This window comes from Pseudopipra pipra, chromosome 2, assembly GCF_036250125.1.
Source record: "Pseudopipra pipra isolate bDixPip1 chromosome 2, bDixPip1.hap1, whole genome shotgun sequence".
Classification (NCBI taxonomy): Eukaryota; Metazoa; Chordata; class Aves; order Passeriformes; family Pipridae; genus Pseudopipra; species Pseudopipra pipra.
In genome coordinates this window covers 108,209,791-108,275,161 of record NC_087550.1, presented here as the reverse complement: position 1 = coordinate 108,275,161, position 65,371 = coordinate 108,209,791, and the positions used below count along the sequence as shown (strand labels likewise).

Sequence of the window (65,371 nt, the reverse complement as noted above, 5' to 3'; positions counted from 1 at the left end):
CACCAGGGGCAGGAAGGGGTTCCCCTGCGGGCGAGGAGGTGCTGGGGAGCAGTTCATGGCTCCCTTCCGGCTGCTTCCCAGGGCATCTGACTCCTCCTGCTGTACTCTGGAAGGTCAGATTTCAGACAATGGAAAGAGAGAGGGGCATTCATAGCCTGTCATCTCTGCTGGGGCATTGGAACCACATGGCTTCAGCTTGTGTGCTCAGTTTTTAGGGGAAGCAAAGAGAACACCAAACTGTTGAATGCAATGAGCAATGGAGGCAAGAATATTTTTATTTCCTTGTGTCTGGAGGGAGTCACTGGAGCTGGTGTGTGTGGCTTCTTGTGCTACCACATAGAGGGAAGTATGATTTTGCTTCCCAGGGCTGGCTCTGTGCTCCTAAGGGACTTCCAGACACACTCATAGGGATGATGGGATGAAGCCCAGGAGGTTTACTAGTCTCGATGGGTACAAAGTTAGGCTTAAATTTGTTAAATTTTGTTGTGTGTAAGCACAACAAACAGGATGATTACACTCACAGCTGACCAGGGTTAAGGGATTCTGCCCTTTTCATCTTTGCTAGGATAAACAATGAGGTACTTTTAAAAAAAGGAAATACAACAGAATAATTAATAAACGAGTGACATTTCCCACACAGCAATGGTCGAGCAAGAAATGGTTAGTCTTATTTTGAGCCATTTAAATACACAGTGTGTGCCCATATCAAAACAGATAGTGAATAAAGGGAAGAAAAATGAAGCAAAGAAGGCAGCTGAATGGGATCCAGAACAATGCCAGGTTGTTACCTGACTGATCCAGCCACAGGTTCCTGACAGAAGGCCAGTATTGTTTGATCACCCATTGACCATGGTGTTAAACACTCCTTTGGTACATATCTGACAAGGAGATACAGAAGGACAAAGTGTAATCTCAGCAGACATCTTAATGTTCAAAAAGGTGGCCCAGTTTTAATTGGAAGCAAGAATCTGCTTGTAATGGGATGCACGAAGGGAAGAGAGCAAGACTCAGTGTGCTGCCTGTGCATGGCTTGTTTCCTGAATAAAGAAAGGGCTTCTGTTTGTCAAACTGCCAAGTGAGTGCCTTTAATTATAAATGAATTGAGATTCCTTAAGAAATTAACACACTCAACAAGTGTCTTTTTTTAAATTATAAACAGATGGTACTTTTCAACAAAGGGAAAATGTGATTAAGAAAGCTCCTCTGTTCAGAAAATGCAATTTATACTTTAAACTTTTAATCAATCAAAAGCTTCAGATTTAAAGCAGAACTTACCATAATCATATAGACATGTTTTGGTTTGTTTATACTGCAGTTGTTTAAAAACTGCACCATCATTTACTATTTTCTCTCAAGTGACTTGTGGCATTTACTTAATGTTAACCTAGGTGGCACTAGCAAATGATGAAAATGTCAAAGAAGGAAAACAAATGTATGTTTGTTGAAAATGAACATAATAACATAATAAATATATATGCAAATGACTGTTGTATATGAAATATGCCTTGCTAAATGATGAGACATAGGGCCAGGAATGTCTAGTTATTCGACTGATTAAACAGGAGCTTCATTTTTACAGTCAGGACCACATTTCCTTAACATCTGCTCTGGTAAGAAAATGACAGCAGTGACAGATTTATTTTTTGTTCTTAGGAAAATTTCCACCATATGGGATGCTACTAAAGCTCAATCCAAGGACAAAGGAATCTGTAGGAATCAATTGATCTTACTTGTGCACAGATCCAAATGAAGTGATACTGTCACTGGGGGCTTTTTTTTGTAAACTCTTAATTCCTTTCTTGTATGATTGGAAAGTTTGTCTTCACTGAAGAAAGATTACTTTGGAATAGACTGTATTTGTTCTAATTTGTTAGAAGCATTATGTGACTTGCCCTGAAAAACGAGCTGTTGAAATTGCTCTGATAACAGCCTGGTTTAGTTCAAGCCCAAAATGCCAAGGTGAGCTCTGCAAAAGCCTTTCTTAATGCAGAGAAACAAGAAAGCAGCAAAGCAATTTTGCTGTGCTAATACAGAGATTTTAGATCAGTCCCCACCTAAAGGCCCATGAAGGCAGTGAAAGCACAGCACTGCCACTACGTCTGGTGTGTGCAAGTCATCAACCCAGCAAAGTGCCCTTATGGCCACAGGCAGCACAGCTCTGCTGGCAAAGGCATTCAGTGTGGGCCTGGCTTCAGCATGAAGCTGGGACGGAGAGGGGGTATTTGAATTTATACAAATGCAAGTATCTAGTGCATCAGACACGTTTTCCTCTCCTGAACGCTGTTTTCCAGTAGCAGTACTCTCTTCTTAACATGATGTAAGCCAGACCCATCAGAACTCCTATAAGGTACTACACTATACCCCAACAAACACCCAATGTGTGGATTTCAGAAGAACTCTTATTTAGCTCATCTCTGTATTAGTGTTTCATTTGGGCTGCAACTACATGGCTGTCTGTCAAGAGGCAGGATTTAGTACTATAAAAGTGGATAAGGAGTATATGGTTTGAAAAACGTATCTTTGAAGTATGACACTGCCTGTCATCCAGATGCATGATTATGTGTGCCCTAAGACTGTCAGACTTGCTCCAGGGTGAGGGGACAGATGGGGAAACCCCAGCAACTTGTTCCTATTCTGAGACAGGAATACTTTAACTGACACCAAGTCCAGACTCAGAGTGAGGGAGTAGATAAGCAAACCCCCCAAAACAAACAAGAGTTAGCAGCCTTCTGAGGATATAAATATTGATATGAAGTGTTTGTGTTGTTTACAGGGCCAGAGAAGAGAATGAGAGGTACCTTGGAGCTGTCTGTGCAACAGTTGTAGCTCAGTGTAATTTCAAGCGCCACAATAATAAGATCTTATGTCTTATGCCCTACAAAACCTTTAACTTCAAAATAAAAGAGAAACAAAAAATGCACAGATCTTACTTACATCCGTTTTCCCCACTATGGAACATCAGTTCATTTCAAAGTCTAGGCAATGTCCAAGATGATCCACTGAGAGAAAAAAACTACCTAATTATACTTTAATGGATATGGACTACTAGGTCTGTGTGTAACCTTAGTACTGGAACTTCTTGACTTTTATGTGAAAATTTGTAACATTAACAATCTTAGGGGAATATCTGTAAACAAGAATTATCACACCACTTTTTTTTATTATTATTATTTTGAAAGAGCTTGCTCTCTTTCCTCATATGTGTTTAGTACCACATTAACTGCAAACTAGTTTGGCAGTACTGATCTACTGTGTAGTGAGCTGCTTGCATGCTGATGTTATCTTTGTTTCTATTGTAAGGTATAGAGCTGTGACTCATGTTTTGCATAAATATTTAAATTATGATTTCAACATTTTCATTTTGACAATACTGTGCCAAATACTTCTGTGATAGTTTCATCAGATTTTGAAAAGCAAGTCAGAATAGCTGATTTACCTCTTTTTAAAGAAGCTATAATGAAATCTTTCAGCAATTTCAGATGTTTAAAGATATTCTGTAAACCAGTGTTATCCTACTTTATGACTTTAACTATCCTGTTGCTTGTTATATTGATCTACCACTGCATTACACTGTGTTCTGAACTGCAAAAATTTGAGTATTTTTTTTTTTACCTTTCCTCAGGGCTTACCTCACACATTGAAAAATAAAACCATACCTGCATATTCCAATATACAACATAGCTCATTTGCACATCAAGACCCAGTATTTCACACCCTCATGAATAAGCAAATAACCTATTTCAAGATTAGCAAATAAAATCTGTCAGCACGATTACGTTTCATTTAATTTAATTATTAATTATACTAATATGAACTGTGCTTAGCATTACTTAACATTACTTAACATTCTGAAGTTTGGCAAACCTTGCATTGTATGCACTCATTTGTTGGTGTGAAATGAGCAGTCAAACAAAAAGACTGGTAACAGTCAAAGAAATGGTCTGAAATGCATCACTGAGTATGACAGCCCCTGATGAACTCAGATCAGAAGTTTGTCAATGAGCTGAAATCCAAAGCAAGGCAAGGTGCAGTTTGTTTTCTTTAAGATTTATGTATTATAGAGTCAGAGAACAGAGGCATCATGTTGCACATGAAGTGGTTTGCACCTTGTTGAAGACTAAGGTCCAAATAAGATTAGTTTGTGTTGATGATTCAAACCTGTTTCCTGAGAGAGAGTGTTTCAAAGAGACTTAATAATACATGTCTTGAAGTTTACCTGAGAACAATATTAAAGTTATTAACTTGTATTTTGCTCACAATGAAGACATGGCTCTTGCTCGTTCCAGATTCCCCTTCTTTCCTCCTTTTCCTTAAAACAAAACCATGAAAACTTGGGAAATATCTGATGCCTCCAGTACTTGTACTGTGAGATCTCTAAAAGCATTTTACCTTGTTAAAGCAGTTTCTTCTGCTGAAGAGTCAGTTCTTCAAAATGAAGATGTAGTTAGAAAATTTAGCAAAAAAATAAGTAGCTGAAATTATATACTCAAAACTCCTGAAGCTGTTTATGAAGTAGCATGGGAAATATGGGTGCTGTTGAGCACACTGACTAACCCCTCCTGTTACCAAAACAAACAGGATACAACTGCAATGGCTTTAGTGGTGGGAGGGAAAATGCTTGTTCTAGACAGTGACAACTGATGGCCAGTGCCATCCTGTCTGCAAGAGCTTAGCTAATTGCACAAGACCCAAGAAGTGTGTCAGCTGATCAGGACATGAGAGCTGCTGGATCTTCGCTTCTCAGAGTGCTTCATCCCTGCAGAGCTGAAAATCCAGGAGATCCTTCCAACTGAAGTGGATGTACTTTGAACAACAGTCAGAGAAGGAACCCCCAGACTGGCAGCCCATAGGTTTAAAGAATAAACACTACAGACAGAAAAAAATTACTCCCAAACTGATGTCTTTCTATTACAAAAATTTAAGGAACCCATATTTTTAGGTTTTGCTAATGGCAATTTAACTGTGTTATCTTTGGAAACACGTTATCCCATGCTTGCCTTTTGGGCTACTTTGAACCACCTGGTGGTATAATTCCCTATGAAAAATAGGGTACTGGACCAAAGCAATCATTCCACTTGAACTCACACTGCAGCTGCTTGAAAGAATGTCTCTCAGGACTAAACCAAGCCAGATAATCAGCCCACGCAATAGGCCTGACTCTTCCAAAGCAAATACGTACACAGGGTAACAGAATAATAATGCCAGCTGAATAATGTTGAAATACAACAGTGGGTGACAACTGATCCATACAAAGTGAACTGGTTTTGTCCAAGTAAACTGGGATGGAGTTTTCCCCGGCGTTTATTCCGAGCCAGCTCAAGCCTTGAGCCTTTGCTGGAGATGAGCTGTGGCTGACCTAACCAGGCCTAATGGGCTAAGGCAGGAGGGCATCTCTGATTGTCTGGGACAACACCCTGCTCAGAGCAGGGTCAGTGAGACCAGGGCCATGTCCCATCGGCTTTGGAGTATCTTGGAGGATGGAGACTCCACAACCCTTCAAAGCAACCTCCTCCCTTGTGTGATCACCATGAGAATAAAACATTGTTTTCTTTTGTTTGAATGAGGTTTCCTGTGTTTCCTTGTGCCCTTTGCCTCTTGTCCTGTCACTGGGCACCACTGAGAAGGGTCTGGCTCTATGGCCTTTAGTATGTGGCAGGAATTTATATCTGAGCTCTCTCCAAGCTGAGTGGTCCCAGGTGTCTCAGCTTCTCCCAGATGACACATGCTCCAACACTTTATCCGTCTTTGTGGCCTGACACAGGTATTCCTCAGGTATGCCTGTGTCTCTCTCACATTGGCAATCCCAGAGCTGGTTCCAGCACTCCAGGTATCACAGAATCATAGAATGGTTTCGGCTGGAAGGGACCTTAAGGATGATCCAGTTCCAACCCTTCTGCCATGGGCAGGGACACCTTCTACTAGACCAGGTTGCTCACAGCCCCATCCAATATGGCACTGAACACTTCCAGGGATGAGGCATCAACAACTTCTCTGTGCAACAGGTATGTCTGACCAGGGCTGAGTAGAGAGGAAGGATCACCTCCCTTGACCTGCTAGTGATGATCCAGCCCAAGGTACTGTTTGCCGCCTTCATCGCAACTGCTGCAAACAGTGGTTCCACATAGCATCCACCACGATTTCCAGGACTTTTTCTGCAAAGCTGCTTCCCAGCAGGTTAGCCCCCGGCATGTCCCAGGGCCTGGGTTTGTTCCTCCCAGGAGTGGGACTTCGCACTTCCCTTGCTGAGCTCTGTCAGGTTCCTGCCAGCCCTTTTCTCCAGCCTGGTGAGCTCCCTCAGGACAGCATAGGTCCATCTGGACAAGTCATTCCAGCAGTGTTCTGGTGCCACTTCCCAGCTTTAAAGGACTGCTACTCATTTGCCTGTCTGTATCTCCAGGACTGATGAGTACTACTTCTATAAAGTCCAGTCAATAATAATTAAGAAAAAAAAATCATACTGGGTCCAGGCTGCAGCTTGTAATAGGACAGCATTCCAACACTTGATACAGATCTAGGGTTCTTTAGAGGGAAAGATTATACCTTGGATGCTGACATGGATATTAAGAAGCTTGTTTATACTGCATAGAGTTCAAGTAATAGACTAAACATTGTATTAGCCTTCACTGAACAAAACTTATTTATAAACTTCTGATACTAATTAAATTAATAAAGTTCTAATCTCACAATAATCCAGCTTGATGAGTCACAGAATTTGAGTACACTCTGGTGCAGGGCAGTTAAGGGCAAGGCTGTACCTTTGCCGTGTGAAAGGAAAACACTGGAGTCTCATGAGCCAAGGGAGAAGCCTGATATTGAGCAAGAGTAATAACATGTTACTTAAAGTTGGGGTGCTGATATGAAATTTAAGTGCCTTTTTGTTTCCAGGGTGCATGTGTGTGTGTGTTGTTTCTGACTCACACAACTGATTTCGATATAGGGGACTAAAGATTTGTGCAGATCACTAATGAAGGCTATATCCTTGTATAATCATGGAGCACTACATGTGTAGAAAACAGCTGGAAGCCACAAACAGACAGAACAAGTAAGAATCTGGCAGGCACACTCCTTCAATGAACCCACTACCTACACCATCATGCGTCTTTCTTAAAATAACAGAAATACCTTATGTGATAAGACCAAAAAGCGTTTGGTGTATCGGCCCCACCATCCCTTTGGACCAAACCTGTACTATGTTCCTACCTTCTGTTTTACTTGTATTTTCCTGCTTTTTGCTGAACATGGAGGGACTTGAGGAAATGTGATTCCTGATCCAGTCCTTGAGACTAAATGTATCTCTGAAACAGAAGGCAGTACTGCATATATTTGACCTGTACATCTAAGCAAGTTAAAGCACGTCTGTGAGAGAGATAATGACAATATTTCCGAAAGATAACATACAAGAGTAAACCAACACCTTATATCAATTAATTTATGGTACTTTAATACCAAGTTAATGCATTTCTCAATTAAGAATTTATAAACTCGTAATTTATAGAAAAAAAATAAATCACAGCTTCACAAAAAGCTAACTCGAACAGTTTGTCCCCTCCCCGCCAACAGGCAGTTTATAATATATTTCAACTATGTTGGTAGAAAGTTAACAGTGGTGTGAAACTCTTAAAAAACATTTGGGACAGCAATTGAAAATAAAATAATGATTTTTACTCAGTGAAAAATTAATACGAATTGTGTTTCCCAGTAAAAGATAAGTCAGAAAAGCAGCAAAAAATCCTTCTCCTAATTGTAATGTATGAGCTTCTCCCCTGCCTCATGCGTCACTGGCAAAGGCAACATGTCAGCGTTAATTGTTCCCAGGTTCAGCACTTCAGTGATTTTGGCAAGACGTCATACTCAGGAGTCCAGTGTTTGAGGTGTGTGCTGCCCCTGCCCCCTGTGCTCCACAAGCTGCTGTTCCTCCTCTTCTTTGGGGTATGGCGGGGTCAGCAACAGCTCAGAGTAAAGGTAAGAAGTATGAAGATTTTTCTATGGGATCATGTTCTTTTTTCACTCCTCACCTCTCCAATACAAACTGGAAACATCAGAAATTTTAGCTGTCACACCTCACATACGAGTATTTACAGAAGAGACAGGATTTGAATGATGTATTTTCACCTGTGCACAAAAATCCTCCCTCTCTGCTGAAGTTATACATGCAACCACAGGACGAAAATATTCCTTCTCTAACTTCTAAATTAAAAGTCACATTTTCAAAGGTCATTGCACTTGACAATAAAAAGGCAATTAATATGCACTTGATATTAAATATATTGTACAGACCCGAACTTCTGTGCAATCCATTGCTTCAGACACATATATTTAACATCTTTTTAAAAACTAAGCCTCTAATCATAGTTTAACAAAGAAAAACAAACTTTTTTAAAAAAAAAATCTTTAAGAACAAATGTACACAAAAATGCTCCCTTTAATTCCTAGTGCATTTAAACACACCTTTGAAATTCTCCATGTTGTTCCCACATTTAGCCTCGCTACCATTCCATACCCATCTAAGGGCACTATACCAGAACACCTTTTCTCTGACCTAACCAATAGGGCTGGCATTTGGGATGCTCTTGGTACAAACAGGAAAGCTGAAGGTAAGATTATTGTCTCACTCCTTTACACGTGGAAAATGAAACGTTTCAAAGTGGATGTGACTCAGTTGACAAGCACATCGTGAATTCCAGTGGCCCATTTCAGGTGCCAAGTACTTACTCCTCTGAGCCAGGGGTTTGGATTGTCCCAGCATACTTTGCGACAACTTGCTGTTAAAACTATGAAGGTGGAAACTGAAAGGGAGACTGTGGTCCCTGAGATATACTAAATGAAATCAAGAACTAAAGCGCTAATATTTAGGTTGGAGTGGACCCTCTTTAAGGAAAACTAAGTTAGTTTCAACTTTCAAAAATATAACGATTTATAACTAAAATATCCTTAAGCAGGATGACAGAATATGTGCAGTATTGGTCAAGAAAAGTGCATTGTACAGAGTAGCTTTAAGAGTTCCCAGTTGGTGAGGACCAAGTAGCTGTCCTGTCATGTATCATGCTGAGTCAAACTTGCCTTTCTAAACTAGATGAAGATGAAACATGGCCTTAAACAAAACACCTCTTTACTCCCATCTCTTTAAAGGTACAACTACATGACTTTGTGTCTTAAATACTTATCATGGGTAAATGTGGCAGAGGCTAAACTGAACTTTTAAACTTTGTGGTTGAACACTTCAACAGTACTCTGTGGGCCATATCAGCAACCTATTCATTGCCAAACCAGTGGCACTGTGTGCTACTGGTTAGCCATTCTGGGCTAGTGTTTCAAAGGTTTGTACCACTGAAGGTGTTTCAGACCAGTGGCCACTACAATAAAACATCTCTGGTAACCATAGACCTATGAAAATTCAGAGCAGCAGGAAGAATTGTAAGATGTTTACAAAGTTCTATAGTGCATCATTAACTTTCTGCAGTGTGTTGCATAAAGTACCAAAGCCCTGAAAGGGGCAGCTAAACATCTGCCATCACTACCTCAGAGACTGTAGGTTTTTGTTATACCACTTTCTCAAACAAACCTTGGGCTTGTGAAATTTTAGAGGATGACATGTGATACTCCACGCAAAGGCCTCCAGTGCAGTTGGAGTTGATGGGGAAGGGAACAGAGTAATGAAGGGCTGAAGACTGAATTTTCAGTGCACCACTGGAAGGTTACTCAGAGACTGGTGACAGGTGGATTCATGAATATATTGAACCACACAAGTAGCATAATCACGTTGATGGTAGAATCTCTTCCGACAACAAAACAAACCGCGACAAAAAAATCAGCTGCATCCGTCATGTCCACTAAGTAGTCTCATTTATCTTAAAAAAGAAAAAGCATGCATTAGGAACATAGAATTTACTCTAAAACGTTAACAATACTTTATAACACAGCTGAGCTGTAAGAGGAATTCAGTAAAACCAACTTTTGTTTTCAATTACTGCAATTATAAATTAGATGGGTCTTGTGACACCAAATAAGCCAGCGCTTAAGTGTGTGGGATGTGAACACAGCAGGAGAGCAGAGACCACACGATTAAGATGGGTAAATTTTTAACAAGTAGAAGAATCGAAGAAAGGCAATCTAAGCATATTTTCTTCTGAATAAGAGCTCAGCTTCCAGAAATTTGGGAAATATTATTGCAATTATCTTGCAGAACTGCATAGTTATCCCTATATGTAAATCAGTATGCAATTTGGCAGTAACTATCACAACATAAGAAATTAAAAAGGACAAACAAAATATTAAAAATACCCCCACAGGGTATTTGGGCAGGAAGAATACAGTATTACTATCAGCACTGACATTTCATTCTGTGAAAATAAAGTCAAAGGACTTTATACCCCAGATGTCACATAAGATCCCATATATAGCCAATCCCTGCTATATCTCACTTGAGAGATGCCAATTGAAGTACGAAACGGCATTTATTTAAACTTGAGTCTAATAAAATATAGGATCCTTATAGTTAACTCTACCCTCATCCCACTAAAAAAAATGTACAGCTATAAAATATATTGAAATCTCTCAGGTGTCCACTTCCAAAACTAGCGCGAAAAACTTAACAAAATCTTAGCATAAGTATTCCAGTTGCTATCCACAGCTTGCTTCAATAGTGAAATAAAACAAACTAACGACCCTTTCTCCCCTGGGAGAGAAGAATGAAGATCATAAAATAAGGTACAAGTAATTGACTGGATTTTGATGGAATTATGAAATGATATAATGGAATACAGTATTGTTCTTCAAATTCAGTCATTGGATGCCACATGAAAAGGCAGCTTAGCAGTTCTGTAAATGGAGTTTTGCCATGTTAGTGTTCTCTATTCTGGCGCAGCAGATTTTTCCTTCGTGTTTCAGCAGCTGTAAAATCATGGCCCCGCCCTAGAGAGACACATTCAGCAACAGGACTGTTGCCATGCAAGACTTACTGCTGTTTCAGCACATGAAGGATGAATTCAGTCCTCACTAAATTCAATCCTCAAACCTACTACACTGATGACTGTGTTGGAGTTCCAGTGTTTCATTAAAAGATAGAATGTAACAAATTAATTAAATGGAGTTTCTGTACTGAATTAGGAGGAAAGTCTGCTCAGCAAGTTCTGGCTTTTAGAAGCAAAACAATATTTACCAAATTGTCTAAGGGGAAAGCAGCCCTGCTCCAATCAGCAAGAGAAATTCTATATATCATATTCTACCCTAGAACATAGCTGGGCAAAACTACAACCTGTACATATCATCGCTGTTGCTATTTCTTTTAAGATGTCATAATTTTTAAAACAAATATGAGCAGGAAATTTTTCACAACTTCTCCCCTCTCAAAGCTTACCATGTAAATAGTAAACCAATATGTTATTATATAAAGTAATTATGTTGGTGTATATATAGCAACTATACATACATAGTAAGAGTAACTATATTGGTAGTCACCGTTATCTGAAAACAAGGACAAAATGGTTTCTTAAGGCCACAGTGAGCTGGGATGTTTCCCACTTGTGGGTCAGAAAGGCATTGACAAGCTTAAGGAAGGGAGAAAAAGAAATCTTTTTGTATGAGCTCCAGCAGTGCAAGTTTAGATATTTATATGCAGGTTAGTGATAAGTTGTTTTTCAAAAGCAGTAAATCCAAAATTTAAGTTGCTTATCTCCTCGCTTATCATTGATTTTCATATTTTTTTAGGTATCCTCCATGTGGTGAAGAACTTGACCTGGAATTTATATTCAAGTTGCTTTGTTGTGCTTGTTAAAAATTTACCCACTTATTCACAGTTGTTTTTGTTTTATTCTTCACAATCAAGATTTTTAGATTTTTCTCATTCACAGATTCATTCCAGAGTTAGTAAATTAATGTGAATCCATTTGTTCAGTTTGATTTTTGCCTAGCATTTGTTTAGTTTGATTTTAGTTCTCCTACAAGCTCTGACAGTCCGTTTCATGCAAGGAAAATAACAATTGAATAGTTAATTCAGGCTGAATGAGTAGAAACAAAATAGAAACACATCATCATAGGAGCATGCTAGAGTCCTCAATTGTCTGTTTAATTAACACCTCCTGCCTATCCCACCAAAACCAAAACAAAGAAAGAAAACCAAACAACCACCCCCAAACAGCTTACTAAGCAGCAACAATGCCTATACTGTAAAATACTTTCTTTGGAATGAAATTCTGAAACAACAAAGAAGAAATGACAGCAACATATGAACTTCTTTTTCTCACCCTAAGAATATTTTAATGAGATGTGTTACTTCTGGCATAAGCATAAGCAAATAACAATGTCATCCATATTAAGAATTTTCTTTTAAAATAAATCATATATTAATAAGTTGAAGATGCATCTTCATTGCATATGCACACAGTCCCTTCCCCAGTTCTGCAGATAAGCCTTTTAGGGTCTCTTCTCTTAGACAAGATTAATTCACTTATACATCAAGAGCAAAGTACAAAAAGAATATTTTATAGATTTAGTAGATGAAGATTTCTAACAATACAGTAGTTCCAAGGGGACCAAAAAAACTAAAGAGGTGCAGGAAGCCTTTTGGGCACAGAAGAAAAAGTCTTCATTTAAACAAGATCCTCAAAATAATTAGAGATATTACAAGAAGAAATACAGGATAAAGGATGGAACCTTATTCTAACTGCAATGCACACTGTAATGCAGGCAATGCAAAACTCTGCTAGGCTGCCCAAACCTATATCCCTTTTATAAACTGTGCAATCTGCATAGATACAAAGGAAGGGGAGAGTTCAAGGTTTCATGTGCATCTAACAACTACAAATTTCATGGCACATGAGGATGAATTTGAGATAGCCTTTACTTGGCTCCCTTTGGTGCATTATGTCTGATTCACACCCTCAAACATTCGTGTGCATGAACAACAAAAAGCATCAGTAATTTTGCTGGAAACAAACAGATGGAATACAAAAAAACCCCAACCCAACACTCAAACTAGTGCAGACAGGTTTTAAAGGGATCTAGATCAAATAATAACTAACCTGAGACGTACTTTGCTCCGATTAACATTACCATGCTACTCATAATAAAAAGACCCAAAGGCAGACTAGAGAAGATACTAGTGTCACCTGATGTCATCCAGGGGAGGGTGTTTCCAGTCAAGCAAATCAAAAGAGAAATATATATAAATTGCAATATATGTGTTAAAGATCATATGAACAGCAAAAGATAACAAATGTAGTGACATGCACAGAAAAACTAAAAAAATTATGCACAAACCCCACAACAATTCAAAACAGACTCTCAGTGTAAGAATTCAAATCTAAATTCTACTGTCAGCACTATCTAGGTTGAGCCCATTTCTAATATTCTTCAATCTTAACTATCCCTAGCAAGCAGAAGACAAAGCTTCAAAGCAAGAACTAAGGAAAATAACATTTTCCCCCCAGGTGTTAAACCAGACAATCACTGAGATAAGTTTTGATAAATATGTCTCTTTTCACATGAACTGAAGGGAAGGATCAAGTTTTACTTTCTTCAAGGCAGAATTTTTTATTCTTCAAAAGGAAATAAAGATATATAAGTAGGAGAAGCATCAGAGTCCATATCATAATGGACTGAATATGATTCTGAAGTGATTCATGTTGCTCATGCTAAATTACCTGTTGCTCATGCTGAATTACTTGTTTCCCTTCCCAGTAGCCTTGGCAGACTTGTTTGTAAAACATGGTGTTAAATAAAATACTTAAATCAACATATAGGATGGTGAAAGGAAAATTTTAGCTTTCAAGAATAAAGAGACTTCATGAAGCTTTGGGGCTCCAACTGTAGCTTTTGGATTGTGGGGGGAGTTTATATTTTGAGGATTCTTTACTTAATACTTTTCATTCTAACAGTTTTTCCAATGAAAGGGAAATGAAATAGAGACAAACCCCACAAATGATGTGTTATAGGATGATTAAGGACTGCAAACTTATCCTGAAATAGTGTTCAAATATAAATTCAAATTATAGATCATAGAAGACTGCAGTTTTAATTTAATTCAAACCTGACAGATGAGAAAGCCCTATACGTCAAAAGAAAGATCTTGTTCAGTCCCTCAAGAGTGTTTTTTATATTCTCTGCATGTGAACAATAGGTCTATGCAATTCTTCACTTTATGATAACTTCTTGCTCTTAACCCTTATGAGTCAAATAGATTTTGATGTGGATATCAATCCCTCTATAATATACAGCAAATGACAAAGGCAAGATATGGCAAGAAAAATCACAGGATGAATGTTTTCTCCTTTGAAACATGAGGTTATAGTATAAGAAAGTTTACAAAATCCCTGCAATGTCTTAGAATTGTGCTGTATCTCTTCTAGGTAAGATTTTTTTTCTTTTGTAAGCCAATGCCACTCTGCAAAACCTGCAGTTAGTCTTGATTTCATATTTTCTGTTTTTAGAGCCCTACAAGATATTACTTGTGCCCTCCTTTCAAGAGGAAGAACTACATATTTTCCTGCTTTGTTTCCACAGTGGTTTTAAATAATGATCTTTAAATCACTGTAATAGTCCAGAGATGGCATGAACAGAAAAGGCTAACTGGCTAATTAATAATAGTTAACCTGCATTAATTTTTGGTTTACCATTTGAAGAAGCTTCAGCTGTCTCCCAGCCCATAGATTTCAGTACAGCTTTCTTCCATCTGGCGTACCGAAATTCACTTTCTGAAATTAAGGAACCAGCAAACAGAAAAGCCTCTCAATGCATAGGAATACAACCACAAGTATTTAAGAACCAAACACTACAATATTAGTTTTCCACTCTTTAGCACAGTATCGCTTGTTTGCAGAAAAAGCACTATAAAATCCTTTTTTGAATTAAAAAACCTCCACCCCAAACTCCACAGTTATGCACAGTAAGAAGAAATAAAATCAATTTTCTGCATGTTCTCCATTAAGAAGATTTACAAGCAGGACAAAATGAAGCAATTGATATTCATGTAGAAACCCTTCAATGTTGAAAATGTTGTCTTGAAGTAGGGATTGTAGAAGTAATTATAATCAAATTGTAAGACAAAAGTATGTACCAAAAATTAAGAAATTGAAAAGACAAAAAAGCATTTGTCTTGCACAGGGATTAATTATGTCAAGTACGTATTTTCCACCTCTACAAGCACTTAGGAACTGATGAAAAAGATAGTTAGTTAAAACCCATTAATTAATGTAAGCTTTTTAAAGCCAAAAAAAGGAATCTCCCCAAAACAGTCAGTCTGTCCTTTCTACATCTGTGAAAACTCACAAATGCACAGGAGCTTAGAAGACATCTTTCACACCAAAAATTTTCAAGATTTCTTTGATTTTACTTGCTATGAATCCAAAGCTACTGACTGCAATGCCCAGTGCCAAGCTGCTTTGAAAGAGAAGACAGAAAAAAACCCCAACATATTCCTCAATGGAGCTACATTGTTTTAACCATCCTCCAATCTTACTGGTCAATGTGGGCAGAAAAGAGCAATGGAAATGCACTTTTCTCTAAGCCAAACACCACCAACTTGATCTTCAACATTTTTGAGGATATTCATAGAATATTCATTTTATATCAGTATGTCAGACTGCAATAAAGAAAAAGCCTGACTTGTTGGTCAAAAGATAAGTTTGCAACTCAGATAACATAAAAGGGTTTTACCCTCTGGGTTGAGCTGTGGTTCAAATCGTTCAGATGTCACTGCTGTCCAATCTCCAGGATTCAGGCTCCAAACTCCAACTCCTTCTGCAGCTCCTGCTGCCATAGCAGCTCCTAAAGCTGTAGTTTCAGGCATTGATGGCTTTACTGAAATAAATCACAGAGAGGATCATGATAGTTTGTAATGAAAGTCACTTTGATGACATTAGAATTAAAGATTTATGTATCTATCTAAAAACAACTGAACAAGGCATCCAATCTGCTCTCAGCAGCTTTAAAAAGAAAATAGGAGCTGCAATTTCATCTTACCTACTGGAATACAAAGAATGTCTGCTTGGAGTTGCATGAGGATTTTGTTATTGGTCATTCCTCCATCTACTTGTAACTGACTTAGTGGTATCCCACAGTCCTTGTTCATGGCATCTAAAATCTTAAGTAAGAGTAATATACATTACGACTTAATTGCAGAGAAATACATAATACTCTCTGAGTGTTAAATACTGATACTTCAGCACTTGCTGAAGAGCATTAAGTACATCATTCTCCTCTCCTATATACTGAAAGAGCAAAACAGAAGTAGTGACAATAGAGTTTTGTTTATTATACAGCACATGCATCTATTCATTACAGAAATCCTAGTGTAGGAATCCTTCTCCTCTGATGCTCTCTATGTAGCTTATGTGCTGCTCGTGTGGCCTGAGAAGAAGAATTTTGAAGAAAAGCTGATGACAACTACAACATTTTTTAAAGATAACAAAGGAAGAAGCAATAATAAATGGAGTCCTTTAGCTGAGCTAGGTTGTTTAGATACTTCCTCTAATTTGATGCATTAAATAATTGAGAGATTAAAACATGGACCTGACAACATACAAGACATTTCAGCAGGAACTGAGGAATGTTGAACTCTTTTGAAAGAGTAGCCTTTTCAAATATTTTGAGTTAGTTGTTGAAAACTGAGAATTTTACATTAAACCAGATAGACAGTAAAAATAAACTGTTAGTGTCATTTTTTATAAAACTATGTTTCCTTCTTTTGAGCACAGCTGATAGCTGAAAAAAGGCTAATTAACTATGAGTGGAGCATTTAACTCACTGATACTTATCAATATGCTTTTTAGAGGATTTCCTGAAAACATAAGGTTTGCCTCAAACCTTAGCTACTGGTAACACCACAGCATTACCCTACAAGCACCATTAAATACAGAATAGTGGGTTTTCTAGGGTTTTGTAAAAACAGTCAGTTAAATGTCTCATATGCACTTTGTAAGGTTAGTACATAATTTCTGTTTACAAGTTAGGGATTAACAAGTGCAGAATGATTTTCTCTCTGTAATTTTTCAATTTATTTGAATAAAAAGGAGGTGTGTTTTTCTCAGCTTTAAATGACAAAGCAACACAGATCACAAAAAAGACCAAAACTACAACACATTCTGCCCTGTTCCGTAGCTCACAAAGTACCCAGTTATACAATCCTTACTGGGAAAAGTCAACATGCTATTTAAAAAAGAATAAAAAACTTCTAGGCTTGCAAGGTAGTAAAAAACTACATAGAGACAAACTGTCCAGTAGATTCTCCCCATTCCCAGAAAGTAAATAAGCAAGGTCCCTTACCACAACATCTTTAAAGGAACTAAAGAAACTGCCACAGGATAAATAAAGGTTAAAAATAACAAGGTAAGAGTAAGGCCAGTTTTCATGGTGGCAGCATCTGTCCATGGGCCTGCACTAGAAATAACCAGGAAAACAGACCTCATAGCACAGCAGCAAAGCTTGCTGGCAGTGCTACACTAGCACTGCTCTCCACCACTTATTTCCTTCTTATATATCATTTTACATTTGTTTAACTCCATATTATCTGCCTATTTTACCATTCAGAACTTCAGCACTGTTGGAGGCTCTGGTTTTGTTTGTCACTGTGAAAGAGCATGTTGGATCATCATGCACTCAGTAGAGATTAAAATTGAATTAAAATAATGTTGTAAACAAGGAAGACAAAGGAATAAAACAAATCACAACCAGGCTGCTGCTATCTCTATTGTATGGAGGTTGGATGAAAAGCAAATATGCAACTTTTGTTTAATGACAGCATTGTACACCTCTTAGAACTGAAAAATTGCTTATTTTTCCATAATGCCTTCAGGAAGAAAAAACACAACAAGTGTCATCTATCTGCATAAGGAAGGAGCTTTTTGAATTATAAAGTACTCAGAATGTCACAATAAAACAGGCAAGAACTCCAATGGATGTGAAATTTGAGGGATTTCCTGAAGACTTCCATTTTAATTGGAATTAAAAGAACTTTGTTTTTGACAAGACAAAACTAACGATGTATCTTTGAAAAATGTATACATATTTTATCTGTGCCAATAGGACTTAATCTGTTAATTTAAGTGTGTCCAGAGACCTGATTAGGCACTCCTGTCACTGTGATAAAAGTACATTGGCTAAAGTATGGGGGAGTATTAGATCTGCTCAAACAGTAAACTTCACCCTCAATCAGTGTAAGAGCTTTATTCTCCTCTCTCCTACTCTCAGCCACATGCCCTGTCTCACATTCTGACATTTGCTGCACTTCTCTGCAAGGCAGCTGAGGTCATTAATCCAGTGGAAAAATAGCCCAGTAAAAAGAGGGATAATTTTCTGCTGGAAAGTTCATTGAGCTGTCACATGAGAGGGAATGGATGGGAGAACAGACAAGGAAAGAGAAGCAGACAACAAACCAGACTGTCAGTTTAGTTCCCTGTAACTTTACCCTGAATGCAAACACAGGGAGGAGTAGATGGTGATATAAAGATTCAAATGCCCACACTGATATCAATCCCTTTGATTTGGTTGGGGGATTAATTTCCTCTGTGAGAATTTCGGTTTGCTGTTGCAGGATTCCAGCTAAGGCAGTGAAGGATGTAATGGGCAGGAAGTGAACACAGATTTCCCTTGGTATGTTTGCTGTTGTCTCACTTTAACTCATTTTTGTTCTTGTGCACCAGAAGCAATATAACCTACCTCTGTCACAGCAGACAATGTAAAATGTAGTCTCCTACACCAATGAAACTTTGTAGTTATGGCGTTGGCCTTGTCATTTTAATATTTCTATGTTCTGCCTCTCAAAATAGTCACAAAATATGTTCACCATATTTTAAGTGTTGATAAAAGGCAGCATTGCCACTCCAAAATAATGTACCAGTCAATCTTATATAAATCCACAGGAACAATTTTTCAACATTAGCAATAAGCAATGACAAGAATAGCATTGAGGTACAATATAAAGCATATGATTAAACTTCATTACATCTTTTAAATATCTTCTTTTCCTGAAGAGCTACAGTTCCTGTTATCATACTAATTTACAATGAATTTAGGACCCAATTTTCCTTTACCTCTCGTGTTTGAAAGCAGACAGCTTCTAGTGCAGCAAAGGCGATGTGTTTTTTATTTGTAAACTGAGTAAGGCCACAGATAATACTGTTGAGAGAGAAAAAACCCCAAAGTTAGGACACACTTCTTAGCAGACATACACTGTTACTTCAGACCTAGGTCTTCTAATTCAAAGCTCATACAGTCTATTGTATGAGTACTCCTTTTTACTATTAAAAAGCTTGTTTTTCTTTAGTCTAAACTCTCTCCTTTTCCATACAAAGGTGCTTTCAGGCTCCAATCAATTAAGGTGCCATAAATTAATTTGGTTTTGCCAATCTGCATGCAGATGGATGTATATTCACCCATACACACACACAAATACCCCCACAAATTCTAGTCTGCCTTAAAAAAAAGTTTAATTGAGACTGATTTCTCTTTAAAAATAATATTAATTATCACTATAATCTTAATAAATTCTCTATTGCTTTCAGTTCTTATGGAAAAGCACAGTTTGGGTCAGTGTTGTGCTCTAAATGCTTGAAATTGTTTTCAGATCTTTCTGGCCATTCATTGTTTCTGAACCTTCAAAGAGGTTTTTGGATATGGAAATTCTGCTAAATCTACCCATGAGTAAGATGAATTCTGTCAATGTACTCTGAACTGCAGCAGAGCAAATAACCATCCTTTTATCCTATTTCAGCATTCAAGGAACAGCAGCATGCTACGCAGAAAAGCTGCTGTATTTGGTATACATGGATACATGCAAGTTCAAAGATATTAAAGGGCATTTTTAGTTGTTACCATTCCAAAAATCAGCTTTTAACAGATAAAAAGTTAAGCACTGTGATCTGAAAAATGGTAAAAACATCTATCTCAAAGATACTTCTTTTTACTTACGTACAAGAAGCATATAAATTCTAAAGATGAAACTACTTGAAACCTTGGGAACTAGATATCCTTTAGGACTTCTTTTCTCACTTTAGGGAAGTTATTTTATATATAAATTTATATGCTTCTGTGATTCCCATGGCACGTGTGATTCCAGGAACAGTAGGCAAGCTTACAACAGCAGAAAAGACAAATGAAAGGCTACTGCTACAGCTAGTTACGTCTGAACTATCCAGAAAGGGGTTGGAAAAAAGGAGTAGAAAAGAGTTTTCAGTAGACTGGAAAGAAAGCTGGGTATAAGGGGAAGGAGAAAAAGTCAGAAGGATTTAAGTAACCTGAAACTGAACTCAAACGACTAATCAGCACTATATTCTTCCTTTCCTACTTTTGTTGCCTGACAGCTCACAAGAATGCAGACCTCCTCTTCTAATTTTAGTGAGATGAAAATCCTTTCAGAACCAGAAATTGTTTTCCTTGCCCTCCTTCCCCCCTCCTTTTTTTTTTTTTTTTTCAGAGGGGGGCAAGAAGGGGCGAGGAGTAGCTGAGCTGGCTAATCCTTTTTCTCCCAGTAGCAATTGCTGTTTTGAACAGGTTAAATACAAAACAGAAACTCAGTAGTTTCTTTAAGATACCACAGAGAATGATGTATCTGGACACATCAAAGGAACAAAAAGAACAATTTCCCGTTTCTGGAAGGACAAGCGTGGTAGATTTGCAAAATGATTAAAATCCTCTGCAAATGCAATGTTCAGTCACATCCTTACCCTCTTGCACTGGGTTCCCAGTATGGTGCATACAGTCCTGAAAATGCTGGCACAAAGTAGACGCCATAAGAAGTCCCCACTTCTGCAGCCAGTTTTTCTAATGCACACACACACAAACAGGCTTCAGTTAGCTTTTCACAACTGTACCAACACTTAAATACATCACTTAAAAGTGTTATTATTTAAATTGGAAAAATATTCAGAATATATTAGGTAGCTACAAAAATAATCAAGCCATGTATACAATTAAAAAATACAACTAGTGCTGGCCCTCTGCTCGTTGTTAACTAATTTTCTGTTTGCAACAGTATGAATGGAATATGGAGCATAGGGAGTTGTGGGAAATGTAAAATGTAAAATCAAAACCAAACCCCCAAATTATGTGCTCAATATTCTGACCTAGATTCCGTGAGGTTTTCAAAGGTTACCCTGTGGGTAAAGAATGCAATCTTCAAAGCAGACAAAAGGTCACACTTTTCTTACATTTGAGTCAAGACAAGCAAGTGAAACTGGATCAAGACCAAAGGGAGTTAAGAACTAAATTCCCATTAACTTCAAATGAATTTAGAGTTCCAAATTCTCAGCTTACGTATATAAATCACAAGGCCACCTACAAAGAATTCTAAAGTTTCTTAATATCTGAGTAATAACTGTGGATATATGAACTTAATACTAAAATATTTGTAATTAAAAAAATTATATTAAGACATCTAGAACTGCAAAGGAAATAATGCTTATGTGCAGCTCATTTCTAGAAAAAGAAAGCAAAGCATTTTTTTTCTGCTTTTGTAAATTTTTTGTTTGCATTGATCAGAGGAGTATAGTACTAGGCAAAAATAGCAGGAAAACTTAAAAAAGTCTTTCTAAAATGGTACTTTTATACAGACTCCACTTAAAAAAGGAGTGAAGGGAGAAGGAAGGACATGTTTAGGGAAACACAAAGAGATGATGAAGTCCTACATGACTTTACCAACACTGATAAGGTTAAAGTTCTTGAAACTGAAACCTTCCAAAGGTCTAGTCAAACCTGTGAAGAGGTACTGTAGTGTCTCAACAACTGACTAATTCATGTGACAGTAGTTTATATTCTGCTGTATGATCTGCAAAGTTTTCTTTCAGAAAAAGAGAATGATGTTTTAAGTTTTTGCTTAATCTATAAAGTTTTATATAAAATTTTAATTCTAAATTTTTCCACCTTTCAATAAGATATCAAATTATTAAAAATATGTAAGGAATCTCCTTTTAGTCCTAAATCTTATTAAATTAATCATTTTCAAACTTATGCCCTTGCATGCTTCTGATATTTTTTCCTTTTCCAAAATTTGATATATTCCTAGTTTCTATAATGTCACACACCAGTTTGTTCAGTTCAGCTCAATCAGAAAACATCAGCTGTGCAACTGCTAAAGGATTACTGTATTCTTAGCTAAAACAGATTACTCTCCTTCACAACTCCTTTTAAGAGGCAACTTTGCAAACTGAGGTCTCTAACTCAATGGATATGAAGCCTTCTACATAAATTATTGCACATGTAGGGCCTCAAGTTCTCATGTTTATGACAACAATATGTAGGTTCAGGATCAAATATGGGCTGATTTCTGTAATACAGACTTCAATACTCTTGACTCTGGAAAATTCAACACCACATGAAACCAGGAGATACATTGTATATATAGTATCCAACTGAATATCTGTTTGCTAGGGAAACTACTAAAAAGTACAGATTGCAAAAGAACAAAGTTTCCAAGCTGTATTGAGAGGTTCTATGAAATATATGTATCAATAACAGTGAGTTCATGGATGCAAAGCAAATTACTTAAACATAGCGAAATACATGCACCTTCCATCTTTTCTTTAATATTTTGAGTTTTCATTCACCAATAGAGACATTATGACACTGGAAAACTTTAAAACCTGAACAGTTCCAAATTGTAAATACTCACCAACTTCCTGTGAAGACTTAGCGATACCCAGATTGTCCCTCAGCCAACGGACAACAGCACCAGCTATTGCAACAGACCCCTGAAGGAAACAAAATCACCACATTAGGAGACAACCACTGGTAGCTTTGTGTTCCTTTTTAAACGACTGGAGAGGAGGGGTAGCTGTGGCCTCGAACTGCAGGCTTACAGTCAGAGCTTGAAGCACTCCCAAGAATGCTCACAACTAACCCACAAGTTTCTTGGCATCTGGAGACTGCAGTGTAAAAAGGGCAGCCTATTACACAGGCTCCATGCAGAAAAGGTACATATTGTGTGCTTTTTTCCGTGAGGGGAAGTTACAGTGACATTTCCTAAGCAGTCTTCTTGTCTTTCTAATTTATGTCTTCTCCTGAATATACAGTTATGAGGTCCGGTAGCCTCAGACTTCTTTTCCTGACAAAATAATATTTTTATGCTTTGATTTAAAGAAACAAGACTGATTACATCCAGTCTAAATACAAATGCCCAGAAAGACAGAAAATTTAGGCACTGGTGCATTTGCCAGCAAAATTACTCTGAGTTTTTGAATTTGGCCCTGCATGGCTCCATCATATCACAGATCAATGACATGGCTCTTATCTCACTCCAAAGTGCAAATGGACTTCTCCACAAGACAATCTCAAGTTTACCAGACCAAGCATCAAGTAAAACAGGAGCAGCATTGTATTTTCATTCAAAGCCATTGCTGGAAGGGGCAGGAGTGTTTTCTAAGCAGCTGGCTATTACTGTTACAAGATACCAGTTTGATTTAAAAGAAAAGGTTGAATCCATATTTTTTGCCCTTCTGGGAAGTGTCTTAAGCAGCAGACTGTGGATGATTCTATCATAGATACAGGATAAAAGACACTCAACATCTTCTGTTGAAGCCATGTTTTCAGACAATATCAATAAAGACGTGGAGGTGAAGAAGCAAAGCACACGTGCACGTGTTTCAGCATGCAGAAATAAAAATCACTCTCAAGACAGTTCCAGAACATGGCTTAAAAATAAAACAAACCTCTCACACACCCACACAAAATAAAAATCCCAAAGCTTGACAGAACATGGCAAATGCAAGATTCACTTTCCTTAGGGAAGGAAATGAACACAGCCTCCTACATCCTAGTAAAGTACTATAAGCCACAAACTATTCTCCCAGTGAAAAAAATTCTGTGTGTTGTCTTTGTTTCTCATGGAAAACATAGAGTGTCTGCAAAAGCTCAACATCAGCAGAGAATTCAGTATATCTGTTTTGAGAATAACTATTAGATTATAATAGTTAGTCCACTTAAGCAGCACAGGTGGAAGAGTAATTATTTTGCTGTTCCCAATAAAGCTTTAGTGCCAAATAGGTGCTCAGCTGATCTGTGCTTCAGCAGCAGAGCTTTAAAGCAATGAACCCTGATGTAAAAATACAATTTTCTACAGAATTTGGATGCCCTCAGACTTGTGTGGAGAACCAAGGAACTAAATTCTGTAAGTAGGCATCTAAATCTAAGTAGGTAAAAAAATTCTAAATTGTTAGAGGATTTTCGTCCCAGAAATTTGGTTCAGATTTTTAAAAGTAGAAGTAAAATTCATTACAATGAAATAAAAAACATTTAGTTATGACTTCTATTATGAGAAGATAACTGAAACACTAGTACTTCCCCCCCTCTTTCCTTAAACCAAATTTAGTACAGAAATCTTTCTGTTTTATTTATTTCTAACATTCACTAAGGATTTGAGGGAATGAATAACAAAAGAAAAGTTTTCACCATCTTGCTCTGAAAATATAAATGAAGCAATGAAGAAATATTTTATTAGATTACATGATATAGATTGGAGATAGGGATAACCAAAACCACACATAAACCTTGAGGCACACAAGCTAAAACATTTCCATGCAGCTCCAGATAACATAAAAATACCAGATAACAGAAGTAAACAAGAACATGTATCACTAAAAAAAGGAAGAAACTACTGAACTTACCTCTAGTGCATAACAAACAGGTTTGTCTCTGCCCAGTTTGTAAGCTATTGTGGTTATAAGACCATGCTCAGAAAACACAGACTAAATGAGGAAATGGGAAAAAAAAGGTAAAGCATGAACAGAGGCAGGAAATATTTAAATTAAAACGTTCAAATTATAATAAACAAGAAACCAAACCTTCAAATGAAATATGGAAAGTTTAAACAAAGTACATTATCAGTCACTCTAAATAAACACCTGTCATAGAACCCTCAGATTGGTGGTGCTAATTCTCATTTCCACAAGCTGCCACAGATCTTTCCAGCCTCCTTATAGCAAAGAATTGGGGATCTTTAGAAGGAGATGGAAATGAGAAGGAAGCCAAAGCTTTGAGTTATTTATTCAACTCCAACTACAAGGAAATAATGAGAGAAAAGTAAAGAGAAGAAATAAAATAGCCAAGAGAAGGAAGAAGGCCTGTGGTTAAAGTAACACAACACTTGAGCCTCTCTGTGTGACGTTAAGAAACTTGTATAGGGAAAGAGCAAGAAACCTGCTATGAAAAGTTCTGTTTGGACATTTAATGAGCTAGGAAATGGAGTCTTACTGAAATACCTTCAACAAACAATTATTTTCTATTCTTTCAGATTTCAGTCTGTGCTTTTCCTTATGTCTGGCAACATGATTGTAGTTAGTAAGTCTAAGAAAGGCTAACATACAGTTGTATTCAAGAACTTAAATAAAGATTGTAAAAAAAACAAAAGGGAACAACCAAAAAATGCAACTGACCTTCTGACCTGTATTGCAGAGCAAGAAACAGCCTGTTCCGTACCTGGCATGAAAGCAAAGCAAAGTTAGACCAAAATGTTAGACCTGTTACTGCAACTCATCAATCCATGAGTCCCTCGTGGAGAATCAAGACACCACATTTTGACCCTTGAAGGTTATTTTACCATTAACTGATGATAAAACCATCCTCAAAAAGGTTGATTTAAATGCAGCCTGAAGCTGAAAAATCTAGTCACATTCCTCTCTCTCTGGCTATTTTTTGTATAACACTTTATCAAGTAGCAGATATGGCTGAAAACGAAGTGTGAATTCCTCCTTGGTGGCAGTGTTTACCTACTTCAATTTAAGCTGATTATGAAAGCTACTTTATAAAATAAATATTTCACAATATTAAAGGAGAGATTTTAAGAAACTTTGTCCCTGTCATAAAGAAGAGGGTTTTCTTTAAATATATTCTATTCAAAAACATTTAAAAATGGTGTATTTCTCATTTGAAGACCACATCACGTATATATGTACATGTACACGTGCATACAGACACAGTTTAATAAAAGGAGTACAAAATCCTACAATCCACTCTAATTTATTCTGAGAAATTATGAGTTCCCTACCTTTCTAAACCCCCAAAAATTAATATCTTAAAACAGTATTCAGATAGTCTTCAGTTATATTTGGAGAGAAAAAGAGTAAAGCAATAACACAAATAAGCTAAAAAATCTTACTGTTACCTTTTAGTTTAGTGCCGTTCACTTTTTTTTCAAAAGGTCTCTTGTGTTATAAAAGCATTTATTGTAAAAATACTTTGTGATAATATTACTTAGAACCATGTTTGGTTTACTAAAACACAAGGTCACTAAACATTCAATTTGTGCATAAATATAAAATAAAAAGTGGAGGTCAATTAGCCGCAAGTATAGATGAATGTGTAATTATACCTGTGAAAGTCCCATTCTGTGCATGTACCTACATGCTCCATAAAGCACGTGGTTGTAAATGGAACAGTAAGTCATTTAAGCAGAGAGCTTTTTCTCAAATGAGTGTTTGATTACACCAGTTGCCCGATTTAACTGATCAGTTATTTTAAACAGGGGACATGAAGAGGCTGAAAAATAGGAAAAAACAAACGCAATATTCTCCATGCTGAGCTAGACAGAGAAGCAAAACTAAGTACTGCAACTGAAATGAACCTCTTCCATCCAGCAGGGCTGTGCCATTCAAGTCTATGCAATTTAACTCATAGGCTTCTATTCATTTAACTTTAGGTCACAATTTAAATGATACCTGCAACTGTTTTAATCTCTCTTTTGGAAAATTTTAAAATGAAAAACCTCCTGTCACACAGAGGTGTTTTTCTCAGAGTGGCTGTGTTCCAAAATATACCTCACAAGCCACGTAACTTCAACCCCTTCGCTACTTTATATAATAAAGTCAGGACATGGTTTACTTTGTAGGTCAGTACAGTCAAAAAGTAGATCTGCTAACTACAAAAGCATTTGGCAGCGAGCTTGAAAAATAACATAATACTAAATTCAAAACAGAGCAGTGTTTATCTTACAACTTTAATAACAACTTACGTATTTTTTGCTTGCCCATCCTGAAAACACATTTGCCCAACAAGCGCAGCAGACTGGTCACCCAAGCACTGAAAGTAGGAGACATTTTCTTTTAGCAAATGTCAGCACATGAATTATGTGCATGAAAAAGGACTGTGAACAGATATATTTCACTGTAACTTGAATCTATTTGTACCACACAGGCCACTGAAAGTGAGGAAAAACCTATAGAGACAAGTTATGCTTTTTATTACTCTTCCTTTTGTAAGAACTAAAAAATGAAATGTGTTGTACTACTTATGGTGAACAATTTAGAGAAATAAAATAAAATTTACTATCTTTATGTATGTTGTATTGGAAAAAGCTGAGAATCTGCCCAGCATTTCTGGACTATGTATATACAGAACTTCTTTTATATGTATGAAGCAGAGCTTGCTTCCACTTTGTAATGTTACTTCTTTACTTAGAGAACCTAAGTTTCCAACAGCACTACACACATGAATTAAAGCTATCAGCTGTATTTCCACAGCCAGGCCTTAATAATGATGAATCAAGCCAACCAATAATTCATGTTCCAAATTTTACTTCATGTTTAACCTGAGGTAAAAACCACCAACTTAATTCATAGCAGAACTCACTCATCTTAAAGCTTTTTCCTGTGAAGCTTTGTTCCTGCAGTATCAGGTTTTCATACTAGAATCTAGATTGAAGTAGGACTTACCCCAGAAATTGGTACTCCTGTCAAAGCTCCAGATTTCTGTTTTGCAAAAAGAGAAAAAAAGCTCTGAGTTAGCTTTCCATGACTACAATTGAAGGCAATGAAAAAGAAGTTAAACTTCTAATGCTCAAAGCAAAACAACCATGTAAATAACATGGTTCAGTTCAAGTGTACACTCAAATTCAGCTTAATGCAGCTCATGTCTAAAACACTAAGAAACAGAAAGCAGGGAATTTTAGAGATATACTTTATGTCACCTCAAAAGTTTTTACCATAAATTCTCTTTAAATCATACTATACAGATAACTAAGTTCCGTGTAATCTGTGTGGTAAATGCCAAGTGTAAAATGCGAAAGTGCAAAATGGTAAAGTGACTAGAAAAAATTGTGACTGTGGTGATGCTCTAAGTGAAGACGTGTCTGTTTTTACAACACAGCATTTTGAGCCTCATAGAGACTTTCTTCCAAATACTACCACAGTTTTTCATTATATTTCTGCTACAGAATCATAAAGTCATTTATGTTGGAGTAGACCTCTAAGACCATCAAGTCTAACCATTAACACAGCACTGACAACTCCATCATTAGAGCATGTCCCTAAGGGCCACATCAACACGTCTTTTAAGTACCTCCAGACCAGGTATGGTGACTCCACCATCTCCCTGAACAGCCTTTTCCAGTGCTTGACAACCATTGCTGTGAAGGCTCTTATCACTTCTTACTTGGAAGAAGAGACTGACCCCCACCTCACCACAAGCTCCTTTCAAGTAGTTTTAGAGAGCGATAAGGTCTCCTCTGAGTCTGCTTTTCTCCAGACTGAACACCCCCAGCTCCCTCAGCTGCTACTCATAGCACTTGTGTTCCAGACCCTTCACCAGCTCCATCGCCTTTCTCTGGACATGCTCCAGCACCTCAAATGTCTTTCTTGCAGCAAGAGGCCCAAAACTGAATGTGGGATTTGAGGTGCAGCCTCACCAGTGCTGAGTACAGTGGGATGATCACTTCCCTGGTCTTGCTGCACACACTATTGCTGGCACAAGTCATGATGCCATTGGCCTTCTTATCCACCCTGGCACATGCTGGCTCATGTTCAGTCACTGTCAAACAGCACCCCCCAGTCCTTTTCCTCTGGGCAGCTTTCCAGCCACTCGTCCCCTAGCCTGTAGCGTTGCCTGGGGTTGTTGTGACCCAAGTGCAGGATCCAGCACTTGACCTTGATGAACCTCACACAGTTGGCCTTGGCCCATCAATCCAGCCTGCCCAGATCCCTCTGCAGAGCCTTCCTACCCTCCAGCAGATCAACACTTCCACCCAACTCAGTGTCATCTGCAAACTTAGTGAGGGTATCATTTAATTATTTAACTATTTCCTGACAATTTCAACTTCTTTCTTTAAATTGTTTCTTTGTGTGATGATGAAAATGCATTTTCAGTAAAGCCATGCAAGTGTATTTCCAATCTGAATATTTTTTTCTTTAATTCTCATTTTAATTAAATGGATTTATGTTAACTGCATTTATAAATTCACTAAAAAACTCTGCATGAATCTGATATTTAACTATAATAGAATTAATATTTTTAGACAGAATGGCCTTCTTTTCTCATTTATAAAATGATATAGCCAACACCTATTAACCAGTGGCCGTATTTTTTATTTCACTATAAAAAGAAATATTCAACAGCCTGCAAATTAAGACAAACACATACATCAAGATCACATTTTAGAAATAATTTTGGCATGAACTTTAATTTTAATATTTCAGATTTGGAAATACATGGCAAATTTATTGATCTAGAAAGTGCACTTTTACTAATCCTTAAACCAATGAAAATGCACAGCATCTGAGCAGAATGGGTAAGATATAGGTGGTCAGCCTAATGGAAGCCTCTACTCACCAGGCTAGGACAGATTTTCTACAGTCAGCAAAAGGAAGAAAAAGAAAAAAAATGGAAGGAAAGGGGAAGAGAAACAGAAGTTCACATTTAAAGTGATGAGCAATTCTGTTGTAGTGGTCAGGTAGTATCTTTTTCCATTTACCTCAATCATTCAGCTTAATACAACTCACTCCCATCTGACTTTCACATAAATAAGTCAGCAATGACTTCTAGTGGCACTTCCATTAACACATTAGCAAAAATATTTACATTTCAGGGAAGTTAAGAGTTATATTTGAAATAAAAAGCTCATAACTTGTCTAAATTACAAAATGTCTCTATGTTCTTAATTAAAAATAGCACAGTTTACCAGGAAAAAGAATGCAAAATCAAACATACAGTTTATCCAGTTTTGAAGCTAATAAATTAGATGCCACTGTATCAGAAGAGTTGGTGCTGTATCAAAGTAAACAAATTTTCAACTTCATATAATATTATACAACAGTAGATAACAACATACTAATCAGAAATCAAACAATACGGGTCTAGAAAAAGTCATTAGTCTTAATCTATAGAACTTCTGTCAAATCCATATTGATACAGTTATATTTTTACAAGATTAACTTCATACAAATACTAGAAAACATACCATCAGGCCATATATCTCAGAGGAGCTTCGTACTTTTGGAAGTATTTCCATAGGAATCTCAAAGAACCTGAACACAATACAAAATAATGTATATATATGGTCAATGCTAAATCAGAAAACATCTTACAATTTTTTTCTTAAATAAGTTTAAGCTTAAGAAATAAAAAAACCTCAAACCTATAAAAGGAACTTTGATTTCTAGGGTTTAATCCATAGTTATGTGTTTTTCCACTTGTTACAGTACATTACATTGATTTTTGGAGTAAACCAGCATATATTTCAATATTTTGAGGACATATGCAACTCTTTCATGTGGGAAGCCATTCCTCTTCTAACAATATCTTTATAATACAGTTGGTAATAAATATATATTTAAAATAGAGACATTATCATTGTAACTGCCTCACAAATTTGATTAAGTAATAAACTATTAAATGTCACTGTTTACATGAACCAGGCCTCCACCTACAGACAGATTCTGCTACTTATAGTTAATCCAGACCATTGTAAACTGGATATCTGGAGAACAACGAATCTTAGTCACTAATGTCAACAGTAAATAAAAAAGTAACTGCTGATCTTAGTCTACATAAGAGATTCTTACTATTAAATGAGTTAGAAAGTATCTAAATAACAGTATTACTGAAAAAATGAGCTTACTGGCAGAGCTCAGGATCCCACTCCAAGGAATGAATGTTGAACAACATCGTTCTACTGGCATTGGTTACATCTGTACAGTGAATTCCTCCATTCTTCCCACCTGTCAAACTCTGAACAAAAAAATAACAGTATTTGTCAAGGAAAGATATAGGCTTCCTTCAACGAATTACAAAAAAAATTCTAAGTCACAAAGCTTTCAGCTTGGGACTGAGAACTCTGATATTTCTGCAACAACTAAAGAGACAGACATAATACAACTTCCTAGAGCCCAAGATTCTTCTGAAAATGTGAGTAAAATTTTACAGCAATCTACATAACGGCAAACTACATACAAGAATCTATAAAAAAATATAGTGATACAGGGACAGTAAAAGTTCATCTTGCAAGGAACTTTAACGGAATTTCTTTAGTGGGTTGTATTAACATAATTGTGTGATCCCAGTGTGTCCCTGTACTCTGTCACAGTGCTGTATCACAATACTTTGCATGGGAATTTGCGTGACATAGAACTTAGTTTTACAAAGAGTGATAATAAATTCACAAATACATACCCATATAAGCCATGAATCAATAGTACCAAACATAGCTCTTCCATCATTAACTGCTTTCTTAATCTCTTCCACATTATCCAAAAGCCATCGAAGTTTCACTGCACTAAAATAAGTGCTAAGTGGAAGGCCAGTCTTAAACTGTAAAGTTAAAAAAAAATCATTTTAATGCCATGAAAGTATCTTTTCCATAAATACTGTAGTTGTATTTAAAAATGGTGGCAGTAAGTGAAAAAGCAAAGATGCAAAACTCAAGAGAAATTACACGAACTTGTTATTTAATTAAGCATACAACATCAAAAGCAAATAACCAGTGCATTAATGGACAAAGATCAAAGCTGATCTAAATGCAGTTCAAAGATCATTTACGTGGAAAAAGTTGTTTGCAGAAGTCCTGTCTTATCTAGGACATCTCCGTATGACTTGACAACAAGTCACAACAACAAAAATGAGCAAGACATGTGAAAGATGAAATTTGTATTCTACTAGAATTTCAAAATGAAGAAAAGTTATATGTTTTTGACACCCATTTCCTGCCTACAAGAAACTTAGAATATAAAAAATGCATAATTTTTATACAGTCAGTCAAGGACAATATTAATCAAAGAATTGTGACACCTTTTAGCAAGCATTTTTTCCAAGTTGTTATATATATACTCATATATATAAAAATGAATTTGCTCTTTGTGAACTATCTTTCCAGTTATCAGATTGGCTGCAATAGATTTCAATATTAAGGCATAAGATGAGAATAGGTAATTAATTTCACATCAATAAATTATTTCCCAAACAGTTTTTTTCTACATGATCTTAATTTTTGTGTGTGATGTTTACTTATCATTGGCTGGACAGCACATGATTCAGTCTCACTATTACTCATTTAACTTCTCTAGTGAAATGTGTAAGGAGCGTTAATCACTTATTTTTAGGAAATGAAACATTTTCTAGTCTGAGATCAGTGTATTATGCACATTTTTTTATAACTTGGCAAGCTAAGGAGGGACTAGAAGCTACAACTGACTTACTTTGTTTTGGAGAATTTTAAATATATGTATCCAAAACATCATATACTGTAGCAGTTAAATGTTCTGGAATATCTCTTACCTTAGAGAAGGCTTTGTTTTTTCCTGGAATTCTGTTAAGAAGACGTTCAACCGTTGACTGGGTTCTCAGGTCAAGCCACACTAAAGACATGAATAAAATTAACTGATCAACAGACTTAATACACAAAAAGTGAAATGTACAGGCTAATTCTACATAATTACAACTCTTGCCAGTAAATTTCTGTCTATTTTTATCTTTTCATGTAGTTGAAAGAATATTGTATTGCCAGTGTATTTTAAATGCATTGTTGTAAAAATTAAAAATGGTTAGGTAAACTCATTTGATTTAGAAGAACAAATTATTTGAGAAATCAAACAGAATTTTCTACATAATAGGATATATACTTGATCAGAGTATAAGCAAATGACTAACGCTACTTTGCAGCAGATGACTGTGACTAAACTAAAAAACAAATAGCAGGTTGATTATTTACTATTCCTTTATAAACTTTGAACTAAAGGACCATGTCAGTTATTAAGGTATAGCTGGGCTTAAGATAAAGCTGTTAACTACACATATTTGAATATAGAAGAGTCCTGTTTTTTCAGTGATACCATTCTAAACTGTATCTGTCACTTGACACGGCCTAAAAGAGCAATTCTAGACAATTACTATTTTTCAGCTGGCAAAATCTGATCAATAGGATTCTTTAAACCCACTTAACACGATTTTCCTTTATAGTTAAATCAATAGCATTCTGAAAATTCTGAAGGAAGTGATTATGCACAAGTCAGAACTTCATTACATGCAAGGAACCAAGGAGCCCCTCAGGAACACTGGGGGCTTTTTGAAAACCCATAAAGATATTTATTAAGTTAGAATTTTCATGGAATAGGTTTTTTTAACTACACTGGTATGTATACAAACACACAGCTTATGACACAGATAACAAAAAATCAAAGAAATTAGTAGGCTGGGCCATAATGAGATCTGTACAGGAAACTGGGAAAGTATTTTTTCCACAACATGCTTGTATTATAATATTACATATTCAGAAAGGATAGTAGTTACCAATAGCATTATACAGAGGTTCTCCAGTTGTCTTGTCCCAAACCACTGTTGTTTCTCTCTGATTAGTGACTCCAATGGCTTCAGGACAAAATAGAAAGAAGTATCCTTTTCAGAAGGTTTGATTTCCTCTTTTGGGGGGGGGGGGGAGGGGTGAGGGGCAGAAAGGAGAGGTGGAGAGGAGAGAGGGACAGGTAAGGAGAAGAGGAAAGTAAATGGGAAATAAAAAGCTTCCAACTTCTTTATGTTATAATCTAGAAGTGTTACTTCTAAAAACTCATCTTTCAACTTTTGCTGCTTGACCTATATGCTCTAAATCTCTCTCTCTTTTTTTGGTCACAAACTGAGATAGCAACAACACTGACAGCAAAACTAGCTTTTCCCAATAAGTCCTAAATTAAATTTCAGAATTTTTTCATTTATCACTTGTCTTTGATTTTACAAGATTAGGTTAAGTCTGCATTGCTAATATACACAAGGGACTTATTTTCTCCTTATTCCTCCCAAAAAACCTCCTTTTAACTCCAATTTAACATTTTATTTGAGGCTGCACATGCTGCCACCTTTCTATTTATTAACTTAAAAACTAGAGAATCTGAATTGCTCAACCACGAGTAAGTTCAAGGCCTCAGTTACCCCTAAGTACCTTTTATGTTAGAGATGTTTATGTTCAGTTGTTTCAGTTTTTCACAGGTCTTCTCCACACATTCAAAGACAGAGTTTAATATTTCCTTTGGATCTTGTTCCACCCATCTTTAACAAACAGTAAACACCAGTTAGCAAAAAAATTACATTAAAAAGAAGAAATTCTAGTCTGAAAAATAAGCTGAACATTTTGATACAATTATAACTACAAAACATGTTTTACGTATCTAGGAAAAGTATAAGGAATTTCAAACCCTTTTTAAACTGTAAGCTGCATTTTCACAAAAATACATCTGCAGAAAGCAAAGAATTTTGTTTTGTTTTATTCCACATGGGGGACATTGGCAGCAAATGGTAGGTCAGTTAGGAACAAATAAACCAAAAAAAAACTCATTTAGAAAACAAACTAAGATATTTCTATGGATCGAGCTGAAGACTATGATTAAATTGTAAAAATGACCCCCTTAAATGAGATGCTAAGTCTCATTTAAATTTTAGTTTTAAACTTTGAAGTTTAGACATTAAATACAGTAATGAGTGATCAGAGCAAAACACTAAGTATTTTTATTTTTTGTAACTCAAGGCATATACTGAACACCCAGTGTGAGTTATTTTATGCCATTTTTCCTACAATACAGTCTTTTATGGCTGATACTATGCTCTTAATAATTATTAATCAACTTGAGTTTTGATCACTCATAGATAAAAATACATAAGCTCTACACAAATAAAAAACCAAAAAAAATTCATACCCTTCTTTAGGGAATTTTTGACTTATTTCAACTTGATGGTGACTCAAGAGCTCTGCTGTTTTTGCATTAAAAACCTGCAAATAAATTGCACAATGGAATTTTCTGTGAACACAGAAGTTTAAAGAATCAATTAACATTTATTCTTTTGAACAAATACAGTGCTGTGATAATGGATAGTAATTGTCTATCAGCAACTCTGCTATCTATATAACCTACATTCAGATATATGCATTTTTGTAATTAAGATAGGCAAAGAGTATTTTGGTAAACTTTGCTGTCGGTCTGTCAATTATAACTGGTTTTTTTTCCTGATGGATTGGGAAAGAATCACATTTTTTATTGTGGTGGTTGTAGATGCATTTTAGAATATCTCCCAGTAAAATACCCCTTGGTGTTGGCAATAACATTTCTTTAGTTGCTGTTGTGATAGTGTAATGCCAGAGCTATGTGTTTTCTTGGGTTAGCGCACTTTTAAGAAGAGTGAGAATCTGTGAGAAATCACAGAAGGGACCAAACTGTGAAGAGAGAAAAAGCACCCAGGTAGAACCCACTTTACCTCAAAAAAATCTACAAGTACAGAGCTCATGAACAACCTGATAAGAAAAGAATGCCACTGCAGCAACAGAATACATTAAAAAAGAGAAGAACATGCAGAAAAGTAGCTTAAATTTGGATATACTACAACAAAAACCAGCAGAGTGGAGAATCATGAGGACTATTTTAACAGGTGTTCTTAAGGAATCAAAAATTAGAGGTTCTGCCTTGCAGTAGGTCAGGTGGAATGCTCAACAATCTTCATTAACCATCAGCGGCCTGTTTCCAAAAGGAATCTCTGCTGTGGCCAAGTTAAGATGACACCTGGTAAAACATCCAACTCAACTGTACAATGAGTAACCCAGAGTAACTGAGTGGGCAATGATGACATTCCTGTGTAAAGGGCTCTTTCTCACAAGCATCATGCAGAATCTTTTGCTTGAGGAATGTTCAGGGACCTGGAAAGTAAAATCTAACAACAGGTTCAGGTGAACTGCAGAACATGTCAGAAGGACATCATATTAATTTTTATGACAAGCAGAGGTGAACCAGATTTAGAAACCACTCACATGCTAAAGAAACAAAATTCAGTTATAGCCATCCACCCTCCAGGATACAACTTAATCTTTTCTAGACTTCCTTGTTAATGCTCTCTTCTCATTCCACAAATTTTAGGAATTTCTCTTAAAGCTTTTAATCCATAAGCTCTTGATTACATTTAGACAGTACACTTTACTCTGAAACTATTAGAACAATTCTGACAAAAAGGAGATGAAGTTCTGATTCTCCAGTTTCTTTGGAACATTGAAGTGTATCTTCAGAGTAAAACTTTGAAGTTTAGAAACATTCTACTTATACAGTAGAATCACTGAAAAATTCATGGTGAAAGGGACCTCAAGAGATCTCTAGTACAACCTCCTGCTCAAAGCAGGATCAGCTATGAGATTAGACCAGGTTGCTCAAGGGCTTTTTTCGTAGGCAAGTCTTGAAAACCTCCGATGATGAAAACAGCACAACCTCTGGAAAACACTGAAAGCTAATTTTCACTCTCCACTGCCGAGAAGGGAAGTCTTAAAAAGGTATGTGATTGTTCTTTTCTCCTACCAGTTGGAAAGATTACATAGAGAGAGCACCACCATATTCTTTTTGCTATATTTACTTATCTGTGTTTCATGTACTAGCTCAGGCTTGACATGAAGGGATGCAAAAAAAAGGTCCCTTTCAACCCAAATCATTCTATGATTCTATGATTCTACACTGATAAATAGAATTCTGATGCATGAAAAGATGCCAAATATGAGTCATTAAATTTAAACATAAAAGATGATAAATAAAGTAGGGAATAAATATAGCAAATGGGACCTCACAGCCTTCCTTGCCCACTCCCTCCAAAACCTCCCAATTGTTGTAAAAAAAAAATTCTCCTATACAATCCCTGTTTTTCTTCAACTGGTGAGATAGGGAAGTAAGTGACAGTAAGTATGATATTGTGCGTAACTTTGGTCACCACAATATAAGAAAGATATTAAGCTGCTAGAGAGTGTCCAAAGAAGGGCAACGAAGATGGTGAAGGGCCTTGAGGGGAAGCCATACCAGAAGCAGATGAGGTGACTTGGTCTGTTCAGCCTGGAGAAGACTGAGGGGAGACCACATTGCAGTTATAACTTTCTCGTGAGGGGAAGAGGAGGGGCAGGCACTGATCTCTTCTCTGTGGTGACCAGTGAGAGGACCTGAAGTTGTGTCGGGGGAGGTTTAGGCTGGATATTAGAAAAAGGTTCTTCACCCAGAGGGTGGTTGGGCAGTGGAACAGGCTTCCCAGGGAAGTGGTCACAGCATCAAGCCTGACAGAGTTCAAGAAGCATCTGGATAATACTCTCAGGCATATAGTGTGACTCTTGGGGATGGTCCTGTGCAGGGCTAAGAGTTGGACTCGATGATCCTTGTCCCTTTCAACTCAGTATATCCTGTGACTCTGTGAATAATTCAGATAAGGTCGATATATTCCTCTTGGAACAGGTTTGAAGTATATTTCTGTAATTTGTTGGGAGTAGAGGCTTTCATTCCTTTCATATTGATTAAGAACAGGTTTAAGTTTATGATACCGATCTCTTGCATTTTGTAGAATGGGGGAAACAGTCAAAGTCAGTTTTGTCCTTATTTTATCAGCAGTAGTCATGAAAGAATTGTCTATGCTATTTGGACATGTAGAGCTATCTTGAATAGAGATGAAAGTGAAAGTCACCAGATATGTGCAAAATTATCTGGTGAGAGAATAAAGAAGGCATAAATAACACCCATTCTCTACTCCCAACAAAGAATTAGAGCTTGAGCCTTGAGTCTCAAGACTGGAGAGAAGAAAGACCTACTTAGCCATGCTGTATGTGAGCAAGCAGACAAGCACAAGGGCTGAGCACTTAATTCAAGCTCTTTATAGGATCTTTAATGCATCAAACGAAGGGGTGCAGTTACTCGTATTACATATTATTACATATTACATTGTTTTTATTATCTTAGTGGAAAAAAATTATTATCAATCCATTATAACAATTTTCAAAGAATGAAAAGAAATATGAGGCTCACAGAAGTGATGCAAGAAGCTGCACACCTGAAAAGACAATATAGAAAACAGATTTTAGAAGTAACTTTCCATGACTCTCAACTTTTGTAACCTAACTCTGCCTACAGAAAAGCTATTTTTGTTAGTCTGTGCTGTATCCTCATGAGTTTCTGTTAAGCTGGAACAGCCATGGCTTTGCAGGCAAACAAGCTCAGAACTGGAGTTCTGCAATTGCATTGAAATCAACCCAGCTGAGGTAAGGATGATAGACAAACAATAATTCTCTCTTTAGCATTTAACCAGGAATGCAGACAGTCAGAATTTATGAATAAGTACAGTTTAATGAGTCTCCTAGAAATCATCTTTCTTGGAAGACTCCTGATGAACAGACCTCCCTTGCTCGTGATTATGGGATTAAAGCGCAAAACTGCACTGCATTTTAAGTGATAGGAGCTAGAGAAAAAAATGTATTTACAATATTTTTAACCCTTTTTCACTAGCTATGCAATCAAGTTTTGCTTTTTCCCAAAAGGTCATGTTACTTCAGTAGAGAGGTGAAATGAATTCCCCTCTGAAAGGTAAGTTCTATAGGTACTAATCTCTTCCTTACCTAAAATCAGTTTTTGTTTATTGAAAAGAATGCTTGCAGTGTGATATATCTTTATTTGAATGCTTCTTCTGGAGATGAAACAAAGGAAGAAAGAAATATTTCATAAGGGTGAGAAAAAAATTTTCTGTGTCTGCCTGACAAACCTAGTACTGTACAGGTACTTCACTGTATGTTTCAATTCTTGCTGTTCCTGGATAAAATGTCAGAAAGACTTTATCCAGCAAATACTTTTCAAGAGATCAAACAGTGGTTCAGCTCACCATTAGCTATTGAGCCTTAGACTTTTGCAAAAGAAGTTATAGTGGATTTTTATATGATTCATGAATAATGTAAAATGGAACATGAGAAATGCAAGTATTTGATGAAAATATTTGACAAAACATCTCAGCCAGAATTTAGTCTTCTGTGTACACTTGTTTAGCCTACTCAATTTATTTTCCTGCTTTGTATCTTTAAGAAAATGAGTCTTAAATAATTGCACTGGTACTTGAACCACTGAGCTCTCTCTGGTAACTCTGAATCTGTTATCCAGGTTCAACCCAACTTAACAGAAAAGTTGCAAGCTCAAAAATAGTTACATAGTTAATTTTGCAAAAGTATCTTATCAAAGTAGAGATACAAAATAGGGTTCCTGAAGGATAAAGCTACAGCATAAACTAAAACTGCATGTGTGTTTTGCATGAGAGGCAAAGATAAACAAGGAGTGACAGTAACAGAAATGCACCTGAGTTGTGGTGCTACTTAATCACTTGTGCTCACACAGACTCCTCATTCACTAACAGACTGAAAACTTGTGCCCCTACACAGAATAAATTGTTCTGAAACTAATCTCTGGAGGTCATCTAGCTCAACTCACTGTTCACTAAATTTAAGACCATGTTGTTCTGGGCCTTTTCTCATGAGGTGTTGAGTATCTGCAAGGCTGGAAATTCCACAGACTTTCTGGGCCCTTATAGTGAAACATTTCTTCTTTCCATCTATTTGAAACTTTACTTGCTACAACTTGTGTTCATCGTGTGTTGTCTTTTTCTATGCATGTCTGAGAAAAGGCTGGTTCTGTGTTCTCTACAAACTATGATTGGAGAGGTGCAGACAACTGGTTGCCTCCATCTGAGAGGGCATCTGAACCCCTCCCCACAGCTGTTGATGAAAATACTGTGGGGTATCAGCCCTCACTGCTGACTGCTGTGGAACGCCACTGGTAAATCTGCCACCAGTAATTGTAAATTTAGACTGAACTGTTGACACTACTCTTTGGCCTCATAGGACCAGACAGTTTTTCACCCAGAACTCTTTAACCTGGTCAAAATCATCTGTCTTCCACCTTAAAAAACTACATAGGCAAAGTAAACAACAACTTGATTTTGGCTTGTGACTTGGCGGAGACAAAAATTGTCGGAAGCACTATAGAAAAAAAAATGTAGAGAGATCATTGAGAAAGGCCAGCAAACCAACTAATGGTAAAAGATCAAGAGGTAATAAGAGAGCCAAGGAAACAACTCAGGCACATACAACACTACATTAGATTTTGGCTTAAAATATTTCAGAGCGAAGTCTCTCTTCTAACTGCAGCAGTCCCTTTCCAGCACAGAATTCTCCAGATACACTTGTTATCTGCATGACCAATGTGGCTTGTAGCAGATCCCTGCACACTTTGCCCTCTTCTTTCCCTCTCCCCCATGTTCTGATTTAACTCAGTGATCACATATCTTATTTGCTCTAATCCACATAACTTCATTATCACAATAGTATGATCACACTGCCAAGTTTAAGACAATGTTGTATTTTGACATGAGTTGAGAGAAACTGAGACAGATACAAGAAGAACTGAAGAGTGACAGACACATTACACTTTTTGAAAAAATTAGGGAGCACCTGATTCCTCAAACAGAGGAAACATATCTCATGCAGACAGGCAAAATGCCCCCTGACTGCGTACAAGCCATCAATGAATGTGTCTAGTGTAAGAAGTTCCTTGTAAGAGGAACTTGTAAAAAGCACGTGCATATAAATTTAAAGTTTGCAGTGTCACTTTTAGTTCTACTTGTGTTATCCTTTCAGGACAAGAAAAAATTAACTTGGCATATATGTAAGAGCAGATAGAATTTATCTTCATGTGTTACAGGGAACTTCTTTAGACTTGTTCCCAAAAAGGACTCCTGACTGGCATTCAGGACAGCCTACTGGTGTCATTTGTCAGTTTGGAGTTTCTCTCCACCCCCAGGTCTGTGTTTTGTCATTTGACAATCCCATGAAGGTCGTGATATTGAGTAACAACGGTAACACAGGTCAAGAAGATATTCTAGTCTCCTGCTTCATGAAAGAACATTTCACCAAAAAAAAAAAAAAGAAAAAAAGAAAGCAAACCAAAACATTCAACTTCCCAATTCAATACTGTGCATATCTGACAACATTTTATATCTAGTCATTATCTCTATCCCTTTCATGGAGGAATTTATCAGTGGGATTCAAGTAAGTCAAATTACCATGACTTACTGACTAAGGGACAGGGCATTTGTAGAGATTTGCAAGCAGGAAGTTTATACCATACCTTTCATATATAATAACATTAGTTGCAGTCTATTGCATAATATACAAATAACTAGATCCTTCAAGGCTTATATATACGATTAATATATTAATTGTTCCATCCTTAAACAAACTTCTCTTCCTCCAGTGTTTAAACAAGTCGGTGTTTCACAAAGGTGTGCAGGTTCAGCCACCTGAATACCTACAGTGCACAGGATGCACTGACATGAGGGCTGGAACCGCAGCAGTCACTCAGCAGGCCCGGGTAGGTTTTAGAGGGGAGCACAGCGGAGTCATCGCATTGTTTGAACAGCAGCTAATCACAGTCCCTGAACTCGCACGGATCTACCTCTCTAATGCCTGAGGACCACGTCCGTTTGATTCCGTTCAGGGTGAGACACTCGACCCGCAGATTTAAAAGGGCAGAGATTTAAAGCGCAGCCTGCTCGGAGCAGCGGGATTTCGCGGTCCCGTGGAGCAGCAGAGACGCTGGTCCGGGGCTCGCCCTGGGACCGCTCCCGGCCGCGCTCCGTGAGACGGGCGCTGCTCCCGGCGGGAATGCGGCACAGGGACACCGGCGGGAACACCGGCGGCTCCGGCACCCCCGGGCCACCGGCGGCACAGAGGCAGGAGCCGGGTCAGCGCACCCCGGCCCTGCGGGCCCGCTCCCCCTGCCCTTCCCCAAGGGCACGGCCAAGGACCTCGCCGGGGTGGAGGGGGGAGAAGGCGCAGGAGCCGCGGGTCCCCCCCTCAGGCCGTATGGGGGGTGCTGCCTGCCTCCGGCGCCGCCCCGATCTCCCCGCGCTGTGCTCACCAGGAAGCGGCTGGAGCTGGTGCCCTGATCGATGGCTCCCACCAGCGGCCCCAGCGCTGTCCGGTCGGTCGCGGCCATGAGCCCGCCCGCCCCCGCTCGGTGCCCGCTCGGTGCCCGCTCGGCTGCCCCGGGCCGGTCGCTCAACGCCCGTAACGGCCGCGCCGGCGCCGCACGGGCAGCTCGCGGCCGGCGGCGCGTGGCTGGCGGGTGAAGCCGGCGGCGGGGGCGGGGCGGGGGGCGCTGCCGCGCGCATTGTCGGTGCGCGGCCAATCAGCGCCCGGGGCGCGGCGGGGGCGGAGCGGGAGGGGCGGGGCCGGGGGCGCGCGAGGGGGTGTGTCACATGACGCTCGTGCGCGTCACGCCCTCAGCCCCGCCCCCTCGCCCCGCCCCTCACCCCGCCCCGGCGCCCCTTGGCGTGAGGGGGGAGGCGGGAGGGCTGAGGTGGCTCCCGAGCGGGGACCGTGTGGCTCCCGGGGGATCCCGCTGAACCAGCTCCCGGGCACCAGCCCGGGGTCACTTGTGCCCTGAGGCGTCGTTCCCTGGAGCGAAACGTGTTTCTCTCGTAATCGGAACAACCCCCTCGCTCTCTGAGGCGGGATGTCCCCGCTCGGGGCACGCCAAGCCGGGACGTCCGCTGGGAATCTTTGTGTTCAGAGGGAATACTGCCGCGTATTCTGTATTACTGCAAAACTGAGTGACCACAGCATTGGCCGAGATATGATATTTTCATGTATGATACAGCCCCAAAGCGGCTTTTCATCTCTTGAAGCTTTGCCCTGCGTTGCGCAGAAATATTCATTGACTTAATAAAATGGAATCTCGGTCTCCCCACCTGCTGGTAACTCGCGCTTCAGGAAAAACCCCTGATGTTGCAAGACCCGTGATGGAATTGCAAAAGCCAACAACATTGACTGGAGCAATCAGAAAGTTGCCAGTGACACAGTGCCAGTAAATCAGCCCCCACAGACACCATTAAACTGATTTGCCTGTGCTATGACTCCCCATTACTGGTCTATGTCCAAACTCAGGGTGTTTTGCCACTGTTACTCCCTGATAAGCAAAATCTGGTTGCTGCCACTTGGGAATGCTCTGCGTGACATCTTACCCGGCTCTTCCGAAGTTTCCTTGTTTTGTTTGTTAGTGCTTCAGCTGGCACTTAAAAACCTTGGCAGGGATGTGAACAGCACTAACCACTAATGTGTAATAGCAGGGGATTTCATTGCAGCCCATAATTACAAAATCTAAAATGAGACAAGTACAGTTTAGTGGTAAAATGCATATTTTCAAGACTGAGAGTAATGAAACACTGGAACCACTTATCAAATATTATGAAGAATTCTCTATTATTCTTAAATTTTATAGCCAAGACTGGTATTTTGCTTTAGAACTTAGCTACAGTTTAGAGATAAATTTGCTCAGGAGTGTGCTGCAAACCTTAGAGAAGGATTCACAGCAGTTTGTACTAGAAGATTATAGTGATCCCGCCTGGCTTTGTCAGATATCCCCCCTCAATTTCCCTCACTTCTCATGGTGTATGCTACATGGAACTTCTACTCTAATGCCACTGGCAATAGCTGCAGGTCGCTAGGAAAGCTCATGCAAGGCTACAGGATCTCCATGTAGATTAGCAATTCAAGGAATGAATCCCATGGAATCTTAGTTAAATCTGAATTAATCAGTATAATTTCTAGGAAAAGTGTGGGGTTTGTGTTATTTCTTTTGTATCTTTTAAAAACTGCAGTGTTTTGTTCTGAGTGTATTTTAACTCAAGATAAGATGTGATTATTTCCAACAAAGGTTGAAATCTCTCAAGATCCAGAAAGGGAGGAAGGAATGTGACTGATATTTATGCAAAACCTGAAATACTACTGCACCTATGTACAGTTTATAAGGATTACTGAGATTTTCTAGGAGGTGCAGATCTACCATTTCCTTAGGTGTTCTTTAGCAATGCCTGTGTGTGTCTAACAAGGAACAGAAGGGTTGGCAGCAATAACCTGTGATATTTCTTTAACCTGCCCTAGACATGCAAGTAAATCAGACTCAAGGGGGAAATAATTTAATCTGACACTAGAAAATACAGAGTCAGGGAGAATAGCTTATTCTTCCTAGGTCATTCAACAAGTGTGCTCTCTCTTCTTTTACATTCCTACTCAGCATTTGAATAGACCATTTTTTTTCTGTGGTATTTATCGTACAATACATGAGCATTACTATTTGCAGAGTACAGATAGTGGGCACTGTCCTAGGGAAGCTGCCTGCAGGGGAAGGAAGGGTGGAGCTGTGGCTGTACCTTTACAGTAAGAGGTGTGAGGCCACACTTGACTGAGACAGTTTTAGAGGAATTAGCTTCCTTTAAAGGAGGGAGTGTGGATAATCTGTGTGGACTAATTTCTTCTGCTTCTGACTCTGATTTCACTGAGGCAAGTCTACACAATACATCTTAAGTTGTTAACTATTCTGTTCTCCTGCTGAAGAACATATGAAAGGGGGGGGGGAAGGAAAATAAAGCTTAAGTGCTAGTTGGGAGCCTTGTATATATTATTCATGACAGAAGGAGTGATTCTGGAAGTTAGATATACCTGCTATAACAATTTCCAGCCTGGCAGAAATAATGAAGTCTCCTATTGATTTTGGAGAACTTAATTATAGAATCATAGAATCATAGAATCGATTGGGTTGGAAAAGACCTCCGAGATCATCGAGTCCAACCCTTGGTCCAAATCCAGTCCATTTACTAGATCATGGCACTCAGTGCCACATCCAATCTGCGTTTAAAAATCTCCAGGGATGGTGAATCCACCACCTCTCTGGGCAGCCCATTCCAATGCCTGATCACTCTCTCTGTAAAGAATTTTCTCCTGATATCCAACTTAAATTTCCCCTGGCGGAGCTTAAGCCCGTGCCCCCTTGTCCTATTGCTGAGTGCCTGAGAGAAGAGACCAACCCCCACCTGGCTAGAACTTCCCTTCAGGTAGTTATAGACGGTGATGAGGTCACCTCTGAGCCTCCTCTTCTCCAGGCTAAACAACCCCAGCTCCCTCAGCCTCTCCCCATAGGACTTATGCTCCAGTCCCTTCACCAGCCTTGTCGCTCTTCTCTGGACCCGCTCCAGCACCTCAATATCCTTTCTGAACTGAGGGGCCCAGAACTGAACACAATACTCAAGGTGTGGCCTCACCAACGCAGAGTACAGGGGAAGGATCACTTCCCTGCTCCTGCTGGCCACGCTATTTTTGATACAGGACAAGATCCCATTGGCCTTCTTGGCCACCTGGGCACACTGTTGGCTCATGTTGAGCTTCCTGTCAATTAGTACCCCCAGGTCCCTTTCTGCCTGGCTGCTCTTCAGCCACTCTTTGCCCAGCCTGTAGCACTGCATGGGGTTGTTGTGGCCAAAGTGCAGGACCCGGCACTTGGCTTTATTGAACTTCATCCCATTGGAATCAGCCCATCTCTCAAGTCTATCCAGATCCCTCTGCAGAGCCCTCCTGCCTTCCAGCAGGTCGACACTCCCTCCCAATTTAGTGTCATCAGCAAATTTGCTGATGATACACTCAATCCCCTCATCTAAATCATCAATAAAGATGTTAAACAGGACTGGGCCCAACACTGATCCCTGGGGAACACCACTGGTGACCGGCCGCCAGCTGGATGCAGCTCCATTCACCAGCACTCTCTGGGCCCGACCCTCCAGCCAGTTCCTAATCCAGGAGAGGGTATACTTGTCCAAGCCATGGGCTACCAGCTTTTCCAGGAGTATATTATGGGAGACAGTGTCAAAGGCCTTGCTGAAGTCTAGATAGACCACATCCACAGCCTTCCCCTCATCCACCAGGTGGGTCACCTGATCGTAAAAAGAGATCAGGTTGGTCAGACAGGACCTGCCCCTCCTAAACCCATGCTGGCTGGGTCTAATCCCTTGTCCATCCTGAAGGTGCTGTGTGATTGCACTCAGGATGATCTGTTCCATAACCCTGCCAGGCACCGAGGTCAGGCTGACAGGCCTATAGTTGCCAGGGTCCTGCTTGCAGCCTTTTTTGTGGATTGGAGTGACATTCGCCAACCTCCAATCATTTGGGACCTTCCCAGAGAGCCAGGACTGTTGGAAGATGATGGAGAGCGGTTTGGCAAGCTCTTCTGCCAGCTCTCTCATCACCCTGGGATGGATCCCGTCTGGTCCCATAGACTTGTTGGGATCCAGCTGGCTCAGTAAGTCAATAACTACATCCTCCTGGAATACAGGAGGGCTATTCAGGTCTCTGTCTCTGTCTATCTGCTCTAGAGGCCAGTTGTCCTGAGGGCCACCTGTCTTACTGCTAAAAACTGAGGCAAAGTAGGTGTTAAGTACCTCAGCCTTCTCCTCATCTTTGTTAACTATATTTCCCTCAAAGTCCAACAGAGAACTGAGGTTTTCCTTGCCTCTCCTTTTGCTATTAATGTATTTATAAAAGGACTTTTTGTTATCACTAACTGAATTAGCCAAATTAACTTCAAATTCCACTTTTCTTTCCCTAATTTTTTTCCTGCATGACCTGGCTCTCTTCGTAAATTCTTCATAAGTAACCAGCCCTTTTTTCCACAGTCTGTAAACTTTCTTTTTATCCCTGATTTCTTTTAGAACCTCCCTATTTAACCAAGCCGGCCGTCTTCCCCTCCGGCTGGCCTTTCGGCACACTGGTATAGCCTGTTCCTGTGCGCTCAAAATTGCCTGCTTGAAGCATGTCCATCCCTCCTGGACCCCCCTGCCTTTAAGGGTTGTTTCCCAGGGTATGCCTTGAATTAGTTTTTTGAATAGGCCAAATGAGAAAGTTGAATTCATTTCCCCAAAATGTTACATTTATGAAGAGGTTACTTGTTTTCAACTGCCTATGCAATGCAGATTCCTGCAAATGGTACTCTTGTTGCACATGCAGCTTTTTGACCTCTTGTTCTCTAAACTGAACTCAAATGGAAGATTTTTCCACCTCTTAATACAGCCCCATGGGTTTGGGTTTTTGTAATATTTATAAGGTAGTGAACACACTTGAAACACATTCTTTAAGCACATAAATACTTGCAGTGCATTTTTATTTTCCAAAGAACTGGTTTCAATAGCACATAAACACAGTTGTTTGCTTTGGGTTTGGGCTTTTTAGTTTCAGTTTGATTTTCTTCTGTAATCTGAGCAGAATGAAGGGAAGTTGGCAATTACATTCTGCTCTTTCTGGCTGATTCTTCTTTATTGACCTCAGGTTAAGGACAGAGTGTGACTGTGTCAGGCTACTCCAAGCATGTGATACAGTGTGAATTAAGGAGTGGATGCCAGAAGTCCATGTCTTTCCCCTTCTGCCTCGTAGTGACAGAGGGGACTCAGCCATAAAATCCTGCTCTTCCTTACAGATGTCTGATCTTTGCGTTCCCTCAGGAAGAGTGGAAGGCCTGGAACAGGTGTAGCTGTAAAGTGTACATGGTGTCACGGTAACGAGTCACGCTGTCACGTGCACCCTTTTGCCTACTGGGAAGTTGGATGGTATGTGTGAGGGTGAATATCCCAGCAGTGTGGGGAAACTCCATCTCTCTGGCTCAGCACCAACAGGTTGTGACCTTGGCTGCCAGTGCCCTCACATTTATATAGATTGTCTGCAGCACCGTATGGAGGGAACTTTTTCGTACATCCAGAGGAGGGTGGGGTGATTCGAGTGAACAATTCTACATTCTGTCTCCTACGTTTGTTTTGGAAGATGTCCACAGGCAGTACTCTGTTACCATTTGGCAAGAATGGTTTTATTGTGAGCCATGACTGCAGTGATGCAATGAATGCCTCGCAGGATGTGTTTTACTTCTGACCTGATATTAGACAATAGTTTTCCCTGAATGACACTTTATATTTAGAATCACTCTCACACTGTTTGAACCCTGAGACAGTTGCTGTCTTTCTGGTGGACAAAAATAAAATTTAGATAAAATAAATTCACAGTTTGAAGATGACTACTACTAAGTGCTTTCAAAAATAGTCATTAAGCCAATAAGTCTTTACATGAGTCATAGAATCACAGAATGGCTAGGGTTGGAAGGGACATCAAAGATCATCTCATTCCAATTTCCCTTCCATGGGCAAGGAACACCTTTCACTAGACCAGGTTTCTCAAAGCCCTATTATTCAAATCAACATGAGGAAATCAGGAAAAAAAAAATCACAAGAATTTTGTACAGATGAAAGTAAATGTTCCTGGGAATTAAAATGAATAATGCAGAGAAATATAAATATTCATTAGTGGTACAGTAGGTACTCTGTGTTTCAAAATCCTTAACTCTGAGATACTTGGTCATCTACCTTCCATAAAAAATTATGACAACTTACTGCAAAATTTACACCTGAAACTTTACTCTTCAGTGAAGAAGCATTTGGACAAAGCTCTCAGGCACATGATGCGATTCTTGGGATGTCCTGTGCAGGGCCAGGAGTTGGACTTAATGATCCTGATGGATCCCTCCAACTAAACATAATCTATGATTCTACGATTGAAGGGACACATTAAAAATGAGTTAGTTTTCTGCAGGTTCCATAACAGCTATATTTTACCAGCTTTTTTTTTTTTTTTTACTTATTTTTGTCAAATGAGTTAACCTAATTCATGCTACATAAACTGATGATAGGGCTAGTTCTCATAGGCTCATTCTATTCTTTACTTTAGCCTTCAAGTTAGCAGAAGCAATGCAACTGCTGCTTATACAGAGCATGTTTTCGTGCATCTTTTTTTTTGCACTGAACGGTGGATATTTAAAAAAATAAGCTTAAGTGAAATTGCTATGTGTGATAGTAGGATTAGAAAAAAATGTGAGTTGCTCTAAATCCTGATATTTGACACTTTTGCCTCTAAATCCTAGCTCAGGATTGGAAATTTAGTGATACACACTCTAGGGTGGTTTTTATATGTGTGCAGATATTAAAACCAAGATGCAGCAGTGGAATTGTATGAAAACCATGGGACTGTTGCTAAACTGAGTTAAAAATAAATTCTGTTAATCATGCACTAACCTGTGGTCTTACATCATGCAGAAGAACTAAAACAAAGCAGGAGAAAACAAAGCTTTAAGTGACAGGTGCCATATGTCCATAGGGAATACAGCAGGATAGTGTGTATTAAAACATACCATCAAATATATATACTATATGTAGAAATATCTTTTAGTATATTAAGGAAAATACATATTTAGTAAAGAAAATATTTCCCATCTTTTCAGTTTTCTGTTTCAGTTTGGTTATTGCATGCTGAATTGCTGTGCAACATCCTCAGAAAGGGCATTGAGAATTTAGTACTGATTATTATATAGTGCCCTAGTCATTTACTCTAGGTAATTAGTTGCCCCCAGGATCCATACTTTGCCTACGAACTTCAAAAGTTTTTGATGTATTACCTCTACTAAACCTTTTGTGAAAGTGTAATTCCTCTGGCATTTTTTTTCAGATATGGAGAAAGGCTCAGAGCAGCTGAATTACAGGTCAGTGTTCACGTAGCAAGTCCTTAGGAGAGCAGAGGTAAAGTACAACTTTCTCTCGAGTCCAAAGGCACTGCTTTCCCTGGCCACTGCCTTCCTCAGGAATCAGTAACTGCATTCCTGTTGCCCTCAGAGAGCACAGGACTAAATAAAGTGATAATGACTGACAGAGGCAGGATTCCACAGGGTAAGCTGATCTAGCCACCCATAGGTCCTAAAAGATGATGTTTTTACCACCACCATCCTGATGCTGGCTATGCAGAGTTTCTGCTTATTGTGCAATGGGTCTGGTTTTTATTGGATCCTTTCCTGAGTCGTCTGAGCTCATTAATATGGCAGAAAACATACCCAGACAAAATAAAAGTGGATTGTTCTCTGCCAAGAAGCTGAATTGACTCACTTGCTGTAATGAGAGCCAGAGCTGGTACAAAAGCAGAGCTTTCCACAGCAAAGAGCATGGGAAAGGTTAAGAATAAGTAGGAGATGATGTGGAGAAGACTACGGACAGCATGAAACATTTACCAGCTGCAACCTCTTAGATTGCCTCAGTTGCTCAGAGACCTTCAGCCTCCCTATCATCAAATGAAATGTTAGCTGTCCATTGGGAAATTCTGGAGATGTTAATGGACATTATTATCATGAAGACTGGACTATACTGTCTCCTTTTGAGAATAACTTAGAGATATTGCTATGTGTAGCTTTAAAATATTTTCAGTTTTAGATCACAAAACTAGTGTATCTCTCATAAAACTGATCAGAGAGCTCAGCTACACTGAGGTCTTCTGGAGATTTTTTATGCTCTGGTTATATTGTAAGGCAAAATGATGTTAGTTACCAGCAGCTGGAGTTTCTTGGGACTAGTAGATAATGTATAAAGAGCATTTGAGAGAGAGCTGTGTTTGCTCAGCCCTAGGAAGAGAAAGCCTCGGGGACATCTTACTGCTGTCTATAACTTTACCTTGTGGGAAAGTATGGAGGAAATGGATGGATCCAATCTCTTGAAGTTGCACGGTGACATGACAGGAGGGAAGACACAAGTATTCTGTTTAGATGTAAGGGATGGCTAGAAATAAGGAACTTTTTTTTTAACTATTTTTTTTTTTCCCCTCCCAGTCAGAGTTATCAAAGAGTGGAGCAGATGCCCAGAGAGGCTGTAAAATCTCCATCCTTCAGGTACTCAAAATGCAACTGGACAAGGTCTGACCAACCTGCTCTAGCTGTGTCTGTTTGGACAGCAGGTAGGACCAGCTGGCCTCCAGGGGTTCCTTCAAGCCTACGTGATTCTGTGGGTCTGTGACTTTTCTCGAGGGTAAGTGCAACAAGCACTCGGTCTGAAGTACCTGTAGCCATGCTCCAGCTTTACTCCTTTCAACTCCATGACAAGTAGATTAACATCAGCTGCATTCTTTCAGTTCCTCTGCATTTGTAATCTAAACAGAGACAAAGGGAGCACAAAGACAGTGTACTAGTGTACTTAATATTTCTCAAGAAGTGTAAACTGCAGCTAAAAAACTCTTGCCTTCCTTCAGAAGGACTGCTTGCCAGTTTCTGTGTGGCGTGGCTCCAAGAAGAATCTGAAACAATAAAAGTGCTTCAAGAAAAGAATGACCTCAAGACTGATGTCGCAACCTGCGCAGTTTCCAAATGCTGTATCAGTTTTGTAGTGCTTCCTAGTCTGTAGTGGTTTAGTGAAGAATCTATAGGGAGCCTTCCTATAGATTTCGAAGATGGAAACAGTCCCAAGGTCATTCTGAGACAGTCATTCATTGATGTCAGTCACCTTTGCCCTAAATACTCAAAGTAAAAATATCTCTGTAGGGCTGGATGTCAGCCATAAGGAAGAAGGGTATCAGAGAGCATCTGAGTTTTGAAATATAAAAAGATGGACAACCAAGGAGTACAGTGCTGGGAAAGCTTACAATTTCAGCTAATCTGCTAGCTCATGTGGCTACATTCTTACCCAGAAACATGAAACATGGGAATGGATACTCTGTCAGAAAAATGGGCTTGCTAGAATGGTCTTCTGTAAGTACCTAAATGTCACCTACATTGCAAGTGGAACTGCTGATGACTGCAACGGTTACTTCCACACCCAGGTCATTGAGGGCTCAGAAGTAATGCAAATCCCAACCTTTGATTTCAGTGCCGAGGAATTTCTTGTCAGAAGAGGAGCATGGGACATGCCTTTGCTTCAGTTTTTAACTTTGTGTTAGTTTTTAGCAGTTGAGGAATAGGTAGAAATTGCTCCTAGATTAATAGTTAACAGATATACAACCTATACAGATGGTTCAAAATAAAGGCAGGAAGACCTAGGAGAAAAGCTTGATATGGTAGTTTGATAACTCAGACTTAAGAGTTGCTGCTAGATTAAAAGTTTTTCCCTGTTTTTATGGTTTTAATATTTTTTATGTATTTTTGAATTATCTAGATATTTCCCTAAATAAAAGGACAGATGTTTAAAAGAAAACTCTGTAGTCTCAGTGAGGACTTGATATTTACAGTCCACTAATTCTGTAGAAGATCACTGAAAAGGTAAGAAGAGTCCAACAAAGCCTGATTTATAGGTAAAGACATTCTGGATGTCAGATGAGGAGGCCTCAGTTCGAGTGATGTTTCCGGCGAGTGGAGTGTGAAAGGACTTAATCCAGAGTAACAGATCCTTTCTGACACTGATGTGATGAAAGACACCAGTAGGAGCTATTCCTGAAGCTTGTGCTCTCTATTTTGGAGTGTTTTAGGTTCAAGGGAGTAGAGATGGACATGTATAATGCACAAGTTTCTTGCTTCATTTGCTCTCTAAGCTGGCAATTATACCTCATTGGGGACACCAAAATGAACACCAATCTTTCCAAACTTCATAAAAGATGCCTTGATGTGTTTGTATTGGGAATTAAATTGTATTTGAAATGAATCTGGAAGATATTACATGTATTTCTTTCTGTGATTGCCAAAGCAGAACTTGAAAGCTATGCTCATGGAGAAAGAAAGTAACAACTCAGCTCTAGAAAAAGAAGCTCTCAGATATAATGAACTAAAATAAACTACAAGAAAAACACAGGGAGGAAGGTAACCAAGCTATCAATGAAGCTATCAGTGAAGCTGCCCAAGAGAAAAGGACTCTCCAGTACTGAAGAATAACTGTGTAAAGTAAAAAACCCTCTAGAATATCCTGAGGAGGGTGTGAAAGAGTTGAGACATGTCTAATAGATATCATTAAGGTAAAAAGCCCTGTCACCCAAAGAGAAAGTGGATATGTGGACTAATCTTCAAAGACTGAATTTGACATTTTGATAATTTATTATACATTTTCTGAGCATCTGCTGAGGCTGCATATCCTAAGCATTACTTAGAACAGCTATTCTAAAGAATGTACTTCCCTGGTGCACTGGTGGAGGAGCACAACATGCAAAATGAAGAAAATTGCTTGTCTGAAGCACTGATCAGTTCAGCTATTCCTTCTCCAGTCCTGGAAGGTGAGGATGAACTGCTGACCACACTACTCTGACTCAGCACAGACATCAGACCTGTCGCAGTCTTGGAAACCCAGGACAATGCTGGTGTTAATACCTGCCTTTGTCAGAGCCAGCTGGACTGCAGCCAAGCCTGCTGGGCAGGATGCTGGAGCAGAGGAAACATTAGGGGTGTCTTTCCCTGGGGTGACCGTAAGGTAACACCTCTGTAGATAGCACTGCAGGCAAGCAGAGTGGTCAGATTTGCACATTGGGTTCTAAAGCACAGACACTTGTGCAGCAGCAGGTATTTGTTATAGTCTTATATGTGCAATATAAAGATGGTTCCACCTCTGCTTTCAGTTATGACTGCTTCAATAGGTTATTGGGCAGTTCTGCACATGGTGAATTATGTGAAGGTCATACACTGGCTGAATGGCCTCCCAACAGCAGGTTCCTGGTTTTATTTAATATACCTCAAAACATAGTTTTCTGCTCAGGTTTCCCAATGTGAGTTCCTGACAACTGCAGCACACTGCAGTCATGTTATCCCCTCATATTCCAGGGCCTTTGACATTTCAGTCTACCCAGCAGTGGTTCATTAACAGAATGTACTTATGTATTCATATTGCAGCTACTTGTTATCAACTTCTAATTGCAGTAATGCTCTTGGTCCATTATCAGAACAGCTTACTCATGGCATTTGGTTCTCTCAAGGTTACAGGGCTCTTACACAGGAGAGGAAACTCCTTAGGGGCAGAGTGGGGAGCTGGGGTGGAAACTGCTCCAGCTGCCTTATCTGTGAGTCATCCCTGGGAGTACATTAGGAGCTGCATTTATTCTTCTAGGCAGTGTACTAAGATTCTAATGACTACAAAAGAGTGATTTGTCTGTATATATTCCTTATTGGGGATATTAGGACAAAAGATAATAGGGATGCAGATAAAATCATAAGGCTGGACATTCAGGTGACAAACATCAGTGCAGCTGTGGTAAAATTCATCTACTTATTGCAGAAGTAGAAAAATAACATGTCTAATGACATACGTTTTCTGTTATTCTAAGATAAATTTAGAGCTGGCTGTTCATTCTGTATGAAATTATATTTTTGGTATAACACAAAGAAATTAAATTACTAACTTTAGCGTCTTTTATACATTTGTTTCTACCATATTGTTTGAGACAGAGAGTCAGCCTGAGGCAACATGCTGCTCAGTTTGATTTCATATGCTATGGGTGTAGTTTGTTCTTTCTGTTCTATGCAGAAATAATTATCTGCCTAATGAAAAAGACACTGCTAACTGAGTCCACCGCAGCTAAATGTTTCAAAAACACGTTAGGAAAATTCTTGCTCCCCCTGCAGTCAAAGGAAGATTTTGCAGTGAATTTAAGAAGGAAAGATGTGCCCTTCTCCTGTGAATGCTTTAAAATGTGCTTGATGTGTGTGTGTGTGTTTGCTTTGCTTTGTCACTGCTTACTTAAGAAAGAAACAAGATTAAAATTTTAATATAAAAATGGTTTCTTTGCTTACAATTTTGTTTGCTGTATTTTGTAAACAAGATAAACAGTGAGTAAACAGAAAAACCTGTGTTCCTGGCGTATTTTGTGCAGTGTTTTCAGATGATTAGTGGTGGAGCACATGAGTCTGCTAAAACAAAGGACAGAGAGCATTAGAAATCTTGGAGGCATTTGAAATGTAGAGAAATACAATTTTAATTAATTCACAATGGCTAAATGCATGACATGAACTTTGAAAATAAATGGTATGAACACTAAATAATTAAATTTAATAAAGAAGTACATAATATATATGGTTGAGTAAATGTCTTCTTATATGTATGTAATATAAACATATACAAAGTTTTCATAATATAACATAATAGAATAGAATATTTCCAGATATAAAAATAACATCAAAATATACATCAAATAACATAAACTACTAAGTGGTTTTCTAATAGTTCAATGCCATAAATTTTTGTAGAATAATTAATTTGGAAGGAAACTTAGAAAGTTACCTCATCATTCTCTTCTAAGATTAGAAACACCAGCTTTTTTTCCCCTAGGCATTCAGTTACACTATCCCTTAAGTTCCCAGAGGACACAACATCCAAATAAAAGGATTTTTTTTCTGTACCTTCTCCTGAAAAGACTGATTCTTGTTCTCTTTTTGCCTCTTCTTCTTTAAAATTTTGTAATAATTAGAAGCCTTATATAACACACAGAGCTCTTCTGTGGCTGAAATGTTGTTTTTCCTTATGCACGTCAGCAAAAGGATTAACTTTTATATAATTCTGGCAACTGAGACAGTGTATGTAAAACAGGTGATCCCAGTTAACAAACATAATTCTCTTGAGAAGAGAGACAGGAGGGGGAAGGTTTAAATATGACATTATCTTTTGGCTTTGCAAAAAACCCTCATCAGGTAAACATTAAAAAACAAGCCTCCAGAAGAAGAAAACCATCCTCATTGAAGAAGAGACTGTTGTGGAAGAAAGGTGAGACACCCTGAATGTGGTGTGGCCTTCTGCACATAGAGTGACTGGTGTGTGGATACTGAACTTGTTACACAGTTGCTCTGCCTCTTTTATTGATTCACGTTCAGAGGCTGTCTTGATTATAACAAATTTCGCCTGTTGTGCAAAGTTCATTCTACACTTTTATGAGCAATGCTCAGTTCATTTACCTTTGAAGGCAAAGAATGAGGAACTGGGCTGTGTCCTGCCACAGAAGCTCTTCAGAGGCGGAATGTCCATTTCTTAGCAAATCTTAGAAATTATTTCCTTTCTCATTAATACAAATCTTAAGAGGCCCAAACTCTCTGTCTCACCTTTGTGCCTCTAAATATGTACCTGGAGGAGATGAGTCCAATAATATTCTGTGGCTGTGGGCCTAAGGACTGAAGAAGTAAAAAAAAAAAGTTAAAAGGGTGATTCTTTCCAGTCTGCAGGTAAAAGAGCTTCTCAATTCCCAAATGATCTCATAAGAATAAATTTTTTTAGAAGACAGGACAAAGCTTGGTCCTTCCTGCACTATAAAGACACTCATTGTTCCTCATGTCAGGTTGGTATTTATTGCATTAAAAAACATTCTGCCACTTAAGAGATAAGTCCAACATCCTAATCATAAGTAATTCAATTTAGCAATTAAAACAGCAAAAGGGATAACTTTGATTCTCATCCCCTCCCCTGCCTTCCATAGCTGCTAGGATTGTGAGTCGGGGTACTGGTAGTTTTTCCTCTTTCCTGGGCTGCTCTAAGACCCGCACAGTTGATGGGAAGTTTCTGTTCATCGCTGTGAGTGCTGGTCCCACCTGCTCAGTTCATCCCAGAAGTCACATTGCTTGGCAGCAAAGCAAGTAACAGAATGGCTAAAGTTGTCACTTCTCTGTCCTCTCCTCAGCCACAGCTGAAAGGCAGCTAGGCAGTGACCAAACACCTCCTGCTCTTCAGGAGAGCTCGTGCTTCACACTGAACGTGCGGCTGGGTCTACAGAGATGTGGGGTGTGCAGAGAAGATGTGGGATGTAACTGGGTATATATGGAGATATTGTGTTCTCCCAGTCTTCTCTTCAGAGTGATTTAAGTGATTCAAAGACTTCAGTTAAAAAGAACTCTTCTAGGTAGTCACCAGAGACCAGGACTTCTGTTTACACATTTGACCGCAGCAGTCAAACTTTAGAGTTCCTCAGGGCTACCGGAGACTGTTGTTGACAATATGCCCACTTTTCTTTGCAGTTTGTGAGTGGTAAACCACATGCTTTAAGGACAGCAAGCAGCCTTAATCCTGAATTTTGCCCAGGCATAATAGTATGGGGTTCAAAGTACTGTGTTCTGGTACTAGGCTGGATACAAATTTCCGTGACCATCGATTGCATCACATATTACACATGGGTGAGTCAGGGATGTTGTGAAATATTTCCCAGTTATGGGTAGCAGTAAATCCATTGCAGAATGTGAGTTATGCTCTGGTGCTAAGTGCTTCTTCTTATGACACCTGCTATGTATAATTATTTTACACACTGTTTTTATTATTTAATTTTGCCCTATGTGGCTTAGCATGAATGGCTCCTCAGTTTGATGATGATATAGTTGTCTGTAGGGTCACTGTAATTTTTAAGTTACAATTTCTGTGTTGTACACAATGATGTTTGTGCAGCTCGGTGTGATGCAAGATAAACAAAAAAAAGAGATGGCGCAGATACTAAATATCTTTAATTTCTGATGATTTATCTAATTCTTCCCTGATAAATAGCTTTACCAAGTCGATAAAGATGCCAGCTTCCTAATACAAAAGATAAACAATTTAAAGAAAAAAAAAAGGGAAATAGCCTATTTTACTTGGCGGCCTACAGTTTTTCAACATTTCTAGAATGCCAAGAAAGATATAAAAATTCCTTAATACTGACTTAGGAGTCATCCACATTGTCCTGAACTTTAATTTTCCTGCCTCTTATTGGTTTTCAGAAATCTCTCTGCTCTTTTGTGATTCTTTGCGCCAGCATTTGTATCTTTTACTATGAAAATGCTTTGGCCACCACCTTGGTTGGTTAATTTGGTGGTTTATTTCCAGTTTGCTGTAGTGATTACTGAAATAATTTGAATTTGCTTCCCTTTTGTATAATCAAATCCATGGGATTGTCTTGTTTACCTGAAAGTGTTTGTAAACTCATGCTTGCTATTAAGTGATTTAAAAGCTGAGAAAATTATTCATGTGATACTTACAGATCTCATTCAGGAACACAGTGGATGCTGGCAGTGTTGGCAATATAGCCCCAACTATCAAATATCAAATGTTGTTTTGAGCACGAAAATCAAATATATCTTTACCTTTAGTCTCTGTTTTCCTCCTTTGTAGTTATTCTGCTCCCTCTTTGTCTAGTTTTATATCCAGCTTTTGTCTATTGTATCATTGTGCTTGCAGTCACACATATTTGTGTATTGTATTGTATTCACACATCACTGTTACTTTATGTGGCAGTAGCAACAAACATTTGCAGAATTTTTTGTTGAATTTTTTACCAAATGCTGTATCTTTTACCTCCTTCTTATTTAGAAACACAGACCAGCTGAGGCAGGAAGGTACCTGTGAAGATCATCTGGTCTAAACATCAGCTCAGAGATGAGTCTGTGAGAGCAGGTTGCTCAGGACTGTGTCCAGTTGGTTTTGAATATCTTCAGGGGTGGAGTAGAAGGGAAGGATCAGCTCTCTTAAAGCATGGACAGTGCTCTGCCTAATGAAGCACAAGATGATATTGGTCTTTTTTCTACAATGATACATTGGTGGCTCATAATTTAAATTTTTAAATTTAAAGTTTTCTACCTTATTTCTAAATCTTTGTATTATTTCTGTCCCAGTCTTCCTGAATATGGATATGCATATTCAGTAAATCTCCCAAGCACCACATCAAATATACAGTTGTCATTAATTCACAGAGTTCCACCCTTGGTTTTTTCAGAAACCACACTGGATTCATTTTCCTAAAATTGTTTTCCTCTTATTTATGTAACTAAACAACTTTTTCCTATCAGTCTTCCTTGTAAAATCTCAGTTGCAGCCTCCATCTGAAAAAGCTTCCTTGGTTCTCTGTGCCTGTGTAATTGCTCGATTTAGTGTTTTTCTGCCCCTTCTCAGCAACCATCTCTTTAAAAAAAATAAACTCAGAGACCCTTTGCTTTCAAGCTGTTTTTCAGAAACTTGCCCATGATACCATTCCTTCTTCTCACTCCCTTTGCCAGATCTCAGGCTCCTGGATAATGCTCAGCAGGAGCAAACTGTGCTGATAACCATTCTTTGTTAGCAGATGGAACTGACACTTTGTCCATGCTTGTTGCAGACTCTCACATTTGCTGCTTTCCTGTTTTTCTTTACTCATGTCATGGTTGCCCAGGAATACCTAGCTCAAACAAAACCATGGGCAGTGATTTGCTGGCATCTAGTTTGTATGGACCAAAGTGCAGGACCAAAATGCCTTCTTGGTACCTCAACTGCCTCCAATTTTATTATGTTACACTGAAGTATAGTAAAACAAACTAAAAAAGAAAACCCTCACGTATTGCTCAATCCAGTTTTACAGATAAAAGCTCTTTGCCTGATCTTAAAGCCTCACCACCAGTGACTAGTTGTTGCTGAACCAAGAAGTAGATTATCAGGGAGACGCATGATTTATTTTTAACAAAGACCTAATGCAAGCGTTGGAGTTAGAGTATGTATCATATGGCAGGATTTTATATATGTAGGCAGTGTTCCAGACAATCTGTATTACCCTTGGAAATAGCATTTGAAACTTTTGTATTAAAATCAACCAGTTCTTCCTTTAGGAAATCCTGGCTTATCCCAGGGGGTCTATGTAGCCACAGTGGGAATCTGGCAGAGAGCTAGGAAGAAAAGTGCCTCTATTGTACTGTACTTGCCCTGCAGAGATGAATAGTCTTCCTTGTCCTCAAGGTGCAGGCAGGTGAAAGAACAAACTCCTCCTCCTATCAGCTGGGATTTGCTGAGGCTTAGAGTTTATTAAATCTGAAGACCTGCTGAGAAGGGATTCCAAGCTCACCCAGAGGCAAAAAAAGCAGAAAAATGTTTTTGTGGGTAGAAAGCCAAGCTCTGGCAACACTGGTAAACAAACTTCATTTCTGCTGCCCTCTTCCTAGGATGATGTGGGCTGCTGGAGTCTCTGCTCTGGACACTGAATCTGTAAAAAGGCTCTTCAATAAAAGATGGAAGCAGCAAAAATATTTCATCCCCAACCTACTGTTTAGACTTATCACTAAGATAATATACTAATATATATCTATAATCATCCAATGATGTGCTTTTCTATCTGGCTGATAGGATGCAATTAGCTGCTACTTAATTAAGCATATGCAACTAATCTTTTCAGACTTGTGGAGTAAAGAATGCAGCATAACAACCCTGTGGAACCCCTGTAGTAGGAAGTGATCTGCCATAGTTAGGGGCTCAAGCACTATTTTTATTCTGCAGGAGATGCTTTGAAATTCAGGAATCTGGGATAGCTGTTTTATTTATTTGCCACTTGAAATACTAATTCTGATCATTCCTATCTGCTACACATTCAAGTTTATAAAAAATAATAATCATTTTTTCATATTACTGTGAAATTTTTTATACGAATTCCAAGCATTTAAAGAAATTTTCAATGTATGAAAAGCATTAAATAAAACTAAAACTGGGAGAAACCACCAAACTTTCAGTGTATATATACATATTTTGAAATTCAAATACTTACAGAGGAATGATGAATCTTGAGCAAAAATCACCCGTGAAAAAAACAACATTGCTAAATTTCCTCTTTGGAAATCGCCTTTCAAAGGAATACTGATGCCTACCACAACACAAATTCTAAGAAAGAAGCAGAACTGATGTCTGTATTCTGAGAAGCTTAAAAAAACCTAAAAATATCTGGAAGGTGCAAGGATAAGGAGAGTTATAGCTGTTGATAGACCCTTTTACTGAGCTGGGTGGTGAGTTGAGGGAGAATATGCTTCATTGCTTGAAGAGTGGTTGTGGTTTGCACTCTACCCAGAGTGCTACAGAGTCAGGCTCCTCTCTGCTGCCAACTGAAATTCATCATACCCTGGGATATTTCAGTCAGCAGCAGAGAGCAAGCTGTACACAGTATCCATGGTGTACATCAGGATGCCAGTAAATATATACATCTATGTGTTTGCACATTGTAGACCTTTTATTCTGATTATTATTTGAGGGGTGCTAAAAAGTAGGTGGCATTTAGATATTCTTGCTTGTTGGCTTAAACCCCACCCATTTCTAAGTTATCATGGTAATAGTTAAAAGACCAAAAAAAAAAAAAAAAAAAAAAAAGAGACATTTTTGGCTTTTGGCCAGATGTTGACAATGGAAAGAAGGCAGCCCGCCCAGCACTGCCTTCTGATGTTTTGCAGGTCACTCGTGATTCCTGCACTGACAGTGCTTATAGGCTTATGTGCCCATGTGTGGTTGTGCAGGGAAACCTCAATATAGTCTCTGTCACCAGTGGGATCACTTGGACAATAAGGTACTTTGTTCAGGATACATCAGTGCAGCATTATTTATGACCATTAAAAGAAAAGAATATGGGCAGAACAATTTGACCACAAAAGGTAAATAAAGGATTATGAATGAAGAAAGGCTAAGACTGAAGGGAAAGGTTTCTGAACTGTGACAAGGTCAGTCTCCTAGTTCGTGTAAATTAGTGAGAGAAGAAAAGAACACGAACTGAAAAGACTTTATTAACTGGCTACTCATTACTAGAAAAGACTGATGCTGGGAACGTAATGATGAACAACATATGCTATGTCCACTACTGCTGTATTTTCCCATAGAAAACTCCCCTTGACCTTAGAGATTTTATTGGAGAGTGCAATGGTGTTGCTTATAATTTTCCTAAAGGCCTTGCTTTTGTTTTCCTGATTTTCATATAGATCAAACCTGTAGAGATGTCTGCATATAACTAAATATTTATGTCATCCACAAAAGAGAGACAAAATTGAACACGGGAATAGGTTGTATGGTTTTTTGGATAGAAGAGGCATATAAGGCAGCAAATGTACCCTATTTTACTGAAGTACAAAAAGATATATTATAATGCAACAAGAAATCAAAAAATCCATGGCCCTTGCCTCTGTAGTTAACTAAAAGATTTAGTGGTCACTTTTGTGTGATGAAATGACTACTTCATTCTGAAGTATCAAACTCTGAGTGCAGAATTTGAGGGATTTAACTGCATGGAAGGTACTGTGCCCCCTGAGTTGCTGGAGTTAAAGCTCTGGGTGCCAAGGACAGCCAGACTTCCCATTGCTGCATGGGCCATCACTGGTCATGGGAAGCTGGAGACAGTAAATACAGGTGGGCACCAAAACTCCCTCACCTTTTCCAGAATGGTAAGGTTCTCTGTGCATCCATGACCATTTCTTTTCCTCCTTGGAAGTGCATGGCCGAGAGTATGATGTCATAGCCACCTTTTTTTTCCACATAACAGGTGGAGGGCTGGAGTAATTCACCCAGAAGTCTCCCTTCAACCTGAGATATCTTGAAACAAGACTTGCCATCTGGAAGATGGGAATCCTCATATTTTACCTAGAAATTTTTGCAGATCTATTTTCTACTACCAGCAATGAAGGAAGAGGAAAGAAAAGTGTGTATGATGGAGGTTCTTCCCTGCTTAAATACTGCTGGTTTACTTAAATAATTAATTATACTGCCATAATAAATGCATTGAAAATTGGGGTTTCAGCCCTAATCAAGTATGGCATACTGGGAAGCTTGAAATATATGTTTTTACAGCTGCAAGGAACATAAATCATTCATGATTGTTCTTTATGATGAAGTACTAGATAATGCTTATCTCCTTCCCATAAAGTTTTTCCTTCCAAAGATCAAAAGGTTTAAAAATATCTCCTTTGTCCTTTGCACCAAGTAATTATAAACCAGGTGATAATCTTAAAGTGATACTGTTAACCTTTTGAGTTTTAACATTCCTGGTTAAAGGTATAGACATAGCAAATGAGAATAGAGCTGAAATTGTTTGATAATGAGAGAGAGCTTACGGTGTACATACCTGCTTGATTATATGTGCAGGAAAATAGATTTATGTTCTGCACTTATTCCCACTATTAATTTTAACAAAAATCTATGGAATATTGCCTATCAAAACCTTCCAATTTATAATTTCTAGAATACAAACATTTTGCCTGAAAGTGATGACCATTTGCACTGTTTGACCAAACAGGCCAGAGATTTATTTATTCTGAACTTCTGTTCTGAGCCTTGTAGCTGTACAGGAGGAACTTCAGCCTTCTCTTCTGTTTCTGGCAGTGCAGTTTTATCAGTTACAATGTTCTGAGTCACATGAGCTCAATGGTGTTGGTGGGCAAGGGTTACTCTGAGAATGATGGACTGTCTGGTACTATCCTAGAGGTGAGTCCCTTGACAGCATTTTTCTGTTCTGCTTACATCAGCAAATAGTGCACCATCTTTGGAGGAGATGCTGGCAGAGAAACAGTGGTTGCTGAAACCCTGCCTCCCTAGGATGCACCGTCTGGATGGGGGGGGAGGTGATTTTGGATCAGCTCCACTGTGGCTCCATGAAAGTCCATGGGAAATTTGGCCATGGCAAATTTCAAGTATGGTCCTGGTGTGTGTCCTCCCACCGAGTTTCATCCAAAAGGAGTCTCTTTCATGTGCTTCAAGGGGCAAACCAAAGCACAGTGAGGGCAAACAACTGGCCCATTTGTTTTGAAAACAAACTCTTGAGCTGAAATAAGCAGCTAAGGTAGATGTATGTGGCATCAAAATTAAAGCAGTTTCCTCGAGGAAATTCCCTGTGAATAGAAGAATGTGGTAGAGAAGGAAACAGTTTACTTGAAATGTTTTTCTTTTCTCTTTAGGGGATAGGGATACACAGTCTTGGTGCATTGGGCTTGCAGTAGTGAAGTACACTGACAAAAATTAGTTCGCATGGCCTCAAAAAATTTGAGCTACATTTACAGATGCAGAGACTGACTGAAAGACTCCCTGAGTTGCTGAAGATTTCCCTCTCCTCTTACATCTATTCCACTGGGTGCAGGAGGCACAGCACACGTAGGCATCTCTGTGAAAGGGATCAGGTGCCGCTGTGCTGTATCATCTCCCAGCTCACTCAGCTCTGGATCAGGCCCTCAGAGTGCTACACTCAGAGCAGTTTATAAGCCATGTGGTAGAAATTCATATAGAACAGCGATTCTTAGCTGAGGATAGGTCTTCCAAGGTCAGGAGTGAATATGGAAAAGGTCACCAGAACAAATGAATGCTCCCAAAGCCCACACTGTCAGGATGTTAATGTACAATTTATATGACAAGAAATTACAGGTTTACATCTCCCTTCCACAGATACATAAAGCTACTGTGCAGAAATAGAGACGGTGTTCTCTAGAGAACTGTAAACATTCCATGTGCATGACTGGGGGGGGGGGGGAAAGGCCACTTATATTTTCCAAATCTAGTTGCCTGAAGGTAAGTCTTAAATCCATACTTAAGTACCTCTAGAAAAGTAGGTCGACTTTTCAGTGATTCTGGATACCTGTAGTTTTCTGGCCGTGGAAGCACTTTTTCCTTTAAATATCTGTCTGTTTGTATCTTCCTGTTTTTACATGGATTTAGATGATTAAAAAAAGTATTTTGAAAACTCTCTAAGGACCTTTACGGAAATTCTTTTTTACACTACCAAATTTATTTCCCAACAGTCTAACTAGAAATATTGATCTCCTGTAACTATAGAGCTCTCTGAATCTACAGAAGAGATAAAACTTCCTAGTGATTTATTTCTTGCTCCCTTCAATTTCATCCAGATAAGGAAACAACAAAAAAAAGTGTTAGACCAATGTAAATCTGACAAGCCCAAGATTGGTCCATAGTAAGAATGAAGGATTAAAGGAAAAAAGTATACTAATATTAATATTAATGTTAATATTAAACAAAAAAGAGTTGGTCTGCACTACAGTAGCTTTGTTTCCACAGGGATCATTTTTTTCAGCAAAGATATCTGTTGAGACTTGCATTAAACTGCCAATTTTGTACAGTTTTTATGCATTTTAGCTGCTGTTGATCCTAGCATGGCATATGGTTGGGTGCAATATTACCTATTAAACTCTTGTATGAATTAGCTAGGGATGTGTAGGTAGGGCCAGATTGGCACATGTACTTTTTCCATGTCTGTGTCTAAGAAGACTCTGGAAAAGACTTTGATACTAGTCTCAATCATATATTGCGTCACAGTGATTATTTAGGGAAATTATGTTCTTAGAAGTATGGTTTCTGGCTGGCATAGTTCGAGAGTTCTGAGAAAAAAACCCAAATGGTCCTCAATGTGGAAGTTAAAATTTACTGAGAATTAAAATGTATTTCTTATGTGTTTCTCTTATTATTACAATGTATGGACACCTAATGATGCCTTCTTAAGCAAATTTTGTATGTTCCATTTGGATCAATTAAAACAGTCCAGTTCCATGCTTCAGACAGTACTTGTCCTCTGCCCTTTAAGGAATAGTCCAATACCAACCTCAAAGCCATATTCACTGCCCATACACCTCAAGCTTGGAGGATGAATTCCTGCTTGCCTAAGGTATTTTCATCCACTGCCCCTGATAAGACAAGCTGCCTGCCTGGGTATGGCAAGCACTGAGTCCTAAAAAAGACAAGGTCTAACTTTTGGGTCTAACTTTTCTCCTGACAAGTGTTGCCCACACCAAGTAAAACCTTGATGAAGCATCTGTGCTGTGCTGTTTGATGGAAAATTATATGTACCAGGGTCTGCAGAGAGCAAAGTAGGCCTGCTGTGGAATACATTTCTGCTTGGGCACCTCACTCTTCCAACCCATTTGGCATGACAATCTTGGCATGTCAAGATGTCTCTCTGCATCAGCTAAAAGGAGATTGATGGATAGTGACCGAAATGGGGTGCACTGTATGGTACCAACAGATGAGAAGTTTCTCTAAGATTGTTCTGGCTGTTCAACTCACCAGGGTTTTTTTTCAT

At 38.7% G+C, this 65,371-nt stretch overlaps 1 protein-coding gene across 4 annotated transcripts; it reads right to left on the bottom strand.

Moving 5' to 3' along the window:
* Positions 1-9,710: 9,710 nt before the first annotated feature.
* GK (glycerol kinase) lies at positions 9,711-42,095 on the bottom strand. Of its 4 annotated transcripts, XM_064646838.1 has the most exons (21): positions 41,913-42,077; positions 34,869-34,942; positions 34,118-34,224; positions 33,475-33,552; positions 32,464-32,543; positions 31,363-31,500; positions 30,812-30,921; positions 30,152-30,218; positions 29,524-29,541; positions 27,633-27,668; positions 26,933-27,000; positions 25,359-25,401; positions 24,591-24,671; positions 22,601-22,679; positions 20,658-20,754; positions 19,026-19,110; positions 15,958-16,078; positions 15,652-15,795; positions 14,610-14,690; positions 13,020-13,106; positions 9,711-9,848 (listed from the first exon to the last, which is right to left on the bottom strand). In XM_064646838.1, exons 1-21 carry the CDS (start codon positions 41,988-41,990, stop codon positions 9,841-9,843), a joined length of 1,680 nt encoding a protein of 559 aa, XP_064502908.1. In that variant the 5' UTR covers positions 41,991-42,077; the 3' UTR covers positions 9,711-9,840. The 4 variants fall into 4 exon arrangements, with proteins under 4 accessions (XP_064502908.1, XP_064502911.1, XP_064502910.1 ...); XM_064646841.1 differs by lacking the exon at positions 13,020-13,106; XM_064646840.1 differs by lacking the exon at positions 29,524-29,541.
* Between the last annotated feature and the right edge of the window lie 23,276 nt (positions 42,096-65,371).

Bases quoted from the DNA above. Each gene is read 5' to 3' on its own strand.
- GK (XM_064646838.1), bottom strand. From the start codon at position 41,990: ATGGCCGCGACCGACCGGACAGCGCTGGGGCCGCTGGTGGGAGCCATC. The intron at 31,501-32,463 runs GTAAGAGATATT...TTAACTTTACAG, and splicing joins AAAACAAAGCCTTCTCTAAG to TTTAAGACTGGCCTTCCACT. The intron at 25,402-26,932 runs GTAAGTTGTTAT...CTTTCATGCCAG, and splicing joins GATGGGCAAGCAAAAAATAC to GTACGGAACAGGCTGTTTCT.